This window comes from Daphnia pulicaria, chromosome 1, assembly GCF_021234035.1.
Source record: "Daphnia pulicaria isolate SC F1-1A chromosome 1, SC_F0-13Bv2, whole genome shotgun sequence".
Lineage (NCBI taxonomy): Eukaryota > Metazoa > Arthropoda > Branchiopoda > Diplostraca > Daphniidae > Daphnia > Daphnia pulicaria.
The window spans coordinates 43352077-43420902 of record NC_060913.1 but is presented as its reverse complement, the minus strand read 5'-3'; the positions used below and the strand labels follow the sequence as shown (position 1 = coordinate 43420902).

The following is a 68826-nucleotide window of genomic DNA, read 5'->3' as shown; positions in this document are numbered from 1 at the left end:
CTCTGAATTTCACTACTAGCTACTACTACCCTACCCCCTATACCCCACACCCTATATTGTTAAGGACCTTCGTATATAAATATACCTCAGGGATAAAACAATTACTAGAAGACAACATAGTCTCGGGGGGTGTACGGAGAATGTTTTATTATGGGTTCGAAATAAACCATTCTCCGTACCACCCCAGTTTTTGAAGTTCTCCGTACCACCCTATTGTTGAAATTCTCCGTACCACCCTATGTTAAGACCCAGTGCACAACGAGGCTTGACAAGCCTCCGCTCATGGATTGCAATGAAATAAACGGCTGAAATCCTCACAAATATCGGTTTATTGGGTTTAATAACAATATTTAATTTCCTTTTTAATTCTATTAAACCTTTTTATCATTCTATCTAATTATTGTGCGATGTATTTACTATCGATTCCTAAAAATCGATAGTAAAATAAGTGGTTTGGGTGCAGACAACAGGACTTGTTTGTTTACGTTTTTTAAACGATGACGTCTTTAGACGAAAGAGCAGTGCTGAAGCTCTGCAGGCATTAGTTACGCCTAAAATTTTCGAAGGAATTGCTATTCGCAGCTTGAAGAATATCAAAGGGAGAAACAACGAATAATCGATCAACGAGTAAGAATAAGCCAGGGGAAATCTAGTGCTAGCAGGCTTGCTGGTCCACCTGAGCTGGCCTCAGGAGCGAGAGTTCTCAAGAGATGCTCAAAAGAAGTATCCATCTTAATATGGTCCATGTAAGAAGTGTAACTTTTGTTCAACTATATTTCTTTGTAAAAACAATCTGTATTTAACTTGGTGTTTTCTTACATGTTTATAGACCAAGTACTTGGAAAGGAAGGCCCAAAATCCCAAGAAGTCAGACAGTGGAAATCCTAGCAATTAGACTAAGCGATTAAATAGTCTTCATGACAAGCATCATGTGCTGGTGTTATTGAATAATCATTGCCATTCCATTGTCTTATTTGATTTGTGTGAAAACCAAACAGTTTTCGTGCAGTGTCAAATGGTGTAAGTTTTATAATGAAGATGCTGAAATCTCAGGTAGTTCACTGGTAATCCAGAGACGTTAAGTTTAAAATGTTTATTTCAACCAAAATTATATTTTTATAGATACCCAAAGAAGGCGCATATTGACAAAATAAATTTGATCGTCACAAATCAATGAGAAGGGTGTTATCGTGACACAACCACATTTAGATAGTGGTATATTTCCGTAACACACACTTGGTTCAAGGTAGAAGCTACTTGCTCACCGTATTACATATTTTATTTATATCTTGTCTCTCTTTTCATTTACAGTTCTTTTGATCGAACGATGTGTTCATTGATGCACAGATGTTAATTCTACGATATAAGTAAGCAATTGTTCAAAAACCAGAACGAGATGCCATGTTTGTTTGCTTCTCCACCCGCTGAATCTCCGTTCGCACAATGGGAAGATTACACGGATGAGTTTACGGAAAAGAAGAAGAACTATTGGACGAATTGAGGACGGGCGTAGAGGAGTTTGAAGAAGGAGACTTCGGATATGCCACTTAAGCAAGTGAAGGTTGCGATTCGGATGCCTTAGACGAGCTCACGTCTACTCCATCAACAAATTACTAATTTTTGTTTTGGAAGTCTGTATAATGCATGAATCAATAATCTATTGCATACAAATATTAAACTGAACTCTCCAGTGTTTTTACTTCAATTTGCTCGAAGGAAGGTTTTGGAGTGCGATAATGGCCGACTCGTCGGATGTCTACTAAGGCAGTCTATTTTCGTTCCCTTACGGTTTTGAGCGTAATTCTGCGTAAATAAAATATAGCGAACCGATAGAAGCATCTATCAATATGAGAACTACATCTCGCATGAAATTTAATAAATTCCCGTCAGGGAAATCTACCGAAAATGAGGCTCAAAGTTTATTTTCTTGGGATTTTAGCCCAAGAAGCTGGTTTTTAATTTAGTTGAGGGGTTACTAGCTAATCAAAAATAGTTTTAATTAGTGTAAAAGATAGACAATATAAAGGACAACAACATACTGAAAATTGAGCAACTTTCTTTGGCTTATAAGATACGAATAGGGGTAAAAACGCCAGCCGTAGAGCGCGCGGAAGTAAAAATTCTTTGGCCGTTGATTACACATACGTGTGTACATATTATGCTGATTCTGAATGCATATTTCGATTCAGCGTAAAAAGTTGAGATAGAGGTGTAATTTTCATCCATATTGGTGGTCAGCCGCGTAGTAGCGTGCGTGAAAATAAAAATTCGTTCACAGTTAATTACCCATACGTGTGTTCATTTTAGGCTTATTACGACCTGATATTCCGATTCAGGGTAAAAAGTTGAGTCTAGGGTGTAATTTTCATTCATTTTGGCGGTAGCCTGCGGGATTTAATTTTTTGCGATCAATCTTTTTTCCGAAAAAAGTCCGCCCTGTTAACGTATGCGAGTTGCTGCGCTTTTTCCCTTAAAAAAAAACAGTCGTAAACTAATAACTCCCGCAGGCTACCGCCAAAATGAATGAAAATTACACCCTAGACTCAACTTTTTACCCTGAATCGGAATATTAGGTCGTAATAAGCCTAAAATGAACACACGTATGGGTAATTAACTGTGAACGAATTTTTATTTTCACGCACGCTACTATGCGGCTGACCACCAATATGGATGAAAATTACACCTCTATCTCAACTTTTTACGCTGAATCGAAATATGCATTCAGAATCAGCATAATATGTACACACGTATGTGTAATCAACGGCCAAATAATTTTTACTTCCTCGCGCTCTACGGCTGGCGTTTTTACCCCTATTTGTATCTTATAAGCCAAAGAAAGTTGCTCAATTTTCAGTATGTTGTTGTCCTTCTTATACTCTATCTTTTTCACTTATAAAAACTATTTTTGATTAGCTATTTATCCCTAAATTTAAATAAAATCCAGCTTCTTGGCGGCTAAAATTCCAAGAAAATCATCTTTGAGCCTCATTTTCGGCAGATTTCCCTGACGGGAATTCATTAAACTTCATGCGAGATGTAGTTCACATGTTGATAGATGCTTTAATCGGTTTGCCACATTATATTATCCCAGAATTAGACTCAAAACAACAAGGGAACGAAAATAGACTGCCCCAGTAGGCATCCGACGAGTCGGACATTTGTAAAGGTCGACACAACGGAATCATTGTGTCACCAATACGAAGAACTTAAATACTATGAGGCGACTTTACTCACAATGTCAAAGTGAAGTGTCTAAGACCAACGGGAATAATTAAGGCTAAACGATGTATTAATAACGGACAGATCATACAATAAGGTGAACTAATAATATTAAATAAAGAGACAATAAATAAATGAGACAATACTACTTGTACGGAGAAAATGTGGTAGCGGGCTCAGCGGTTAGGCTTGTCGAGAAACGGCAAGTTTCGAGGTACAGTTGGAAAATGGCACTTAGCTTAAATAACAGGCACTGAGCACAAGGGAAAAATATAACTAATACAATACCAAAAGGAGAGTGCGACTGGAACACAATGGTAGTGTGAATGCCGTGGGAGAATGCAGTCCAGAATAACATTTACATACAGTTTTTATACTAATTCTGGCTGCACGGTTAGCATAGGCCTAGAGAGGAAGTATAGGGAGCAGACATGTTTAGGCCTAGAGAGGATAGTATAGGGAAACGTGCGCAGACACGTTAAAACATGGTCAGAGCGGAGACGGACGAAAAGGGGGTTTGTTATTGAAAAGCGTTGAAGGAAAAAGGGAAATATATTTATATAGTGTCATAAAAGATAAAAGTACGCCTAAAGTTAATATGGCAAAAAGGGGAAAGGGGATAGTAAAAAGGGAAAGGGATGGGGCGAGTTGGCGACAGATGGGGTGAGTTGGCGGCAGATTCAAATGGTAGCAGCCTCCTCGGGTATGAGATGGAGTATAGCGGAAGCGACATCTAGTAGTCGACGTTAGAGATTGTCTTGTAGAAAGGGAAAGTAACAAGGGGAAGGGATGAGGCGAGTTGGCGGCAGATTCAAATGGTAGCAGCCTCCTCTGGTATGAGATGGAGTATAGCGGAAGCGACATCTAGTAGTCGACGTTAGAGATTGTCTTTTAGAAAGGGAAAGTAACAGAAAAACGGGAGTCGACCGAGCGTTCTGTTACATCGCTCCCGGCCCTATGAGATTACGTCACGGAATCTAAACAGCAGACGGATCGTATTCGGAATGATTCTGATCATCATCCAAATAGTAAGATCCTTTGAAGTGGTCAAATTTTTCTTTCAAATATTGCAGCAGTTTCGAGGCTCCGCAACAATTTGTAGCGATGCAAATGGCCACGCCGAAAATAAGAGCACAAATTAGAGCGACGATAAGAAGGAAGAGACGGAAGTTCCTAAAAGCTGTGTTGGTTTTTTCAATTTCCGTAACAATGATGTTGGATGCACCAACGGTAGTATCTTGTGAAGATCCCTTTGCAGACTGTTCGTTGATTGAGGCCGTCAGGTCGGCTATGATATCCATTGGGCTGGTCTGTGAGTCAGCATACGCAGGATTTGAACATTGACTATATTGATATTCGAAGAAAGTAACATCAGTATAGCGAAAAGCGTCTGCCAAATCACGTTGAGGAACGACGAGAGAAGTCTCAACAGGCTCCTAAATATTATTGCGGAAGGCGTGGAGACGATCATTAAAATTCACGGTCCCGCTAGTCCAATAGTAAGGAGTGAAATTTGTCAGCTCCCATCCGGTCCGGCTGACAGTGAAATTTTTGTAGCGAGGCTGTGCTCCACAAATAGTGATTTCAGTAGTAAAGTTGACAGGAATGGGTGTGAACTGAATAGCCGAGACATCCGGTGCTGTTGGCACTACTTTTCGCATGTTTGATGTGATGTTGTTCTTCAAATGATGCGAATTAAATCGTTTTCTTTGATGAACAGTTAATAATGATGAGGAGCAACATGATTTGGGATTAATGGAATACGTGTTTAACATATGCGGCGTAATTGTAAGTAAGAGAATTTTAAGTATAGGAATAAGTAATAATAAATAAGTAAGTTAAAAATAGTAAGGGGAAAAGAGAGAAAGAGAGGAAAAGAGAGGCGCGAAAAGAACAAGGCGACAAAAAGGGACATATTTTTATCATAGGGAAGAGTGGAAGGTATACTATATTGAGGACCCATGGCTGTTTCCTTTCCCCCAAAAATGTTTTACCCAAAATACGGAGGAGAAAAATAGAGAAGGTAGAAAGGTGAGGTGTCTGGGGAGTTGGACATTTTTTCCTCGAGCTTATCGGTGGAAGGGAGGGCGAAGGAAGTAAACAATATAACGATGGAACATATGGAATTTAGTAGCTTTTCAGCTTTTCACGAGTGGAGGAGTGTGTTGAGAGATGTGGAAAAAGGTGCATATAAATATAAATCCACCCAAAAGATTACAAAGAGAAAAAATGTTTCAAGTTCATCGACGTTATTTGTGTGAAAGTGATATGTGAATATATGTGATTGCATGGATAGTAGGGTGTTTTTCTTTTTGTTTTGATTTGTTTCGTTTGTTGTTGACATACATTGTTATACATTTGATTGTAAAATTTTGATTTGATTTGATTGATTTGATTTGCAAGTATGCATTAATTTTTTTATTGTTGTTTGCTATTTTTTTTTCAGTATTTTGATTATTCTTTTTTCTTAAATCATTTTTTCTATTATTTTTTTTGTTTTGTTTTGTTTTTATTTTTTTTTCAAAAGAGAATTAACGAAGTTAGAAGGGGGAGTATTTCTTAAAGCGGAAGACCCTAGCTATATTTCATTATAAGTTTTATTTCCGAATTGATGAGGATTTGCAATTTTATCATTTTGAAATTTGGTGAATCTCATTTGACTTGTTCGTCAACAATTGCACTTCCTCATCAATGATAAAATAATACCCAGAAAATTTACAAGTTAAGTCTACACCAAAGTGAATAAATTTAGATCAGTCCAAATGAAAAGAGGGGGGAAATCAAATTGCTTGAGCACGTAGCTTGAAATCTCAGATCACTTAGATCTTATTTAAACAGTTTATTTATTAAAAGAGGGGGGGGGGGGTATTGTACCTGTGAAGAAGAAAAGTAGCCAGGCTGCATTAAACACAAATAAAATTACTATAGCACTTAGCTTATTTGAATTCCCCTAAGCACTTAGCAAAGACGAAACAACAACTGCAAATGGCACAAAGCGCATGCAGCAAAAAAAAATGTGTTTTAAACCAATTTTAGCACATAGCTAGTGGTTTAACACGAAAATATCTGGCACATAAAAGTAGCAGAAGATTTTCTTAACTTATTTAGCACATAGCTTTGCAAGTTAATTTTACAAATTAAAATATTGAAGCACTTAGCAACTGAGTTATAATTTACTGGCTTAGCACATAGCGACACACAGCAACGTTTCAAATTTAAATATTGAAGCACTTAGCAATGGAGTTATAATTTACTGGCTTAGCACATAGCAAAAACCCAGCAATGGATTGTTCATTTTGATTTGTTTTTGTAATTCTGTTGGTTAATTTGTATCTCTGATTTTAATAAATGATTTGATTTGATTTTTTTTTTCAATTATTCATATTTTGGTGTCTTTTTAATATGTTTGTGTGTTTTTTTTTTCAATCAGTTATTTTTTTTGTTAGTTATGCCACTACATGCATATTCTGTCAGGGCAGTCTTTGATTTTATGACCCCGTTGACGACAAGAATAACAAAGTCGCCTTTCACTACCGAATTGTGGCGGAAAAGGGTGATCCACTTGTTGAAGCTGTATATTAGGTTGATAGGGCGGCTGCTGAATAGCCTGAGGGAAAATGCGGGGGGGGGCTGCGGAAACTGCGGAACTGGGGGTTGGAGGGAAAAGTCTAACGGTGGAAGATTTGGATTTGGATAATGGGAAGGCTGACTGTCAAAAAGATATGTTTCCATCCCGACGGGTTGTTGAAATCTAGTGTTTGGCCGTTGCTTATTAAAATTATTTCTGGGGGCGGAGCTTTGATGATTTTGCTGATAAGATTGCCCAACGCTATTCTGATTAAGAGAATTATTTGTTTCCACGTTTGCTTGCATTAGGCCTCGAAGGTCAATGATCGATTCAGTTAATCGGTCCAATCGATTATCAAAATTTGAATTTTGGGCCGAGTTATTATATACATTCGCCTCAGCAGGCTTATTTCCCATTTTAAGACTGGTTGCAATGGCACAAATTGTTTCGTTTTGTTTTTCTATTGCCTGAACTATGAGAGAATCTTTCTGATCGTTAGCTGCTACTGCATTGACAAATACTTTTTGGTCTTTGCTGTGCTGGTCTAACTGTACTCTTTTCGCATATATCTGAGTTACTGATACAAGTTCCTCAAAAGAAGAGACTTTTTTGTAGCGTACAATATGTTGTAGCTCATGCTCTAGGCCTTGCAAAAATTTCTGACGGAGAAAACGTAGCTGAGTCGTTTTTTCTTCCGCTGACTCAAGTTTGTTTGAAGGATAAGCGCGCTGATATATTGTTTTTAAACGAAACGCGTAGTTTAAAATATTTTCTTTAGGCTTTCTTTGTATTTCATCGAATTTAGTCTGATAATAGTCGGAATCTTCGTCGCCATGAAAGTTTTCTTGGAAATAGGATTTTATACTACTATATTCTTGGGTGCCACTTTCCATTATATTCTGTAATAGGTCGTATGCTTCTCCTGACATTTTAGTCGATAGCATATTGACTATATCTGCGTTATTCCAATTTGACATTGCGACTACGTTGTCAAATAATTTAATCCAGCGATCAAAACGAACAGCTGGACTTCCAGTATAATTTTGAATCTGATTCAACATGGTCATAGCTCCTCTTCCCTTATGAGTATCCGAAAAATTTTGGCTTGGTCTATTGGGACTACTAGCTTTTTTGGGAGAAGGGCTTCTTATTGAAGAAGAATTATTATTGCCTTTTGGTTTGAGGCTTTTAATAGTGTCACGAGATGGCTGATATTCAACGAAGAAGGTTGATTCGTCGGTATCTGATGATTGTGTGTCAGACTCTCTTGGTCTATAATCATTACTTCCTCTACCTGCCCATCCGCTGGGATTTCTTTCGTCGCTTCTTCTTTCATAGTCTCCTTCCCTTCTAGCCCTACGGGGAGGTTCATCGACTGTTCGATGTTGCTCGAAAAAGCTGGGTTTTGGGCGAGTGGAATCGGCAGCCATTTCCTCTGAGTTATATTTCCCTTTATTGATTCTTTCTTTCCCCCCGTAACTTGTATTTTTGATACTAGTTTTACTGGGCTCTGTTGGTCTATTTGATTGCTCGGCGTTGCAATTTCTCTCAACAAAGTCTCTATCTGTATTTGGATTCGTGCAGCAAACGAGTCGGATCTGCCGATATTGCTGCAGAAATTAAATACTTTCTCCGATACTGTATCTTCGTCTGGGGATTTTTGATTAACTTCGTTTGTCGCGCAAGCGCCTGATAGATAATTGGGAGTGTCGATGTCGGAAGAATGCACACCCGATCTTGGGTAACTAGGCTGAAAAGGCGTAATAAATTCACTCCCAGAAACGACGGGAAAATACGGCAATCGCTCAGATTTATTGTGCTGATTGTCGGTTTGTAACGAAAAATTAACTTTTCTTTCGCTGCGTGGTGGTGACAACTCAATATCGACGATAGATGTTTGAGTGGGTGGTAAAGAGAGAAAATTCCCTGCTGTTTCGGGACCCAAACACGACTGATCGTTTCTAATTTGGTATTGAATATCCCCACTTCCTGTAGGAATTCCCAAGTCGCGTTGATGAATTCGATTATCGTTATTAGCTCGGTCACTGCACAATTCGCATATACAGCTAAAAGGGCTGTCGTTTCTAACGCTCGAGTCCAAATCCCCGTCGGCTTGTCGTTTAAACGGATTAATCTCGGAAGGATTTGGAAAACCGGAAGAGGAAGAGGGAAATGGGAAAATCGGTCGAACGGATTCCTGATAGCTGTTTTGAAAAATTCCCGAAGTGGGGAAATATCTGTTACTACTGGCCCCTTCTTCAAGATAACCGTAATTGACTTTATTATCTCTGAGCTCGTCGAGTAATTTGGGCGGGGCTTTTTCAGTTCGTTCGTCACCAAATACTCGTATTTGCTGCGAATTGATTGTATTTCGGCCGTCCTCGTTTCCACGGGAAATTGTTTGTTTAACGGGAAATTCGATAATATCCTCAACTGATTCTTCCTCTCCCCCTATAGCGATACTATGCTTTCCCAGTTCACTTATAACGTTATCGAAATGAATATACGTTGTGTAAGTTATCGGGTTATGAATGGCCTCGATAGTCGAATTATTAAACGCTACTGGCGTGGGCAAAACTGTGGGGGAAGATTGCGTATTAATCCACCAATACGATTAAGAGTTTCAAAAAGAGTATCTTCTTCTTCAACAGCTGATTGACAATCAATGCCGTTGGCAGTCGTGATTAAATTGTGATTAGTTACTGAAATTTCCGCGTTATTTTGAATAAAAGTTGTCTTATTTTCAGTATTTTTAACAGGAAAATTTGAAATTTCGTTTACAGTTAGATCTTCTGGTATTTCAATAATAGTATCAGTTGCGCCAGAATATTTTTTTATTATACTAATTTGCCCTACACTAGTATGATTAGACTGAACGGTCTCTGGCGATTTAATTACTGAAGGAACAGAAATAATCGGCTCAATTTCTTTTGGAGAAATGGAACGGTCAAACGCAAGCTTCTTAATCGGAGAAATAGTCGATTCAACTTTAGATTTTTTCGGCGACGGGGAAAAAAACTAACGAATTTTTCAGCAAAAGATTTTGAAGTTCCCTTATTTACGTTTCGTTTAAACAAATATTCAGGATCGGGAATACTTTTTAATTGGACATAATTCTTATTTGATCGAGTAGGTCTATTAATAACACGAGTGTCTATTGTTTGGCGCTTTTGAACGGTAGATGCGAGCGGAGTGGAAGTAATTTGGACAGAAAGAGGAAGTTTAGTTGGAAGAATCGGTACAGTTTTATCAGTAGAAATATTGTTTAAATCTTCCAAGTTTTTACGAAAAATACTTTTAGTCTTAGGCCTAGCATCGTACGATGACATTGTAAGTGAGTTCGAAAACCGCTGCCACCAGATGTAAAGGTCGACACAACGGAATCATTGTGTCACCAATACGAAGAACTTAAATACTATGAGGCGACTTTACTCACAATGTCAAAGTGAAGTGTCTAAGACCAACGGGAATAATTAAGGCTAAACGATGTATTAATAACGGACAGATCATACAATAAGGTGAACTAATAATATTAAATAAAGAGACAATAAATAAATGAGACAATACTACTTGTACGGAGAAAATGTGGTAGCGGGCTCAGCGGTTAGGCTTGTCGAGAAACGGCAAGTTTCGAGGTACAGTTGGAAAATGGCACTTAGCTTAAATAACAGGCACTGAGCACAAGGGAAAAATATAACTAATACAATACCAAAAGGAGAGTGCGACTGGAACACAATGGTAGTGTGAATGCCGTGGGAGAATGCAGTCCAGAATAACATTTACATACAGTTTTTATACTAATTCTGGCTGCACGGTTAGCATAGGCCTAGAGAGGAAGTATAGGGAGCAGACATGTTTAGGCCTAGAGAGGATAGTATAGGGAAACGTGCGCAGACACGTTAAAACATGGTCAGAGCGGAGACGGACGAAAAGGGGGTTTGTTATTGAAAAGCGTTGAAGGAAAAAGGGAAATATATTTATATAGTGTCATAAAAGATAAAAGTACGCCTAAAGTTAATATGGCAAAAAGGGGAAAGGGGATAGTAAAAAGGGAAAGGGATGGGGCGAGTTGGCGACAGATGGGGTGAGTTGGCGGCAGATTCAAATGGTAGCAGCCTCCTCGGGTATGAGATGGAGTATAGCGGAAGCGACATCTAGTAGTCGACGTTAGAGATTGTCTTGTAGAAAGGGAAAGTAACAAGGGAAAGGGATGAGGCGAGTTGGCGGCAGATTCAAATGGTAGCAGCCTCCTCTGGTATGAGATGGAGTATAGCGGAAGCGACATCTAGTAGTCGACGTTAGAGATTGTCTTTTAGAAAGGGAAAGTAACAGAAAAACGGGAGTCGACCGAGCGTTCTGTTACACATTACCGGCACTCCAAAACCTTCCTTCGACGGCTTCGAGCACATAGAAGTAAAAACACTGGAGAGTTCAGTTTAATATTTGTATGGAATAAATTGGTTCATGCATTACAGACTTGCAAAAGAAAATAATAGTGATTTGTTGATGGCTAAGGCGTCCGAATCGCCATCTTCAGTTGCTTCAGTGGCGTATCCGAAGTCTCCTTCTTCAAACGCCTCTACGCCCGACAACAATTCGTCCAATAGTTCTTTTTCTTTTCCGTAAACTCATCCATGAAATCTTAACCTTTTGCGAACGAAGATTCAGCGGGCGGAGAAGCGAACAAACATGCCCATCTTGTTTCATCAAAGGAACTGTAAATGAAAAGAGAGACAAGATATAAATAAAATATGTAATATGGTGAGCAAAGTAGCTTTAACCTGAACCAAGTGTGTGTCACGGGAATACACCGCTATTTAAATGTGGTTATGTCACGATAACACCCTTCTCATTGATTTGTGACGATCAAATTTATCTATTCAATACACGCCTTCTTTGGGTATCTATAAAAATATAATTGTGGTTGAAATAAACTTTTTAAACTTAACATTATGTCTCTGGATTACCAGTGAACTTAGCTACCTGAGATTTCGGCACCTTCATAATGAAACTTACACCATTTGACACTGCACGAAAACTGTTTGGTTTTCACACAAATCAAATAAGACAATGGAATGGCAATGATTATTCAATGACACCTGCACATGCTTTCCAGGAAGACTATTTAATCGCTTAGTCTGAGATTGCCAGGATTTCCACCATATGACTTTTTGGGATTTTGGGTCTTCCGTTCCAAAGTCTATAAACATGTAAGAAAAAACCAAGTTAAATACAGCTTGTTTAAAACAGAAATATGGTTGAACAAAAGCAACACTTCTTACATTGACCATGTTAAGATACTTCTTAATTGAGCCTTCCTTGATAGCTCTAGCTCGGTATCCCGTCGTTTCGGACCCTACCATTTCGGCCCCATACCTTTTCGGCCCTTTTTAAAAATTTCGACCCGGGGCCGAAAATGTCCAAAACTGGGTCCGAAATGGCTTGTTATAATAAAAAAAATTTAAAGAAAGAAAGAAGTTTGTATTGTTTATTTTGCATTGATATAGGCATAACATTATTATTATGGTGACTCAATCGATTGGTCGTCATAAACTTGGTCATCAATCAACGTCCTAAATTTAGCCCTATTGTGCTTAGCGAAAAGAGCAGCGCATAGTTGAAGAAGTTTTTCAGAACCAATCCGTTGATCATTATAATCCTGCCAAAATGTGGAAAGACAGTGCTGCATTTATAGAGTGTCTTTGCGTAAGTTACTCAAAGCTTCATTTTTAGATAACAGTTTGGCTTGTAAATCAATGGATTCTGCCTCTGAACGCACTATTCCAATAAATTTTACGAGATTTGGGGAGTGGGGACCTGAACAGAAGCTCCCTCCCAAAACAAACAAAGAATTTTAAAACTATCTCTCAAAATTTTTATTTATTTCAACAAATTATATCATTTAACAATCAAACAAAAATATTAATGAAAATGGGGCCGAAAAGGTAAACAGTGGGGCCGAATTGATAGGTCCTTTTCGGACAGGGCCGAAATGGTACGGGGCCGAAATGGTAGGGTCCGAAATGCCATACATCCCTCTAGCTCCTGAGGCCAGCTCAGGTTGACCCACAATCCTAGCACTAGATTTCTCCTGGCTTATTCTTACTCGTTGATCGATTATGCGTTGCTTCTCCCGTTGAGCTTCATCGTGCAATTCCTTCGAAAGTTTCAGGCGTAACTAATGCCTGCAGAGTGCAGAGCTTCTGCACTGCTCTTTCGTCTAAAGACGTCATCGTTTAAAAAACGTAAACAAACAAGTCCTGTTGTCTGCACCCAAACCACTTATTTTACTATCGATTTTTAGGAATCGATAGTAAATACATCGCACAATAATTAGATAGAATGATAAAAAGGTTTAATAGAATTAAAAAGGAAATTAAATATTGTTATTAAACCCAATAAACCGATATTTGTGAGGATTTCAGCCGTTTATTTCATTGCAATCCATGAGCGGAGGCTTGTCAAGCCTCGTTGTGCACTGGGTCTTAACATAGGGTGGTACGGAGAATTTCAACAATAGGGTGGTACGGAGAACTTCAAAAACTGGGGTGGTACGGAGAATGGTTTATTTCGAACCCATAATAAAACATTCTCCGTACACCCCCCGAGACCAGGCTGCTAGAAGAAGTAAAATTAATTCCGACATTATTTTGATAAAATTTATTCACTAGTTTATTTAAACTGCAACTTGGCAGCTATGCAAATCTAACCTTCGCGTCGAAATTGCCTTTTTTTTTGGAAATCGTATCATATGGTCGACGAGTTTGAAAGCCGGGGGTGTGCTTGTTTATGATACGTTTGATGGATTATTTTCACGATCAGTGAATTTCTAGTTTTTTTTTCTTTGAGCTGAAAATAATGGCAAATGCCCCAGTCATTGTCATTGAAGACAATCCATCAAATTTTTTGGAATATCGTTTACGAGGTCAACCTTCTGTCATTTCCTTTGAAGAGTTGAATTTGGGGCATTCTTCTCTTCGTAAAATTGCGGTATGAAGGGATTTCTAGTAACAAAATAACTGGCATTTAACTGTTTTACTATTTTTCGTATTGTTATAGCCTTACGCACTGAAGATCAGGCAAACTGCACTTATACCAACCCAACAGTTTTTCAGTTATGCTGCAGTTGTGGCAACTATCGATGAAACCAGTTTAGCTTGCATCATTTTTGACTTGGTGAATGCTGATGAAATAATTGCTTACGCCGGGCATTTCGTCATCCAAAAAAATTTCTTATTTGATCCTGTTTCAAGAGAACCAGTTATTTCAGATTTATCACTGCTGGACAGCAAAATATGTCAGTATTTTTTATTGGAATTTTTGTTGTTGATTATCACATTTAACTTGTTCTATTGTCATATTTCCAGATCAAAGTCACTTGACTCTTTTTTCTTCGGCAAATCCACATCTTCTGCAGTTTCAAGATTACTTTCTTCACATGTGTGAGCCTTACCAAGAGCTGGTAACAAAATCTCAGGATATGTTGATGTCTACATTACAGCAGCAAAACAATGTATAGTAGTTTACTGAATTCAAATAATACTGAAAGCTTTTTAATTTCAAAATTCACTTTTCAATTAGGTTGTTTCCATGCCAAATGAAAGCAATCGGGTTGTATATTTGCTGCGAGAACCACTGACAACAAGTTTCTACCATGAAACAGCATTGGTAACAGTTTATTTGTCATCTTTTTAAAGAATTATAACAAATTAGTTTACTAAGTTCATCTTATTAGCCAATCAGTAAAAAGAGCGTGAAGAGGATAACCCAAAAAATTCAGCCTATTGGATCAGTCAAAGTAGTCTACGGTGAACTGGGATCTTTCCATTCTCATTCTTACTGCCAACCCAAGGCCACTGAAGATGTAAGTTTTAATTCACTCCAATTTTTGTTGGCATTTATCTTCTTCATTTCAAAATTGTATCCCTGTTGGCAGGCTACCAATTTCAACGCAGTTGACGAAACCGATGGCAAAACCACTTATTACTCTGCATACGAAGAGCCAGGGCTCATGCCATTTTACTACACGAGTTACCTGCTAGGCAGCTTGCGAGATCGCCATGTTGTCGGTGTACTAGAAAAGGATAACTTCTTCATCATGGCCACCAAGCGAGTCTACAAAAGAAACTCGCCCGCAGTTCCAATCAGCCCCGAGAGTCTGGAGGGATCGGAAGTGGTCCAAAAGATCCACCTGCCTTCCACCCTGTCTCTATCTCAGGTGGTGACCATGTTGGAGCTGCGTCAAATCCTTCGCCACCCTTTCATGTTCCCTGAAGAAATTGAAGCCATCACAAAATCATTTGGATTCGACGGTAAAAATTGTCATTTCATTTCCATCGACACTCAAATGTTCAAGAACCTTTTTGTTTTAACATTTCCAGAGGGTTATTTTCCCACGCACACTTTCTCCCATCAGATTGGCCCTAAAACTTGGCTCATCGACATGCTGGACGTTCATTACACCGATTTGTTCCAGAATTCCGTCTGCGAGTACGGGGAAACTCCCATCGATTCCAACAAGCCTTCGCTATTCTGTTTAGACATTGCTCGGCTGTGGATTCACGAATTGCTGATGTTTATCCATGAAGACATACCACCAAATGATGACCGCGAGTTGAGTAATTCCTTCCGGATGACCATCGCCAAGTTTGTCCAGTCTTACCTGGCCAGCTTTGGACTGTCACCCGAATTTGCCATCACTTGCCATCACCTCGGACCGGACGGCATTCCGTCATCCGTCTGCCAGATGTCCGTCTCCGCAAAAGACATTGGCAAGCACATCCAAATGTACCACACGACTCCGCTGCTGGTGTGCGATCATTTCAGACCTTTTTCGCTTTCCTTCACGTCGAAATTCGTCTCGCTGACCAACCAGACGGACGTGTCGCCACTGGAGATCATCAAGTCTCCTCAATTTTTTGCCACTTTTTGGTCGTTGACGGACTACGATTTGTCAGTGCCACTTGCTGCGTACGTACGTAAAGGGCAACGCCTGAAGGTAGCCATTCAACAGACAAATGAAAATCGTGATCTGCCAGCCAGTAAACGGAAGAAAGAGTTGGATCGCTGTAAGGCTTCGATGGACAATCTTCTGGAAGAAGAAAAGGAACAGAAAGATCACAATGTACGTATCATGGCGCGATTAACTCAAGAAAAAGACAGCTGGTTTCTCGTGTCAGAATCCGGAGACCGGAAAGGGGTCGCCCAGTTTCTTCACCACTGCCTTTTTCCTCGCTGCGTTTTCTCCACGCCAGATGCCTTATTTTGCGCTCGCTTTGTACAGGTACGTGCGTGTAAGTAGCTCATCATGAAGATTTTCTCTGGCTAACTTGTTTTTTTTTTTTTTTTTTTGTTGTTTGTTTTTAGCTTATGCACAAATTGAAAACACCAAATTTTTCAACTCTTTATTGCTATGATCGCATCTTTTGTGTTATCACATCATTGACTATGTGTACGGAAAACGAGGCCAATCGTTATGGACGCTTTTTGTGTGCCATGCTCGAAACTGTAATGCATTGGCACTCAAACAAGAAAATATTTGACGAAGAGTGTGCCAATTATCCTGGATTCGTTATCAAATCTCGCGTCGGCAACCAGCCTCTGGAAAATCACGTTGATTTTGAAATCTATCGTCATGTTGTTTACAAGTGGCACCACGAGATTTCCAAAGCGCTAGTTGTATATCTTGAATCAAAAGACTATGTCCAGATTCGAAATGCACTGATTGTTGGAAATGGAACTCTTGTTGGCGGTGTCGGACCGTTCAACTTCCAAGATTGAGTAAAAGAGATGACACCTTTTTGATGTTGCTAGTTCGTCCTTATATTTCACACTGACGTATATACATAATGTTGGGATTTCGATAGCTAGTTTAGGGTTGAGTAGGTTAGGGAACAATAGATTGAGTGGGAAGAGAGGGTAAAATTGGGGCCCTCTGTTGAGGTCCCTACAAATTACACATAAATAACAATAGCAAAGTGTCGATCACTGTTGGGAGTCATTATATTCCCAACATACTCCCCGGCAGAGCCCGTTCAATTGGCTCGACATCCTGATCGACAAGATTATCCGTTGGATGGGAGAGCTGTGATGAATTGAGAATTTGAATGAAGATGGATGACCTGGATTACGAGGAGCTGTTTTGTCAACTGGCTCCGGATTCAGTTAAGTGTCCATTCCATTTGTTTCCGAGTGAGAGTTGGTTGACTCTCTTTGGAAGTTTGCCACCAGGATCCCATACCGATTGGTGTGTGCTGGAATTTTCTTTGATGGCTTTCAACACAAGAATAGTTTTTAGTTGGAGTGAAACGTGTTTGTTAGGTACCTGGGTAAACCATTTTGAGAACGACTGGTCGATGAAATCTTCTTTTTTGATTGTTGACCTTGTGATGCGTTGAGAAGCTGGTTTTACTGGCTCCAAGCGTTTCCGTTTCAGTGAATGTTGATGAGTAGAGAATTCCGGAAAGATGGTTGCTTGACTGCACGGCGATCTAAACTTCGGAACGACTTTTTGGTTACTTGCTGCGCTTGTTGAGTTGACAAATGCAGCGGCTTGTTGACGATCTTCTTTCAATGCTTCCAGCGATGCAGCTGGCCTTCCCGGGGGAAAAAAAGGAACGGAATCAGCCTCTTCTTTGGAGTCGGCTGGCGTAATCCTAATGCATGAATCTTTAGTAATTAGACAATGGAGACAAGGAGCTTCTGCTTGGTAAGACGGAGCTTCTTTCTGAGTAAGAGATTGAGGAGCTTCTGCCGGATTGGCTGGAGCTTTTTCAGAATCGAGAATACAAGGAGCTTCTGCCAGATTGGCTGGAGCTTTTTCTGAGTTGAGAAAAGAAGGAGCTTTTGCCGGAGTAGCTCGAGCTTCTTGAATAGTGAGAGAACAAGGAGCTTCTGCTGGTGTAGCTGGAGCTTCTTGAAAAATGAGAGAACAAGGAGCTTCTGCTTGATATGCTGGAGCTTCTTGCTGATTGAGTGTGCAAGCAGTTTTTTGGTTGCGAGAGGAGCTCGAGAGAATTTTGGGCTCCACTGCTTCCATACCATCTTCAATGGATACGACCGGAACATCTGAGATTGACAGTCCTTTCTTTGGTCGTTGTTGGACACTGGTTCTTCCAGCCTCTTCTTCCATTGGGATTTTTTCTGCTCCATCCAGTTCTGCTGTGTATTCTGATTTAAAAAAAAAAGAATTATTTTCTTTGATTTCATCCCTTTCAAACCTTTTGTTGTCTGGATATCCTTCTGGCCCATCCGGAAACTCCGAGAGTGAGTCGCCTTTTTTCGGTGGGTGGGGGAGACTGGTCGTTCCAGTCTCCGTTCCTTCCTTCTGGATATTTTCTTTTGACTGGTATGAAGGGAAGTTTGAAAAACAACAGCTTTCTGTCGTAGGTGACGACTTAACTGGTGGAATTGGGTCTGGAATAGACGCTGCTGCAAGTTGAGATGTAGTGAGGGTTGACTCGGATGGTTCTATTTCAAATTGAAGGTTTCGCAGAGCTGTGACATCCTTCAGATCAATCACTGGTTGTAGTGAGTTCAGATTTTGAAGGGCTGTTGACGATAGGTTGACAGCTCCTGGAGTGAATAAGGGCACTGAATAGATGGCTGTTATTCCCTGAATGGCTATGTCACGAATTAGTTGATCTTGATTGACTGTTGGGTTTGCTGCCTGGTTTGCCATCAGTTGTCTGGTTTCTAGAACTATTTTCTCGCATTTCACTCTGCGGACTCCGGTTCGAAGGACCATGTTGGAAATGGAACTCTTGTTGGCGGTGTCGGACCGTTCAACTTCCAAGATTGAGTAAAAGAGATGACACCTTTTTGATGTTGCTAGTTCGTCCTTATATTTCACACTGACGTATATACATAATGTTGGGATTTCGATAGCTAGTTTAGGGTTGAGTAGGTTAGGGAACAATAGATTGAGTGGGAAGAGAGGGTAAAATTGGGGCCCTCTGTTGAGGTCCCTACAAATTACACATAAATAACAATAGCAAAGTGTCGATCACTGTTGGGAGTCATTATATTCCCAACACTGATCATCCTAACACGCATCTTGCCATTCTTCCCCGTTATCACGCCTCATGTCGGGGTAATTAGTTGTTATTTCTTTGTTGAAACAAATTAATTAATTTTTATTTTATTTGTTTTACATTCTAACAGTTGATTGATCGAAGTGTCGAAGTAGTACACAGTGAGCAACGAGACATGCAACCGGATTTATCAACGTTGGCTATTTCATATAGTGGTCAATTAAAGAACAAAAAACCTCAATTCCTGAACATGAATTCCATCTGGTGACGAGGAAACCTGTAAGACAGAACATTCAACACGGAACTGGTGAGCTAGCTCAAACGCTCGTCCTCAAAATGCGCTCTCAGGTTAGTAGGGAAAAACGAGTGCTGCCGCGGTGGCCAATTTGTCGTTCCATATTTGTTGATTTCGGCGGCCATTTTTTTTTTCTTAAATAGGCCCGTAAATTTTTGCTGTATTTTCTTATTTATTATCAATATTTGAGCTTTTTAGTGGTGTTTTTCGTACTCAGCTTTCAAATTTACCCTATGTACATCTATTTCTAGTCATTTTGTCTTAATTTTTTTACCAGTTATCTTTCTCTCTCTTGCCTATAGGAACTGTCAAAATGGTAAATTCGTGATTTTAAGGTATATTTAGAACATTAAGTTACTCAGTTTATTACAGGTGATATTTCCTTCAGTAACCTGCTTTTTTCCCATCAAAACACCCCCATTTTCTTTGTAAAATATCAATTATGGGGTATGGCTTGGTAAGCTCGCTAAGTTGTTTCCTGCATTTTACATTCTGTCTATAGAAAGTTTGCAGCCATTCAATTTTATTAACTATTATTCTATTATTATTGATCCAGGGACCCTTTTTCTGAAGAAATTACCAGTATTATTGGTTATCAGTTGAATTTTCTTCATCGTAAACTATGAAGGCTGGAATAAGAACATGTAAGTTGTTTTTTTTTAATTGGACTTGCTTCCATTGTATTTCAATTAATTTAAATATGTTCTTTGATAGGTTCCTGTGTTAAACAACCTCATACAGGTTCAGATTCAATTATATATATTTAGTTTAGTTTTTCAAATTTTCCTTCGCTCTGAAGCATAGGGTAAAATGGAGTTTTGTTAATTTAAACTTAAATTTAAATTGTTTTGATTGGATCTCAATTAATTATTATGTTTTGTTTCATATTTTTCTTTGAAAACAGTCTAAATTTTGCAAATTCAATTTATTTGTAAAAACAATAAATTTTTAAAATTTGGATACTGTTTAGTACTTAAAAGCAGACGCATCTTTGTTTTCTTGTTTGCATTTTCCAGTCTTAAATAGGTCCGTATATTTTTACTGTATTTTCTTATTTGTTATCAATATTTGAGCATTTTAAAGGTTTAAATCCATTCTTAGCTTTTAATTTGACCCTACACACATCTTTTTCCAGTTATTTAGTGTTAATTTCGTTGCCAGTGTTCTTTCTCTCTCTGGTCTAGGAACTGTCAAAGTGGTAAATTGGCAATTTTAATGTATATTTATCATACAAAGTAACTTATTTTTTTACAAGTGAGATTTCCTTCAGAAATCTGCTTTTTTCCATCAAAATACTCCCATTTTCTTTGTAAAATATCAATGATGGGGCATGGCTAGGGTTAGTTCGTAAAGTCATTTCTTGCATTTTACATTCTGTATTTAGGAAGTTAACGGCCCTTTAATTGTATTAAACTTTATTCTTTTATTATTGATCTAGAGACCTTTCATCTGAAGAAATTGCCAGTATTTGTGATCTGCGGGTTTATCTTCATCAGAAGTTATCAATGCTGGAATGAAAACAGGTAACAAATTATATCATAATCCTAAGGAAATGAGTGCAGAAAATAGAAAGAACTTAGATAATGTTGCAGTCCAAACAGAATGTTTGGAATTTGGGAGTTTTTTTATACTGTTTACTACCTTTTATACCCTACTACCTTATTGTGTGTAATGCACTAATGCGTGCGTAAACCTTGACCACGCCCCCTTTAAAACGGGGGCTACTGTGATGCGATGAGCATTTACAAAGAAAAAATCTTTCTACTAATAAACGTTAAATAACTTTACAAATATATTGTAATATACAGTTTGATTGCCCTTTCGACGGATGCCGGACGAACGTCTTCGGATCGCGTAGAATTATTCCGACTACCTCTGCTTTATTAAATTATCGCCTACTTTGGATTGTGTAGCTTTTCCGGTTTTTTTTCTTTTTTTCGGTATGCGTTTTTTTATCTTTCTAATATTTCGGGCGATAATTTAGAAAAAAATCCAGCGAGGACACTCGTCGCGTAAGCATAAGCGCAAGGCACGCAAACACCTTTAACGAACAGGCTTTACTCGGGCTTTTCAGCAAGGCGCAAACATTGCAAGTCGTTATCGTATTTAATTAAAGAAAGGGACAGCCATGGATTCAAAAATAAAGCTTTGTTAGATCTTTTTTCATTGCAATATTCGTCAGCCGGATAATACAGTGTGCGTGAATTCGCCGTTGATTACAGATACGCGCGTACAAAATAGGCTTTTTCTGACTTCATATTTGGATTCAGCGTGAAAAGTTGGGTATGATATGTTATTTCTATTTATTTTGGCAGTAGCCTGCGGGAGTTAGTATTTTGCGAGCAAATTTTTTACGAAGAAAGTCCACCCTGTTACGATAAGCGATTTACGTCGTTTTTTTCCTTGAAAAAAAGGTGTCGTAAACCAATAACACCCGCAGGCTACCGCCAAAATTAATGAAAATAATACCGTATAACCAACTTTTCACGCTGAATATAAATATTAAGTCAGAATAAAAAGCCTAATTTGTACGCGCGTATCTGTAATCAACGGCAAATAAGTTTTCACTTTCACGCACACTTTATTATGCGGCTGACGAATAATGCAATGAAAAAGGATGTCACAAAGCTTTATTTTAGAATCTATTAATGTACCTTTATTCACTTACAAGCGGTTAACGAATTGAAATAAAAGCCTTGATCAGAATTAATAAGAATCAAGAATCCTCCCGCCCCCACACACATTTCTGGACCCAGTACCATAAGATTGATAGCTACGGATTGCCATTATACTACCAAAATTTGTTGGTACTTTCTTCCCGTTTATCGTCTGTCGATAATCGCCAAGAAACGATGCAAACGCAATTGCATAACCAATGAAATATTGAGTAATCATTTTGTTTAGAACTCTTCTTTTAATTTTTCATTGAAGCCCAAGCCATGACCGAAATTTAAATAACTACTAAGACCTTTGCACGTGATAAAAGTATAAAAAAACAATCCAGTGTGTCCCTGGTGTTTTCGTGCGCTAGATTTACGCTATTACTTTCTCATTTGGATTTATTTTTCTAAACTATCACCCAAGCTAAAACCGCATACGACAGCAACAGCATACAGCAAAGATGCGCTTTCGAAAGTAAGGCGGTCATTTTAAAAAAGCGGACAGGCAGGCGGGAAATTCCAAGTGAATGACTTATCTTCTTTTGACTATCATCTTTTGCATTATACATGATAAGAGATAATAATGTGGATGTCGGTACTGGAGCAGGTTGATTATGTGGAACCTTATCACGAATCCCGAATCCGCCACGAATAGATAAATACGCAATGTTTTTAACGCAATTTACAACATTCGCAACATTTTTACATTTTAATATAAAAGAAAAATATGAAATTAAAATGTATGCAAGAACAGTTGTAATAAGTTCTTATATAAATCACATACATACTACTATTTTAAACCAAATCAGTACAAAGAATACATGAAATCACTGGAAAAAGTTGTATTATAGGTGACCATTCTTTGATGTGTATTGGTAGCCTATGCTGCTGACAGCGTCAATTGTCCATTCCATTTACGGGCTGTTTATGATTGTAAAAAATTAAAATGTATTAATAAGATAGTATTTTAAACATCTGTGACCTCTCATACTTACAATACTGTGAATAAACTTTTGCTCAAGAGCTGTAAAATCCTTTGTATTCCTTGATTAGTTGTAAATCCAACAAGGCCTTGGTGTGGTCTTCATCGTAGGATTATTTCTCCTTCCTTGATTTGTCCTGTAAGAAAAAAGTATTAATGTAGCAATTTAAATACCAGGTAGTAAACAGTATAAAAAAACTCCCAAATTCCAAACATTCTGTTTGGACTGCAACATTATCTAAGTTCTTTCTATTTTCTGCACTCATTTCCTTAGGATTATGATATAATTTGTTACCTGTTTTCATTCCAGCATTGATAACTTCTGATGAAGATAAACCCGCAGATCACAAATACTGGCAATTTCTTCAGATGAAAGGTCTCTAGATCAATAATAAAAGAATAAAGTTTAATACAATTAAAGGGCCGTTAACTTCCTAAATACAGAATGTAAAATGCAAGAAATGACTTTACGAACTAACCCTAGCCATGCCCCATCATTGATATTTTACAAAGAAAATGGGAGTATTTTGATGGAAAAAAGCAGATTTCTGAAGGAAATCTCACTTGTAAAAAAATAAGTTACTTTGTATGATAAATATACATTAAAATTGCCAATTTACCACTTTGACAGTTCCTAGACCAGAGAGAGAAAGAACACTGGCAACGAAATTAACACTAAATAACTGGAAAAAGATGTGTGTAGGGTCAAATTAAAAGCTAAGAATGGATTTAAACCTTTAAAATGCTCAAATATTGATAACAAATAAGAAAATACAGTAAAAATATACGGACCTATTTAAGACTGGAAAATGCAAACAAGAAAACAAAGATGCGTCTGCTTTTAAGTACTAAACAGTATCCAAATTTTAAAAATTTATTGTTTTTACAAATAAATTGAATTTGCAAAATTTAGACTGTTTTCAAAGAAAAATATGAAACAAAACATAATAATTAATTGAGATCCAATCAAAACAATTTAAATTTAAGTTTAAATTAACAAAACTCCATTTTACCCTATGCTTCAGAGCGAAGGAAAATTTGAAAAACTAAACTAAATATATATAATTGAATCTGAACCTGTATGAGGTTGTTTAACACAGGAACCTATCAAAGAACATATTTAAATTAATTGAAATACAATGGAAGCAAGTCCAATTTAAAAAAACAACTTACATGTTCTTATTCCAGCCTTCATAGTTTACGATGAAGAAAATTCAACTGATAACCAATAATACTGGTAATTTCTTCAGAAAAAGGGTCCCTGGATCAATAATAATAGAATAATAGTTAATAAAATTGAATGGCTGCAAACTTTCTATAGACAGAATGTAAAATGCAGGAAACAACTTAGCGAGCTTACCAAGCCATACCCCATAATTGATATTTTACAAAGAAAATGGGGGTGTTTTGATGGGAAAAAAGCAGGTTACTGAAGGAAATATCACCTGTAATAAACTGAGTAACTTAATGTTCTAAATATACCTTAAAATCACGAATTTACCATTTTGACAGTTCCTATAGGCAAGAGAGAGAAAGATAACTGGTAAAAAAATTAAGACAAAATGACTAGAAATAGATGTACATAGGGTAAATTTGAAAGCTGAGTACGAAAAACACCACTAAAAAGCTCAAATATTGATAATAAATAAGAAAATACAGCAAAAATTTACGGGCCTATTTAAGAAAAAAAAAATGGCCGCCGAAATCAACAAATATGGAACGACAAATTGGCCACCGCGGCAGCACTCGTTTTTCCCTACTAACCTGAGAGCGCATTTTGAGGACGAGCGTTTGAGCTAGCTCACCAGTTCCGTGTTGAGAACATTGTCTTCATTGTTTCATTGATAAAACTCGGATATTTATTTTTTTATTTTTAGGTAACTAAAACAGCTCCTCGTGACAGAGAAGACCGCAAGGAACGACGTAATATCCAAGAAACCGAGGAAGAACCTCGTGAAAGGAAAGGCGAGCGTAAAAGGGTAGACAAAGTTGTTGCATTTCTTCATATTTGTTGCTTTTCAATTCTGAAGCTCTTGCTTGTTTGTTGAAGGATCGGCTGCCAGAGGATGTTTGATGGATGTCGAACGTCGAAAGGAGTATGAACGAGAAAAAGGTAACTTTTCTTATGAAAAACTACAGTGAACTGTTACCAATTTCTTAGTTAATTTAACAGTATGATCCCCCAAGGCATGGAAACGGAAGTCCCTCTGATGGAAACGCTGATAGACGAGGACACAACAGATTATTATTATAAAAAAAAATTGTAAATCTTTCTAATTAAATATTACCTTTTTCCTTTTGTATAGCTCTCTCGCTCTCGTAGCTTACCTCTTTCACGAGAAGCATCGGATCGCTCATTTCACCCGCGCAGATAGAACAGAACGAGCTCCTTATTAGATTATTATTATCCTTATTATTATTATTAGATTATATTCCTTCAATTATTAAAATAAAATTTGATTAACCTTAATTTAGCATAACCTAACCCAACTTGCTTTTCTCACTTAAAATTTATAAAAATTTAAATTCTACGGTTTTTATTTTTAGAGAACTGGATGTTTCATTCTGCTCTAAAAAAGTTACAGATGTTGGATTAGCATCATTGTGTGTCAGTGTTGATCATTTGGGAAACAACAATGAATTACTTGGTCTATGCAAATCAATTGTTAAGTTATGGACCAATAGAACCCAAGTAACCAATAGGGGCATTCAAGTAGCCATTGAAAATTTGCCTGCATTGGAATACTGTGATATTGCCTCAATTCAAATCTTGGCAGAGATGCATCAACGGGACTTCCGGAGCAAAGAGCAGCTAGAAATTCCCAAGTATTCCTTCGTTGATTTGAAACTCAAGAAAAAGTACTCTTCACCTTACACTTGGGGTTAACTCAAGATGGTGTTGTCTCTTTGTCCGTCCCTGTTAAAAGTGCACATGACTACGATAGCTGAATTGAGGAACGCAGATCTTTTATCCCTTATTTCTGTTGAAAGACTATGTGAGCAAAATACGGGGGTGTACGGATATTTTTTCGAGTTGACTACCCCTCGGGTTCCTTGGTGCACCCGCAACCAAGAACCATTTCCATTTGAAACATTTTTTTAATCAATCAGTTTGACCAAGTCGACCATCCGAAAAATCAATAACTCTTACTTTTGAGCGGTCAGTCGGGTGGTACTCAATGATTCCATTTGCTTCCAATGTTGCCAAGTAATAAGGCCAAGTGTTTGGTACTTCAACGTACGCATCTCGTTCTCCGTCTAAAAGGCGTTTAGTCAAGTTCTATAAGAAATAAAATATAGCGTGTACGTCAACTAAGAATTCAAGTAATGTAGATAGATAAAGAACCCAGGTAGCACACAGAGCTGTTACAGATTCCTGTAACCGATCTGTTTCACATACTTGTGAAACAGATCCGTATCAGGCTTGTTACATCTCTGTTTTACATGAAATTTGTCTGAAATTTCTCTGTTTTACAGGATTTGGTAAACGTTTGTTTCACAGATCTGGAACAGATCTGTTATCTTTCTGTAATACATAAATCTGGTTTTTAACTGTACTACAGACCTGTTACAGATCTGTTTTTTACTTGAGAAAATTGTTTCTGATTTAGCTCTGTTTCCCATGTTTGTCACTTGTCTGTTTGTACTCTGTAGAAAGACATTCTGTTTTTCTTCTGTATTACAAGTATGTCACATGCATGTTTTTACTCTGTATTACCGAGTACAATATGTTTCTGTTCTGTGTCTGTACTCCAGGTCTGGTACGGGTATGTATTTCCCTTGTAAGACATAAGTCAGTAATCATCTGTTCTGAGTCTGTACCCCAGGTATGGTACAGGTCTGTATTTTCTATGTAAGACTGAGTTCAATGATTATCCGTTCTGTGTTTGTACCCCAGGTATGGTACAGGTCTGTATTTTCTATGTAAAACTTAGTTCAGTGATTATCTGTTCTGTGTTTGTGCCCCAGGTATGTACGGGTCTGTATTTCCCTTGTAACACCTATAAGTCAGTAATAATCTTATCTGTGTCTGTATCCCAAGTATGGTTCATGTTTGGATTCCCAATGGAAAACTGAATTAAACGTTTTCTTATATGTGTATTATCACTGCAATACCATGCAGTAAGAAGTTACACTCTAATAGTCAATGCAGGGCTAATGGCTATGAGTTTAGTTCAGTAGGCCTACTCGAGCAACAACAATAGTTGTTTATCCACCGGACGGAGAAGTATCACCTAAATAGGTATAATAAAGACTTATAATTGGTGTGGGGCCAATCTTGGTCTTGTTACTATCGGAAGAGACCAGTGGTAGTCATATGTAGCAATCAGTGTCGTGAGAGAGACATGTCAGACTGTTTGTTGAATGTACAAGTGTACAACTGTGAAATATACATCATTATGAAATATATCTACTATTAAATATCGATTGACGGTATAGTGGCAAGCGTACTGGCTTGGGAACTCAGAGGTTAATGGTTCGATACCAGACGGAGGCAAATCTTTTTTTTCTTGAAAATCTGTTTTTGGTCTGTAAATGGTGATCCCGTTTTACGGATCTGTCACAGACCTGTATGACAGTCTGTAAAAGTGTTTCACTCCAAACAATTTACAGACTCTCAAAAACAGATCTGTAACAGACCTGAAACAGAGTCTGTGTGCTACCTGGGAAGAGGAAACTTACTTTCAAAAGAGAGTAAACTCCATCAAATCCAGAGATTTCTGGCTCAGGAAAATATTTTTGAATTGTGTTTTTCTATGAAAGTGAATGACTGGTTAGTTTTACAGTGTGCTAAGTTACTAATTAAAGTCAATTGTACCAAATTATTCTTCATTTCCCCACACTGTCTTTTCGCGTTTACCAATTTTTCTTTCAGTTCTGAAACCCTCTCTTCCTCAAGTTCTTCTTCTTTATTTTCAAGACTCCTTTTCTCCTTTAAGTACACCTTTAATAATTGTTTGTTTTCATTTAAACAATTCACAGCTCTGAATACAAAGTCATTAGCAAATCAGAATGAAATTTAAGGGAATTTACAGGAGTTGTTACCTCTCTGTCTCTGCCCTTAGTGAGCCCCTGCTTTAGTTTTTCTTCCACTAATAGATTTTGGATTTATGTTTTTGAACGTGATTGCCACAATCTAGCTAATTTAATCAAAAGAATCTTATTGTCTGGAACTATGCAGAAACAACAAAAAATTAGTATTTTGTAAAACCACCATCATAAACTTTAAAGTGTGTAATTTACAATTGGGCTGGCAATCAGACACTTTAAGTCCTTCTTGCATGGAAGCTAGACCCTGCTTCCTTGTTTCGAATGCTGCAATAGGACCAGCTTGTTGAATTTGTAAATTACTGATTGTCGAGCTAGGCTTCTTAGATTTCAATTCAATTTCTTTCTGTATGGCATCCAATCGAATCTGGTTTTTGGCGAGAGTTTCTCTCAGCTTCGAACAGGCTTCGCGCAGATCATCACTTTGTATTGCCATGTCCAATCAATGCACAAAACTAAACTTTTCCACTGTAATAGGATGTTATTTAAACATGGTGTATCAATCTAAATATATTGGAAATATTGTTTTTATTTGTTACCAGTATTTAAAACGAAGTTAACACTCAAAATCCGAGAGAAAGGAAGCGATATACAAATCGTATGGCTGTGTATGTGTTCTAAATGTTCTCTACAGTCCAAAACGTAGTGACGCGCCGGTGGTTTTTTTTTTATACGGGGTGTTTGCGGACGTTTCAGAATGTCTTAATTATGATTGGCTTAAAGCCACTTATGCCCATGGCGGCGAGAAGGCAGGGTTTCAGAAATGAATATAATTAATGAAGTATGTAATGATAATTAAAGTCAGTGAAGTTGATGAAATTATTATTTCATTATTATTTCATTGCTGAAACGCTAACATCTATTACCTAGCCAATCGTTACGTTAAAAGACAACATCTTTTTGCTTGTGAAATTTCAGTCTATTAAAATGACCGTTAGATGGGTCTCTCCGATGAAAACAAAGACGTAAACAAAACGATTCGGGCTGTCTATTTTTTTTTAAATAACGCAGTAATTTTGAATTAGTATGTTGATAAGAATAACTAGATCATTTATGCAAATCACCAAAATGCTTAGCAACGCGGTTGCTGCAGTGAAAGTGTTTTCCTAACCTTTTGCCGTTCTAAATTTTGTCATCATTTTCCCATGCTGACATGCTGTTGAGTTTATTATTCGTCTTTCTCTCTTGTTATTATTATTATATTATACCTATTTTCTTATCCTTATTTTTTTCTTACAGGAGGCTATTAGCAGGTGGATGAACAGCATGTGCACCACTTATGCTTTAAAAGACTCAAGGGACACATAGATGTGTAATGTCGCCTCTATTCTTTGAAAAGAGCAGTTGATTTGGCACAGTAAATAAGGTGGAAACTTGGGAAGTTGTTTAACACAAGAGTTTATTACTTGTAGTTACAGTGCAGACAGTTAGGTAATTATTTTTGGGCCAATTAATAATAAAGCAGTTGACGCTGAGTGTTAATAGAGCACAGCGACTGTCCAAGTAAAAAAAAACGAAATGTAAAAGGAAATCTGACATGGTAATAATGTACTGGTATGATAAATCAAGTAGGTTAGCATTTTGTTCTTGGTTGAAGACAGTGCTTCCACATTTTGTTTCTGAGATACGCCGGGACGTTGCCAGAAAACCCTAATCTAGGTTTTTTTTCAAAGTAAAAAACCCCCAAAAAAACCCTGCTTTTTAAAATGAAAAAACCCCGAAAAACAATAGAATTTTGTTAAAAAACCCTGTAAAATTTTATATTTACATCCTTTGATCATTTCGGATTCGGAAGTTGATTAAATGGTAGCGACAAAAGACACCGTCCTTGCCAAAAATAAAAAATTCTGATTTTGTAAAAAAATGTGATGAAACTCCCATTTTTTTACAGAATTAGTTATTCTATCAATTTCGCTGAAAAAAATGGAAAAATGTTTGTAAAAAGGAAAGGTAATTCTCTGCCCGTCTTTGCCTTGAAACTGCCTTGAACCTTCACCTTCTTTCATGGGCATTAACCGCTCTTCCAACTAGGCTACCATTTCTAAAATTTCTAGGGATAAACAGAGCTAAAAAACGAGCCCAGAGTGGCCAGCAGAGTCAAACGAATAGGACCGAAAATTCTATTCGAATGGGGTTTTGCGCTATTGCACCGTCAGGCCGCTAGGGGCGCTCTGACGGCTGACGGTTGGGGGGTACCCCTCTCTACTCTCTACATCTGACGGCTGGAGCTACCCTAACCCTTTCTGACGGCTGGGTGTTCGGACACGGACCCTATCCCCCAGCTTTCATGGAACCTTTACAGACTCCAGTGCGGTACCTAGCGGTTGGCATAGCAAAATTATAAACTTCTACGTCAAGCAGCGCTGAAGCGACCGTTTTTTAAACAAATTTGATAATTTTGGAAAACCTGAAAAAAAACCCTGGATTTATAGAAAACCCTGTAAAGTCTTAAAACCCCTAAATGGGTCGAAAAACCCTAAAACAGGGTAAAAACCCTGAAAGTGGAAGCACTGGTTGAAGATAACTGACATCTTATTTCGTGCTTCAAATTAGAGCTTTTGTGGAAGGTTCTTTGAAAGAATTGTAAATTTTGTTTGATCAGACAGAGCAGATTGCATATTCTTAAAACCTGAAATGAAATCTTTGCAATGTGTTGATCTTTGGTCATTTCTTTTTCTCTTGTTTAGTGTATATTTATAATCATTATTGGTATCTTTTTTCGACATTTCAAAATGTTTATTAATGTTCTTTTTCCTTTGTAGGTGTTTATGGTCCAGTTTTGTGGTTACATTGGTTTTGCAGTCCTTTTCCAGTTGAGAGATGTGCTGAAATGGAGCTTGTGTAGACTTACAGTTCAACATCATACAGCATATATGCAGTGTTGAACAGTTGGGTAACATAGTCAATGTTGCCTGATTGCTGTCGGGCTTATTTTATCGGCTGCGTTTGGTCGATATGTCGTCTCTTGCTACCTGTAACCGCGTTGAGGTAATTCTTGATGTAGGCCTACAGTCGCATTCAATCATTGACTTTTAGTTAAAATCTCCCTTCTCATTTCAGTTCAATCATCAGCCGCCGTTCCATAGACTTGATCCATTGGTGGAACTGAGGAGAGGTTGCTGAAATTCAAGACTCGTCAAGAAATTATGTACAGTACCGACCAGAAGTTTGGAAACGCCCGAGAGAAGCTTATCTAGAAAGCTGATTTTCGTGGCGTTCCCAAAAATCCATTTTTTCACGGGGGACAACCAAATTTTTTTTGGAAGTAGCCATAATGGTCGGCTACTTCCTGAATTTTTTTCAGATTTTTATATCTAGGGGGAGGGCATCTACAAATGGATCTAAAAGTTTGGAAACATGCTGTAGGGGCTTATTAGAAATCGGCTACTTTGACGGTCTCTAAATAGGGGACAAATACACTTACAACGACGCGAAAAGTTGTGAAAAGAAGAGCTTCGTAAGCTCTACAACACGCGTCATGGTTTGAATTTTTCAAAACACATGTAGTATAACTAGTTTTTAATTCAAAACGGGATTTATTATTTTATCCCTTTATTCCCCTATTTCCCAACCAAACAGTGTTGCCGCTTTTTCCCTATTGTCGTGTTATCCGAGGGAGGGAAATATAGCCTGAATTTATTCAAGTGCCACAATTGAATATAGCCTGAATTTATTCAGGAAATATAGCCTGAATTTATTCAAGTGCCAAAATTGAATATAGCCTGAATTTGGAAACACTGTTTGGTTGGGAAATAGGGGAATAAAGGGATAAAATAATAAATCCCGTTTTGAATTAAAAACTAGTTATACTACATGTGTTTTGAAAAATTCAAACCATGACGCGTGTTGTAGAGCTTACGAAGCTCTTCTTTTCACAACTTTTCGCGTCGTTGTAAGTGTATTTGTCCCCTATTTAGAGACCGTCAAAGTAGCCGATTTCTAATAAGCCCCTACAGCATGTTTCCAAACTTTTAGATCCATTTGTAGATGCCCTCCCCCTAGATATAAAAATCTGAAAAAAATTCAGGAAGTAGCCGACCATTATGGCTACTTCCAAAAAAAATTTGGTTGTCCCCCGTGAAAAAATGGATTTTTGGGAACGCCACGAAAATCAGCTTTCTAGATAAGCTTCTCTCGGGCGTTTCCAAACTTCTGGTAGGTACTGTAGATGTAGACAAATTACAAGTGCATAACTGGGCTCCCTTCTTTTCTGTGGCCCCGTTTCCCTAACTAACCACTAACCAACGCCCGCCGGTGGTCACTCACTCGCTGTGAAACCAGGAGGAGGGGAGGGCTCTGGTCGATCGGGGACTTGGAAGGCGCATGATCCGATGAAAACTTTTGGAGCGTCATGAGCCTAACCCGGAAGCCTAGTATGACTACATCTCCTCGGAAAAACTTGCCTCGTACTTCTCTCTTCTTCTCGGTCCAGATACTATCTCTGGGGGCCGTTTCAGTTCTAAGTACCTATCAAACAGTTAATGGTCGTCAAGTTGGTCTTAAACATACGTTAATTCAGAATCTCTAGACCCTTAAAATAAAATGCTCAAACAAAGCCAACGGACATTCTTTCTGATAACCCAGATGGATCTCTAGAGTCGGGATCTTTTTATTTTTCTAGTACACTAGTAGGCTTTCTTTTTCTCCGAATATGCAATACCACACATGTCCACACAATCGACAGCGGCGTCTTCACTTTCTGACTCCTACAAAGTCAAGTCAAGTGGGAGGGAGAGAGACAAAAAGACATGGTAAGTGGCTGTTTTCCTTCAATTCCTTTGGCTGCTGAGCATACACATTGGAAAAAGGTAACTGAAATAATTGAGACAAAATTACAAACCCGATTTAAAAAAAAGATGCAATTTTTATATTTCACAATCTGCCATCATTCGTTAATACACGTTTTAAAGTGACCACTCCAGGATAAAAATACGCAGTCAAACAGGAATAAACTTACTGCCGCATCACATAAATATACTAAACTTTTATTAAAAGAAGGTTGAATATGAGCGACATTCACTTGTTAAATAATTTCACTTTAAGGACGGTAGGTTTCTGTTCGTCGGCATCGTCATCGTCCATGTCTTCACCATCTTCTTCGGCCGAACTCGCGACATTAGCCTGTGAGCAATGAAACAAATTATTATAATTCAGCCAAAAAATGGAGTTAAACTTAATTTCACTCACGTAAGATACGACACCAGAGACCCAGGGTGGTGGGGGTTGATCGGGGCACCTTCTCAAAGCAAATTTGTAAACTTTAAACCCAGATTTCCCTACGCATTGCCAATATTTTTCAACAGTGTATACTAGACCTAAATAAACCAATGAATAAATTTAAAATTTCGAACAATTATTAAAGTCAATTAAATTATTACCATCGTATCTGTATCCGTATTGCGGCCGTATTGCATCCGATTTAATGGCAACTTTAATCGGATTATGTGCATTTGGTGTGGGAATTTCTGGCATCAAAATTCACCTCGACAAAGTAAAACAAAACAAGTTATTTACTGACACTAAGTATTCGGCAGTTTGCCACTATAAAACTTGAATCATTCAAGAGAAAGGTGAAAAAGAAGTTGAAAAAGAAACTTGAGAAAATGTTGAATGGAGATCCGAGCAGAATCGATCCGGAAGTGCCGTTGGAATATCAAACGGAGTTCCTGCCATACGATAGGAAATGGAAGTTTCCAAGAAAACGGCTGAGACTCGGTTCGATCTTTTCCAATATTTAATTCATTACAAAATAAGGGTAGAAATAACGATAACTACATATTAAATTTAAAGGTCAAGGATCTGGTTGTTTCGGTCGAGTTGTGAAAGGGGAAGTCGTAGGCATCAAAGACTCGGATGAAACAGTGACCACAGTGGCCGTTAAAATGACTATAAACTAACGGCCAAGTCTCACAACGCACGAGACGTTCTTATAAGGGAATTAAAAATGATGATTCATTGGTGGGAGCACTTGAATATCGTGAATTTAATGGGGGCCTGCACAAATACCAACATCAAAGGTAAAATAACGGACGGAATGAAAGAGACAAATCAAAAATGTAATTTTGTTCGTTCAATTTTAGAAGAAATTCTGGTCATCATTGAATTCTGTAAATTTGGCGATTTAAAATCGTATTTAATCAAACACCGGGATCAATTCATTAACGAGTTGAACGCGTTGGGTAATATGCCACCCACGAACGAAACGGCAGCAAATGATTTTACACAACATATCCATCGGTCGCAATGAAACTGGTCAACGAAATTTCGGAATTGCAAAGTGAGTTTACGCAAACAATTTTGTTTTAAAGGGGAAAAAACTAATGATTTAACCTAATTTAATAAGCTCACAAGCCATCACATGTGAAAGAAATGCCCGAACGAGATCAGACATACAAGGGCAGAAAAGATTCGGACGCAAATTTTACTCAAATAATTAAAACGAGCGACTTGATTTCCTGGTCATTACAAACTGCTCGAGGCATGGAATTCTCGGCCAGCAAAAAGGTGAGAGACGCAATCTTCTGTTAAACGCAATAATTTAATAAAAATTTACCGTACTCTAACAGGTATTTCACGGTGATTTGGCGGCCCGCAATGTCCTATTGGCCGATCACGGAATCGTCAAAGTGGCCGATTTCGGAATGGCCAGGCATTAAATGAAGGATTACGAATGCGAAAAAGGGGGAGAAGTAAATCAATAATCGTCAGACCTAATTACACTGATTACTAATCGTCTCGTTAAATGATAGGAATTATTTCCAGTCCAGTGGATGGCAATAGAATCCCTGACCATCAACATTTATCCAGCCAATCAGATGTCTGGTCCTACGGGATTCTCTTGTGGGAAATCTTTTCCCTCGGCAACGTTCCATATCCAGGTAGGAAATTGAAAGAAAAATGAACGACCCTTTAAAATGAATTTGCATGTCGGCTGCAAGTAATACCACTTCCTTTTTCCAAGCAATGGAGAATGGCTGGGTGGGAAATTCAAAATGGTTGCCGAATGGAAAAACCGGAATACTCGCCCAATTTCTTTGGGAGAAATAATGAAAAACTGCTGGCAAAAAAATCCAAATGAAAGGCCAACTTTCTCTCAACTGGCAGGGGTGATCGAAAAACAAATCGAATCGCTGGTCAGCTTAGATTATTTGAATGTGAATAGCCCAGCAAATGAAGTTGGTCAAACCGATGAGACGAAAGTCCGTCCCAATTCTAACAAATCGCTTGAAAATTGTTAAATTATAAAACGATGTGTTGTATGTAAAAAAGAATAATAAATAAATGTTCTCTCGTAAAGGAATAAAATAATACGAAGTATCACTGACTATAGCTCGATACAATTTAACTTCGATCTGTGGAAAAGGCGTTATTCTTCGAGAAATGTTAAATCGACCATTCTCAGGTAAAAATATTTAAAAAAAAAAAGAAACCCACATTAATCCTATCCATTGCCTTGGTCGACAATTTCGATGACTCGGATGTCGTTCTCGTTCCCCAAATTTAGGAGTCGCCAATCAACATTATGTTTAATTGTTTACTCATCTCATCCAAGACGATAGTTAAAGAGGAAAGCGAAAAAAATTTGGGACTCGGTTATTTTTGTAGTGAGGACAACTACTGACCGGACAAAACCATGAACGACCATGAACGACATTTACAAGAAATCCAGAAATAAAAATAGAAAATAAAGCAACTCTTACTGGTTTCTCGCCTCTAGTTCGTAGTTTGACCATCGCCTTCCTGTCCATCAACATTCCGCAGCTGCCAAATGCTGCTGAAGGCCTCTTCAGGTGCCACTTGTAGTCGTCACAGTGCAATGAAACAGCTCATGCTTTGTTTGAATGGAAGCGGCGAGACACGATAGGACACCACATCCCGTCAGCCTTTAAAATCGGCAAAAGGCAGCATGCAGAATCGTCCATTCGATTCCGCTGGAATCGTTTCCTTGCTCGGTGTCCAGTAGCGGAAGTTTTGCAGTGACATGTGCAATTGGCTTCTGTGACAGAGGTGGGGGAATAAAAAAGAGGATTGAGTTGTGTCCTTGTGAATACATTCACACACACATGAATGTACACAGAGACCAAGGAAAAGGTAAGAAAGGTAAGAAGGGAAAAGAAAGTCCAATTCTGCTCGACACAGATGTGTGCTCCAATCAAATGGGAGTTAACCTGCAAAGAAAAAAGACAAAACTTATAGAATCGAATTGAAAACACTCGAAAAAGGCGAGCTTGTATTGGCTTACGAAAAGTTCACTTCAACATCTGTGGAAGTAGACATCAAGGTCATGCCAAAGTATTTCCCGTTGAATATGGCATAGTGCCCTTTGGAATGGAACGTCACCTACTTGAAAATGATGAGGCAACATGCAAATTTTACTTACTGTAAATATAAGAATTTACTTTAGTAAGGCGTGTGGTCGATCGTCCGCCGAGTAGTAAAAAATATGAATTTCGTAGATCAGCGATCAGTGTGTGCGATGTGCGATCAGTGTTGAAGTGTTGTAGGAACAACTGATCAGATATTAGAGCAGGAGGATTCCAGTAGGCAATTCTGGAAAAAAAGAAACATTTAATTATGTTCATAACCATCAGATGAGAAAATAATTCCAATTGAAATGTGCTTTTCAAAACTAATTTATAAACCAACAGAATGGACATTTCTGAATCGAGGGAGTAAACAGTTTTAAGCATGCAAATAAAACTTAACATCAGGGTTGAACCGTTTAAAAGAGTTTTCTCGTACAATGGCTACATTTTGAAACAAATACATCATGTATTTTCACAGAGGTGTTTTACCCTAATATACTGTGCAGCCTAAGATTTGAAGTGATGAAAATGTTTGGACATCTGCTAAATTGCATACAAATGAAAACATTATTTCAGATTTTTTGTCGTCCCTGTCATGCAGTTTTCACTCATATCACTCACATATGTACTCATATCAACAGCATTCATATCAACTGCAATTTAATCTAGATAAAAAATATATGGAAAATCAAAAGCACTAGTACTGCAAATTTCATATTCAAGTTAATCCAAGGCAACTGTAAGAATCAATATTCTGCCACAGACTACGAAGTGATTCTGCTTTCAAAGCTTTTCACGGCTTTTCACTTTGCCAAAAACTCTTACGATAATATTTAAAAAGACAGAAAGACAAGGGCCTTTAAATAATAAGAATGAAAAGCCAAATTAATAATTACCAGAATGTTGATCACAGTTATCATCATGCAACCGTTACAGTAAAAAGGCAGTAAAGGTAGAGTAGAGCAGTAGACTAGAGGCACTTTCCGTTTTTCCGAGATACGACTGAAGACGGCGACCATTTTGAATAAATTAACGAAATACGAGGGAGGGAGCATTGCTGCCAAGTTGGCTAAATATGAACATGTTAAAAAGGTAATCGCGAATTTGCAAATGGAAACTGATTGAAATATTGACAAAATCTTACCGACATTAAAACATGAAATATTTTTTCGATTGAACATTAAAATAATTATTAATAATCGTATAAAAAAGTCGTAAGTACGAGACGAATTCGTGACGCATAATATTTACCGTGCACCTGTGAACTGTGAAGGAAGAATCCCGCTTCAAAATCATATCTGAATTGCTTTTAAAAAATGGAGCGAATAATTGATGATTTGATGGAGAAATAATACGTAATTCGTTGAACTGGAACTATAGTCACGGTCGTTGGAAGGAATGCAACGGCTTGTCCGGAAAAAAACCTCTGTTTTGTTTGGTTTGATACTAGATCAGATGATTCAGACTAAAAATTAAGTTCTACTCTCCATCTGTGTTGAATGCGGTTCAATGTTCTGTTAGTTACCAACAGTGCTAACTTGAATGAAAATGGAAAAGTTAATGGGAAGGTTTTCTAAAAAATATAGAGCCAATCTGTGGCAATTATCGTGCATCCAATTCGTTGCCGGAGAACAAAATTGTTTTCTCTGCTGCATTGAAGTTTCTTTTAGACTCGCCGAATTGAAAAGTTGCATGAAGCACAACAGTGTCAGAGCACAACAGATAAGCAGTCTGTCACCTTAACCACTCGACCAACCACCACTTTCCACACTAGAAAACGAATTACCTTCTACAGATTGCCTTTAACCGAGAAATGTTAGACCACCCGTGACTGAAATGAACAACTTTTTATTTGAAATGAGCCAAGAAAAACTTTACTTCCATGTAAAAATGACAAAGAGAAAATGATTCACTCTTTCCTTTTCTCGCGATGGATAAACGGAATCGAACATTGTTGCCTGCATTTGATAGAAATAAAAATAAGTACGGGAAATCATTGTCAAGAGAGAAGTTTAAATAAAATTAAACGAACCAAACAGAAGCGCCAGATCAGTTATCACGAGGTTGATGAAGATTGATTAGGCCTGTATAGATAAATAACAAAAATTAATGAAAGCAAAATAAATTGTGATCTATTTATTCATTTACCTTTAGCGCTGTGACAAGAGACCAATTCCTGAAGGTGAAGTGGAAGTCGATCCTCATCGAATGGAATCCTGTGCCGACGGATAACTCGAGCACAATAGCAAGAAAGTTTAAACACAGTGTTGATCAGCGAACTGAAGTAGGCTTCGGCTGCGACACCTTTGTCTTTGTAAATCTTCCCATTTCTTTTCACAATATCGAGAACAGTGTCTCCGTTATCTTCTGCCATGTCGAGATGAGCTCCAGCTGCCACTATTGCCTGAAATACGGGCATGTATTCATCCGAATCAATCCTTTCTATTCCGGCCAGAATGTGAAGCGGAGTTCGACCTTTTTCGTCGATGGCGTTAGGATCAGCTCCAAGTTTGATGGTCAGTTTGATGGTCTTGAGGTATTCAGTGTATGGAAAATCTCTATCCAGGAAAACTTGAACTCCAGCGTGAAGAACAGAAGTCGTGCGGTCTGAAAAGTAGTTTCGGATGTAATTGGAATAATACTTCTCCAAATGCTGCTTGTCTTCGTTGTTTAGATAAGGAGACATTGACTCCATAACGAAAACTAAATCCCAAATAATTTCAGCGAAACTATCGTAGTCATCATTGATGAAAGATAAAGACATCAATGCCGGATTTGGGAAACACTTGGCAATCGTGGCGATGAACTTGGTGGCGGCCAGGAGATTGGCGTGTGAAAGATCTTCTCTTCCTGGGTATCCGGGTGGTTTCTTGGCCAACAAAGCCAAATAGCGAGACGCAAAACCCAGGGATTTCATAAAAACATTAAATGACTGGCAGGGAAGAAGTTGTGGATCGAATCCAGTCAATTGTTCCAGGATGAGCAGAAAAGTGTTGATGACGATTCTCTTCAACTCAGTCGAGAGGTCGATTTCATTCACGTAATCTTCCATCTTCCACGTACAAAACTCGTACAAACGTTGGATATAAAATGAAGGCCCGTAATTGGTTTGGCTGGAGATTCTTCGAATGACGAGAAGACATTGACGTTGCATTCGAACGTTACACCTTAGTCGAACTTCCAAATCGCGATTAGCTTTGTTGCGCTCGAAATCTTCCTCCAATAAATCCAGTTCTTCCATTGTCATGACTTCTTCGGCAGATCCAAAAACCACAGAAGATGCTGCAGATGTAACTCCCTCGTAAGGTGTCTTGGGCAGAAGTGGCTCACCATCAGATGGGAAGTAACGAAGTTTCATGGCTTCTCTCCAGCACTTAAACATCAATAGTCTGTCTCCTTCAAAAAAGTTACGTACTGAAGCACCAATCAGTTCAAGGGCAGTTATCTTGTCTGGCCGAGTTAATGAAGTGGACTTTAAGACAACTGTGGAAATGATGAGCAAAAGATTTGTAGAGGGTAATTGTTTAGTCAGGTGATAAATTAACTCAGTAATTGGAATTTGGTGATGAAAAAGTTGATCAACAGCAATCAGAGACATCTCATTTAACTTTCCAATTTTACGATCACATGTTTTCAGAAACTTCACCAACTCATCAATCAGAGAAACATTTCCCCCTTTCACGGCAATTACCAGGGGTGTTTCACCCGAGGGGTAGTCAACTCATGATTTGGGTGTACGAATATTTAAATAAAAATATATTTTTCCGTATTTTTTATATTTTTCCGTATTTTTTATATTTTTTCGTATTTTTTATATTTTTTGTATTTCTTATATTTTTTTATATGTATGTTGTTTTGTGAGTAATATTTGCCTACTGAATAGTATCAACGTACTTAAACTATTTTATACACTAAAAAAATTGAAATACTACCGTGCAACTTATTTTTCTATAGTATTTAAATTTTTTTCCTACTTAACATACTTATTTTAAAAATAATAGATTAGGCTGTGACCGGAATTGAACACGGGACTACCGGGTAATAGTCGGACGCTCAGCCACTGTGCCATTGTAGATATTATAATTCCTTCACAATCCTATGGTATAAGAAGACGGGATTTGGGACTTAGAAACTTTTCAGAATGTTCAAACTTCACTTCCAATTTATTAAGGTGGAAAAGGTACTTAAATCCATTGGGCACTTATTTAAAAAACTTATTAAGAATGCAAATTAAAAATAAGTATGTTTGCCCCAGAATAAGTAAGAATGCTGAAAAGTGCAAAGTTATATTAAGGAGGAAAAGGTTCATACATTACCCTGCACGGAAACTGGGACAGCCGCTAGGTGGTTCTTACGAGTATCCTGTGTAAAACCCCTAGCGGCTGTCCCAGTTTCCAGGCAGGATACGGTACCATTGGGCACTTATTTAAAAACTTTATTAAGTATGCAAATTAAATTAAGTACATTGCCAAAGAGTACTTAATTTGTGTATGTACTTGATTGTTTTAAAAGACACTTATTTTAAGATTATTTAAGTATGTTCTCCATATTAAGTGTAAAATTTTTACATTAAGTGCAAAAATTCTCCTTTTCAGTACCCTAAAACACGTACTAAACATGTTCATTGCAACCTTTTTGTGTAAGGCAAAAAAAAATTTTCGTGTTAAAACTTTTAATATTTTTAATATTTTTAATATTTTTGATATTTTTTCATATTTTTCATATTTTTTCATTAAAAATACGGGGGTGTACGGATATTTTTTCGAGTTGACTACCCCTCGGTTTCACCTTTCTCATTGCTTTTGGCTAAACTCGTCAACACTTCAATTTCACTGTAAGAAGATATAACTAATTGAAACTTTGAAACTGATATTTCGTTGACAGCTTCGTAAACAAGGCGATTGCAGTCTTCTGCTCTGCCTGCTGAGCACTCGGACGAAGCCATTTTGTCAATTTTTATTTTTTGAGCAAGATTGAAATCACTATAGCGAATTATGTTCCTCAATCACTTTCAACTGCACTAACTTAAGTAAGCTTAGAGCCTTAGAACGAACGTCCGTATTCAACGTAAAATTAAAGCAATAGAAAAATTGAACACAAGAGCGATGACAAGAATCCACAGCAGGATGGGAATCGAGTACAGCAGAAGGCTTTTCCTGATACCCGATTTGGTTAACCGTATTGTTAACCAAAAGCCAGACTGCGCGGAATATTGTTGGCAAGTGTAATTTTCGGCTGCTGTCAAGTCAAGTAGGCCTACTCATCAAGTGTCATGTTGTTTGAAATTGTGTTCAGTTGCATTACAGTTTCAATTGTTCACAAGAAGTATTTGATAAAGTAATGAAATTTCATAATTTTTCAAGCGGGTGAGAATTCTAATAACTATATTTTGCGAAACAGGTCTTACATTGGAAGTAACAGAAGGTGGATTTTGGGATATTGGCAATTGAATGGCCAGACAATTGAGTCTGGTGAACATGTTGGCAATCGAAAGTCTGCTTTCAAGCAAACGTGCATGAGGTGTACATTTATAACTGTTCAAACAACATGTCTACTATGACTGTCATGACTCCCAAACTTGTCGTGTTCACCATTGATGTTAGAGAGCCTATTGCTGAACTCTACTCAGATGCAGCGAGTAAGAATTCATAAATTAGAAATCATAATCACAGATATTGAACTAATAAATGCTTTTTGTAATCTATAGATGGAAATAACAACAAATTGAAAGAAATGATCAACATGCACCCTGCCAAAAGTGAAACACGAACAGGATTACATGAATCTATACGTTAACGCGTCAACGAGAGCACAAATTCGCCAGTGAAGTGGTCGTTTTTCTAGGCCTTCGAACCACGACTGCCGGTCAGGGTTATTATTTCAAGAGGGTTTTCGATGTCAGAAGAGATGTTACATTTAAGAAAAAATTCATATTCAAAATAATAGTGACTCTTTCCTGTATGAGTAAATAAGGTTTAAATAAACACGAATTTTGACCGTCATCATCATTCAAGTTTTAGCACGTTTTATCTGGTACTGGTATCGGTATTGGTATGTGTCAACGACTAAAACATTGGTTTACAGGAAGAGCTAGAGATTATCGTGCCCTACCATCTTTACAGAAACTAAAAAAGGAGCTTCAGATACCAGAAAAGAGTACAATGTCATGTCCCAGTGGAATTTTCGTTTATTGTTAGTAGGCACTGAAAAAGAATTGAAAATTTCGGGAATTAAAAATGAATTGACAAACATTTTCATTTCTTGTTTAGTATTTCGCTCAATACTTGAACCATTGCATTTGCAACAGCAAGTTTTTTTTCTTCGGTCTCCTGGATGAATGCATCTCTTTTTGCTGCCCGATCGTCTCTCTCTTTCTGTCTTTTTTCAGCATTTTCCATCCTTTTCTTTAAAGTTATGAAACAATGAATACATGATGAGCATAAATGTGTCAATTGATGATTTATTCTATGATTACCTGTTCCAAAGACTTCAGTTCATCCAGACTGGAAGCTACGTCACTCATAATCTTGGCAGATGCACCCAATTTAGTTTTCTTCTTGGCGGGTACTGAGGGACCACCTAGCAGTTGTTCCGCTTCATCGGCTTCTTCCTGTGTCATTGCCCCGTGTGCCACCAACTCAGTGTTTTCCTTCCTAATTAGTTCTCTGTCTTCCTCGTTATCTATGGATGACATAGATTCCGCAGCTCTTTTTCCATAGGGCATGGAGCTGCTTAATGCTTTGGGCTTCATAATTGCTCTACTACCTGTTAAGTTATATTAATAAACGGAATGAACATATGAAACAAGTTACAAAAAGGTTTTCTATACCCATCAATTCCTGAAGTTCCTCATAAAATGGTGGTGGTGCCGACGCACCTTTTCCAGTTTCTGATAATGAGTCGCTGAAGTTTGTATACGACTTTTTTATATTATTCCACCTGTCGTACACCTTTGACCAGACTTTTTCTGGTTTACGACTGATTTTAATTCCCCTAGCTCTCATTTCTCTTGCAATCGAAGTAAACAAGATAGATCTTCGGACTTTCTTGTCCGTAACTGCCTCCCACCGTTCCTTAATGATGTCCAAAAGAACGACAGATGCATGATTATCTAATTCTTTCCGTACTCGTGATCTTTTGCCGGACCAGAGATCGTTGTCCGTGTCATCAGCTTCTTCGCTCGCCCCATACGTTACTGCTGCGCTGACGGTTTCAGATTGACGATTTAGCTCAGACGGAACGTCAAAATCAAGCTCGCCGTTAGCCTTTTCTTGGTGATCCACATTCACTACAGATATGGGCTCTTCATTCTCTTGGGCTGATATAAGTTCATTCATACCGTTGATGGCATTCTGCTCAGTGGGTTCTAGGCACGGTACATCATGATGTTCTAGAGGCACCTCATCGATTTCAACGGAAACCATATAGCTTGTTCCTGAAACACAAAGTTGTTTTCAGTAATTCAGTCACATTTTAAATGGAAAATTACATACCATCATCCATTTGGCACGAATAAACGTAAAATGCGTCGCACTTAAAAGTAATAAATCCATGCAGGATCGCATTTCCCTTAAAATCAAATTCACGGTTGCCTTCCATGGTCACAGTACTTACTTACTCAACAACTGAAGGGTAACTGAGCTTGGCGAAAAATGTTTCGAAGGAAGAGTTTAAAAATGTGACAAAATATACTTTTTGTGCCAATTAACATAATTTGCTTTTTCTTTCCTACCCCCTCAAACCTGACTTTTCCTTCGAAGATTTTTACGCATAATCCAAGGTCGTGAAAGTAAAAGAAAAAAGACCTTCATTCCAAAAACAAAAGTAGAAAATGGGAAAAATTTTTCTCTTTTTCTAATTTTATTTTTCTTCTCAGTTGATATCCAAGATAGTTAAGATCACGGTCATGGATAACTGCGCGCTTGTGGTGGGTTGCAAAACTGTTTTTGACTTAGTGTTGTCTGACATGCCAGAATTCGAATCGGAAGACGAAGAAGATTTACAGCCTTCTTATAGTCTTTCAAGAATTCTCTTATTAGCTAGTATTGGAATTGCCGGAAACATTCGAGAATGTCATATCCGTGTATCGGGGTACGTTGAAGCGAACGGAGGATGTACAACATATAAATACGTTATAATACTTTTTTAAAGCTGTTGGTGGAATTAGATATTTCAATATTTCATTATTTCGTTAGGTTTGTGCGCACTGTCATACCACAGTTTACGGATGCGGATTTTCAAAGCCATTTTCGCATGTCCCGCCCATCTTTTGAAGCGTTGGTTGTGTTTTGCGACACCCACAAGCTTCCGGATTCCGCAATTTTTCCACATCGTTCAATACAACCAGTGCCGATGAACGAAATGTTGTACATGACGTTGTGGTATTTGGCTAATCAATGTACGCATCGCGAAATTTCAGTGCTTTTTGATCGATCCATATCGACGGTTTGGAGATCTGTCAACAATATTACAAAGATTATTGAACGACATCTCCAGAGTTTCATCAAATGGCCAACAGCTGAAGAGGTTCCTGTTATTGCCGAAAACTTTCGACACATTGCCGGATTTCCTGGCGCAATAGGAGCTATGGATGGGACACATATAGAAATTGTTACACCGTCTGAAAATCAGAAAGATTACAACAACCGGAAAATGCGCCATTCCCTCATATTATTAGCTGTGTGTCTCCCAAACCGTGCCTTTTCCTACACCTTTGCTGGATTCCCTGGTAGTGCGAATGATTCAAGAGTTTTCCGCTGCTCTGATTTGGGAGTCCGTCTTGACGAAGATCCGACTTCCCTTTTCCCTGGTGCACAATATCATTTATTGAGTGATTGTGCATTCTCATGTTCACCTCATATCATGCCTTCCATAAAAACAAGTCTTGCTAACACTGTTAAAAAAAGAAACTACAACACGATTTTATCAAAAACCCGAATCATAATCGAGCACGCATTCGGGGCCTTAAAAAACACATGGCGCCGACTGCGATATATATATGCCCATGTGAAAAAAGCTTCACGGATTATCTCCTGCTGCTGTGCTTTACACAATTTCCTTATAAGCAGAGGAGAAAGAATGGTTAATTACCGTGCACTCGATGCTGATAACGAAAATGTTGATGAAATTGCTGATGACTGGTTCGATCTTCAATCCGGAATCCAGAAAAGGAATGAGATAATTGACCTGTTGTACTATAATAACGATGGTGACTATGACATGGAAGACGATGAATAAATGACCGTATCAATTACATACCCAATATCATTTTCTTAATTTCTTCGATCTCTCTGTTGAGTTCCTGAGAAGCTGAGTGTTCCAGTTGCCCGTATAAAGTAGCCCAGTTCAGCTAGTTTGCCAATTTCAATCCACACTCCATCAACAAGAACACACGATAGTGACAATACCAGTACCAGATAAAATGTGCTAAAACTTGAGTGATGATGCTGGTCAAATTTCGTGTTTATTTAAACTACTTTTACTCATACAAGAAAGAGTCACAATTATTTTTTTAATGGATTTTCTCTTAAATCAAACAATTAGCTCTTGCGACTTGAAGACTTAGCTTTCTGACGGAATAGTTCTTGAGATAATACACCTGACTTTAGCAGTCGTGGTTCGAAGCCCTGGAATTTGTTGTTATTTCCATCTATAGATTACAAAAAGCATTTATTAGTTCAATATCTGTGATTATGATTTCTAATTTATGAATTCTTACTTGCTGCATCTGAGTAGAGTTCAGCAATAGGCTCTCTAACATCAATGGTGAACACGACAAGTTTGGGAGTCATGACAGTCATAGTAGACATGTTGTTTGAACAGCTATAAATGTACACCTCATGCACGTTTGCTTGAAAGCAGACTTTCGATTGCCAACATGTTCACCAGACTCAATTGTCTGGCCATTCAATTGCCAATATCCCAAAATCCACCTTCTGTTACTTCCAATGTAAGACCTGTTTCGCAAAATATAGTTATTAGAATTCTCACCCGCTTGAAAAATTATGAAATTTCATTACTTTATCAAATACTTCTTGTGAACAATTGAAACTGTAATGCAACTGAACACAATTTCAAACAACATGACACTTGATGAGTAGGCCTACTTGACTTGACAGCAGCCGAAAATTACACTTGCCAACAATATTCCGCGCAGTCTGGCTTTTGGTTAACAATACGGTTAACCAAATCGGGTATCAGGAAAAGCCTTCAGGTGGTACTAAACAGTCGTCTTGCCGCCGTTGCTATGGACGCTTGTTGTTATTTTTAGGCGGGAAAACCAAATTTTAATTAGTAAACAGCAACCGATTCTAAACGATTTTCGAAAAAATCTTAGTAGAAAAATTGTAAGATTGAAAAAGAGAAATATACAATTAAACGATCAGCATGAATTTCTACACCACTTAGGTTTCTTGAAAGAAAAAAAAAATTGAAAGAATTGAAAGTTCAATAATTAGAATTGAAACTTTGGAAGTTATAATTGGAACAAGTAAAAAGGTACTTTCCCAGGTAGCACACAGACTCTGTTTCAGGTCTGTTACAGATCTGTTTTTGAGAGTCTGTAAATTGTTTGGAGTGAAACACTTTTACAGACTGTCATACAGGTCTGTGACAGATCCGTAAAACGGGATCACCATTTACAGACCAAAAACAGATTTTCAAGAAAAAAAAGATTTGCCTCCGTCTGGTATCGAACCATTAACCTCTGAGTTCCCAAGCCAGTACGCTTGCCACTACACCGTCAATCGATATGTAATTGTAGATATATTTCATAATGATGTATATTTCACAGTTGTACACTTGTACATTCAACAAACAGTCTGACATGTCTCTCTCACGACACTGATTGCTACATATGACTACCACTGGTCTCTTCCGATAGTAACAAGACCAAGATTGGCCCCACACCAATTATAAGTCTTTATTATACCTATTTAGGTGATACTTCTCCGTCCGGTGGATAAACAACTATTGTTGTTGCTCGAGTAGGCCTACTGAACTAAACTCATAGCCATTAGCCCTGCATTGACTATTAGAGTGTAACTTCTTACTGCATGGTATTGCAGTGATAATACACATATAAGAAAACGTTTAATTCAGTTTTCCATTGGGAATCCTAACATGAACCATACTTGGGATACAGACACAGATAAGATTTTTACTGACTTATAGGTGTTACAAGGGAAATACTGACCCGTACATACCTGGGGCACAAACACAGAACAGATAATCACTGAACTAAGTTTTACATAGAAAATACAGACCTGTACCATACCTGGGGTACAAACACAGAACGGATAATCATTGAACTCAGTCTTACATAGAAAATACAGACCTGTACCATACCTGGGACTCAGAACAGATGATTACTGACTTATGTCTTACAAGGGAAATACAGACCCGTACCAGACCTGGAGTACAGACACAGAACAGAAACATATTGTACTCGGTAATACAGAGTAAAAACATGCATGTGACATACCTGTAATACAGAAGAAAAACAGAATGTCTTTCTACAGAGTAAAAACAGACAAGTGACAAACATGGGAAACAGAGCTAAATCAGAAACAATTTTCTCAAGTAAAAAACAGATCTGTAACAGGTCTGTAGTACAGTTAAAAACCAGAATTATGTATTACAGAAAGATAACAGATCTGTTCCAGATCTGTGAAACAAACGTTTACCAAATCCTGTAAAACAGAGCAATTCCAGACAAATTTCATGTAAAACAGAGATGTAACAAGCCTGATACGGATCTGTTTCACAAGTATGTGAAACAGATCGGTTACAGGAATCTGTAACAGCTCTGTGTGCTACCTGGGTTATTAATTTAATCAAACTTTGTCATAATACAATTCAAGGTAACGCACGGGACGTAAATTAAATAAAAGCCACATTTGGAGGCGAGAGATGATGACGATCCTTATCTTGAATATATTGAATTTGCTCTTCGTTCCTTCTATTAAAACAAAACCAAACAAAACACAAATAAGAATTTTGCGGTCGAGTCATTAGCTAACGGTGATACTAGATGTTGCTAGATGTCACCAAATAGTTGCCCAATCGCTAGACGTCAGTTTTTTAGGTAAAATGCAATCAGCAATCGGGCATTCTATGTGATGTGCGTTTACGTTCGATTTGACAGGTAATTCAAGTTTGGCATTCAATTAACTCCCATCGTTTTTCATTCACATTTACTTATCTTATGGTGTGTGCATTGTGACAACTTTCAGAGTACATAGGCCTAAGAGTCAGTTTCCCATACTGATTGAACAATTTTAACGTTTAAGAGAATTCTACATTCAATATCATTAAAAAAAAAATTTACTAGTTTCTAAATACTATTTACCAAGTTAAACTTTCTACATTCTTGTCAACAATAAAAAACTATTATAATACTGAATGGTGTTTATACCTTGTTGCAACCACATGAGTGTTGTCAAGTATGCAAGTAATCAAATCAAGGAATGAAAGCACTCTCAATGGGTTTCTCTACCAGCTGGAAACCAACAGTTGCTGTCCGATACTTTTGTTCAGACAGCAGCTGACTATTTAAGAATTCCATGTGATGAGAAATTTTGATCTTCTTTATCACAACTGAATAAAAGAAACATGCAAAATTAAAAACAGAATCACTTATAGACCAAAAACACAATGTGAAATGTTTGACTAAAGGTATTCTTACACTGCTTTTATATCAACACTTCACAGACAAAGCTGACACATATAGTAAAATTCTTACCTAGTTATATTGATATTGATCAAATTACAATCAGCCTGTTGAGGATATTGAGAAATAGCCTGTCAGGCTATTTAGATAACTAGAAAATAAAGCCAAGTTCAGTTACTACTGAAAATCTTTTTGTTTTGGTAATTTTCATTTGAAAGTTTGTCTGAAAAAAGTATTACCGAATTCAGAAACCTGCTAGAAACCTTATCTCATAAAATGCAAACAGAACAGTAGTCAGTAGATGACAAAACACAGTGGATGCTGCGCCATCTCTCTCCAAACTCAAGAATGACGTCATGCCGTGAAAATGGGTTGCGATATTTACTGGGTATTGTCAACAGCTTAATCTTTAAACGTACGAATAAAACTGAATAGGGGACCCATTCAAAAGTCATTCTGTGCAGCGCTCTCTCCCTTAACAATATTATTGTTTGTTTTTTTTAAATTGTGTGGTTTGCGATTGTACGTGGTAATTAATCAATCAGTTAGTAAACATCATACACCCAAAGCACTGACCACTGATCAGTTAATTGATTTCAATTATGTTTTAAGGGTATTACAACACAAAAATGACCGGTGATGTAACTGAAAAACTGTTGAAAATGTCTGCATCGGGCAGACATTTCAAGTTGGGGACCCTTGACGACGCCCGTAACGATAACATCGTATTGTCAGGTATTTAAATATTAGTCGAATACTTTTTCGCTTTATTATTAAAAAATTATCAGGTTAGTATCTGTTGTCCGAAAATGATTCAGAGAAAGTTATTATCACTACTCGTATTGAGAAAATCACCTTTTCATGTATCGAATCTTTTAAACTAAGCGGGAAATTCAAATATCTCGATCTAGTTAACGGCCCTCATCAATTCAGCGCACTAATGGACATGATGGAACTCGTCGGCTAACAATGTCGACACAAGGAAAAATCTTCTTCAATCAAGTATCCACGTCACATGCTAATATCGCACAGCTGTCAAGAAATTCAGCGCAGAACAATTGAACGAGAGTAAAATTTGTTATTCAGACATGGTCAAGATGGCCAAGACGGATGACAACGGAAATGCAACTCATGTTGTGACCCAAATCCAGTACGGTACCGACGCCACTTTCACTTTCACAAAACAATTATCTAAGAAACCGAGAACGAGCACGAAGAAACTAGCTGGATACCAGTATCGAAAACTTTTTGAAAATCCTGTCCGGAAGCGCGGATGCCGGCGGAAGCGGTGCGGAAACAAATTGGGGAAGCGAGATGGACATTCAGTGCCATTTCGAAGGCGATTTACCACTTCCCAGATACCTGAAAGCTACCAAAACGTACACAGAAGCCATCGAGTTTGCTAGAAATTTCACTCAAATTCTAACTGATTCATTCGCAAAAACCCTTCATCCGGAAAAGAGCCCCTCGGCGTACCTACAACTGTTTGGCTCCACCCACTCGGACTAATGCACGAAGGTGTACCGACCATCCGCTATCAAATTAGCCTTCCGTTGGCATCCGAATATTTGGGAATTCCGCAGGACCCTGACGAAATGAAAGAAAAATTAACTGACACGCAAATGGAATTTTAGTTAACTGCATTTGGCGAGGAATCGCTGGACTGTAACCAATATTTCACCTTTTTGGCTCAGTTGAAGATGAAAGTGGAAGAAATGGTCGCCGATATCCGAAGCGGACAGGACTCGATCAGGAATCGAATCAATAGTGAACGATTCAATACCAATCGTCTGGACCACTGGCTGGAACGAAATAAAGAACTCTGCGCGATTAATAAGTTTCAACATCAAGTAGCACAGCAGATCAAAAATAAAATCACGGTTTCCCATTCAGCGCAAAGTTTGCGGGAGCAAATGTCCAGTTTGAAAATTCGATTCGGTTTTGAACTCGCATTCAAGTCACGAATAAAATTCAACCCTTCTACAGAACTAATGGCGCTGCTAATCAAGGATAACACATCTGAAAATATTGACACGACTAAAAGGTGTTGGTGGGAAGAGGCGGACGTCGTAGAGCGAATGGAAAAAGACGTTTCAGTTTTCGTGAAATTGGCCGAAAAATTGGCAAAACAATTTTAAAATCCCTTGTCGAACTTTTAGTTAGAAATAAAATCGACAAAAACGCCAAAACGATTGGGAACGAAATTGGGACTTGGAGAGAAATTGGGAAAAAGAAATCAAAGAAATCATTCTAATATTGGATTCCAACGCATTGTTCTTCTTCAAGTAATAAGCCTTTCCTTCCCGCTATGAAAATGAAATGTCACGGCAACAGAAAACCCTTGGCGATCCGTGGAACGTGAATAGACCATTTACAGGAGACATACCGAGACTGCAGACTGTACTACTAAGTAGTGTAGATTCCAATCTTTTAGTGGTTTAGTCGATCTATCAACCGTCCCATCTCCGAGTGCAGTTGGTGCAACTCAAATTGAAATGTGTTGAAAACGTTTTGTTTTTAGAACGGGCGTAGTTTAGCTCTATATTCTTAATTTAAACGAATTTTGTCAGCTGGACAAGCTGGCTCATGATTAAAGTAACACCCGACTAAAAACCCATTTCAAACCAAACCAATAGTGGCAAAGGAATGAAAAAGCAAATCAAACCGCTCTTACTTGTCTCAGCTGTTTCGTAGTTTGAACTTTGAAGGTTGCCCGTTCAGGCGCTCAGCCCACTGTCCATCCGTCCGGCACCGGGTTTGCTGTCGACGATGAATTGTTTACGGATGATCAGACTGACACTATGAAAGAATAAAATTCAAAAACACCTTTAGTTATTTACTCTTCAACTGTGTTCAAAGTTCTAGTACCTATAGAAATATGCACATAATTAAAAAAAATGGGAAAAGTTTGAGAAATCCTTGCGCCAATCTTTTCAAAATTAAAAATAAAGTAATATAATCTAGGTGCTTAAATGACATGATGGTCTTGCGGAGACAGAACACATTTTTAAGTATTCCACCATTAAAGCTTTCGGGGAATTAACTGCATGAGCCCACCCATGAAACAAAATAACAAGTTTGAAAAAAGGACTCACTCGCAGACAAGAAGAAGGTGCTCACTCCACCCGTTCCCGTTGGATTGACGCCTGCGAATTCCACGATAAATCAAACTTTATTAGTTATAATAGCCCAGGGGTTCGTTAAGTGACCACTTTTTTTGTAAGCCAATCGGTGTTGCCGAACCTCACGTGACTTTACCCTATCACCAATAAAAAGCCTGTTTTTCCTCTGGAAAATGACAAGCTTTTTAGCTTCGTCGAATTTTTATGAAAAGATGTTAAAGCGAATCGAACATCTTAAAGCTATTGTGGCAATGTTGCATTTAAAAATTGACTATATATTTGGCAACCACTTGACGTTTTGTCGTATCTTTACGGTTGACAAAAAATGGCGAATCTTTACACCCAAGCACAAAATTTAAATTATTACCTTTTTGATGTAGAATATTGTGGCCGACTTTTTCGTGTTCCAATTACCAGCAAGGAATTCGAAACTCGCATCAAACAAGGTAAATTTAGTCTTTTGTAACATCGTTTTATTTTAAAAATTGTAAAGTACACGTTATGCATGCATTTGTTGCAGATGCCACGTTAAGGTTGGAATTTGTTAAAAAGGTGCAAGCTAAGATTGCAGAAAATGATCCCAAATTTCTCAGTTTTGAAATAAGTATTTTATTTTTATTAGTTTTGTTTTTAGTATTGGTGCTAATTTCGATGTGTATTTCAGTTAGGGAAGGAGAAGCCACTAAGCTGAAATTAGTCCCATCAACTTCTGGAAGTAATCGTGCTCTCTCACCAATGCCAAAAGCTGCCCAAGCCAACAATCATATCGACAAGAAAAGGAGTGCAATACCAAGAAACAATTTATTGCCGATTGCTATAAGGACTGAGGCCCCTGTCAACGAAGAGATCAATGGTACAATTATATTCATTTATCTTCTTTGTTTTTGCTTTATTCCCATAAGCTAACATTTACATTTTTCATCGCAATCTTTGTATTGCACACTAAGCAGGTCAATCAAATTCAGGTGCAGCAGCTGTTGCTGGTACTGCTGGTGCTGGGGTTCAGCGATGGACTTTTGATGAAGTCAGTACCTTACTAGAATGTTATGCAATTTATGAGCCTCGTTTCTCCAAGAAGATGGAAAGAACAGCCACGTTGTGGGAAAAGGTGACATACTTCAAAAATGTTGTTCTCTCTTCCTAAACTTTCATATTTCTTCCTTACTTCAGTCTTTCCTTCCTCCCTACTCCCTCTTTCCTTCCTTCCTTTTCTTATGGACATTGTTATTAGTTTTTTTTTCAATTGAAATATGAATTTGGTTAAACTAAATTGAACACCATTTTTCAATGCCGTTTAGGTCAATAAAGAAATGGAAAAGAGAGGAGTGAAGACTACAGCTGAAAGATGCAGTGTTAAATTTGCAGCAATGAAGAAGAGATTCAACGAGCTAAATGATCAGAATGTCGACGGTGAAAAGGGCCGAAGGGTTCAGTGGCCGTTTTTCTCTAAGATGAATGAACTTCTAGGATTGTCGGATGCCTCAACGCTCAAACACGTGCATGGCGTAGGCGCTGACTCCTCCAAAATGCGGGATGATGACTCCAATCCGTCTACTCCTCCACCACCCAAGAAGTCCAGAGCCAGGAATAATAGAATTACCCATCCGGAATCAATATCCCGTTTAATTGAAATTGAAATGGACCGTTCATCGATGGACCAGGAATTCTTAAAGGAAATAAGAGCCAGTAATGCTGCTAGTTTAACGAAAACTGAGGCTATCGTATCAGCGTCGAAGGCCTTCGAGAACCTAGCTAATGGGATGTTAAACAAATTCCAAAATATGCAAGGCGTTGTTTCTTCAGAAGTAAGAGAGAAAATTGGTCTTTAATTATATTTAACTCTTTTTATCTTTAATATTTTTCTTTAGATGAGCGTAATACATCAGTCAGAAGAGGTCGACTAATGGCAGAACACATTGAAGAAGATGAATTGTGAACGAATGAACCTCAAAACTTGTCAGAGTGCACTACCACCCCGTTTCCTTTTGTAATCCACATTTCCAAAGAATTCACCATTGTTTTATTTCGGTTATATCCCCAATTTGTACCTGATCTCATTGTGCAGCAGTAAATAAATCTTTTTTTTGTTACCATGGGATCTAACGGTTTATGTTTCTGTGTGTCAAGCACAATGTTGTTTATGTCCATGTATTAAACCATAAAAATTCGTGTGTTGAAACCAAACAAAATGAAATGAATAGGCAAATACGAAAGCTCTTTCAAATATTATTTGAAATTGTATATTTGTTGTTCGAGATGTTGCGTCATATTTTCAACAATCTAAAGGAAATTAAACGATGAATTGTTCTGCAATAAACTGTCTTTTTTGTTGACCCTCTTCGGTCTCTCTCTCTTCGTCAAACTCGTAATCCGGATCCTCTTCGTCATCCAATTCAACGTCTGGGGCATCGTCAAGCCAGTTGTCATGGCGCAAACCGAAATTATGGAAACAACAACAAACCAATAACGTACGGTGTGCATACCGCATTCGGAAGTAATCCAGGAACTTTACTCTTCGCCACTTCATTTTTAATAGGCCAAATGCTCTTTCCACAACCTGTCGGTCCCTCTTAAGAGCTCGATTGAAGGCCATTTCATGATCTTCTAGTTCGTGGTTATTGCGAAAAGGAACGAGCAGATGTTGCCGAAGTGGATAAGCTGTATCTCCGAGAATATGATAGTTGGATCGTACAAGTTTAGCACCTAATGCTCTAGAGAGGGGACTGAGACGCAAAACTCTTGCATCGCCTATACTTCCCGGAAATCCAACCGCAGCGTCAATTATTTCCAAATCATGAGTAGATACTATTTGAAGCTTAATAGTTGTTTTGCATTTTCTGCTAGTATAAGATGGCAACTGGTTTAGTGGTTGTCGTATTTCAAATTCTGTGGCATCGATAGCCCCTAAACAAAAAATGCTATTCAGTGACAAACAAAAAAGATTTCTATCGTTAAAAAAAATACCTAGACTGTCTACAATTTGAAAATGTTCTGAGAGCTCTAAGTATCTTTCTTCTCTCGGCCATACTATGAAGCGGTCAGCCATATTGTAAATAACCATCATGGTTTTCATAACCACATAGTGTACCGTCCCTTGATTCATCCCAAACCGCCTTGACAAAACACGGTAGGCTTCACGGTTTGCTAAACACCAGATCAAAATCATTAGCTTATCCGTTACAGGTAGGCCAGTATACACATAGTCAGTTAATATTTGCGGACTGACAAGCTCCACTAGAAGCTACAAAACAAAGAAATAGAATATATACAGAAAATTGTGTTGACATATATTTCATACCTGGAACGTTCTTTTTGAAAAACGAAAATCTCGTTTGAATTGAATTTCTGGGTACGTTGCAAACCACGTCCCTACATATGCGGTGTAATAAATAGTTCTGTTTGCGTGAATTCGATGTAAGATCAAACGCTGGCGCTGTAATAACTGCCTAAGAATGTCTTGTCTTCTTCTTAAAATCACAATCTCAATAATATTATTGTCATCCTCGTCAGCAAGTTGGACAAATAACATAAATTGATTAAATAGAACTGCAACTTCTTGAATAAAATCCATCTGACTTGAATTCACGTTTAAAAACAAACGTTATTCATGTATTAGTTACCGTCTGCAACACAGAGTTACATTTTTAATTTATGTAATCTGGCAACATCATAAAACTATAAAAATAATGAAAAAAAAGTGGTCACTTAACGAACCCCTGCCGTTACGGCGTTAAGGCACTTTTAAAAGGAAGTTTGATTCCACGGTGCAAGTTGAACGAAGAATCGTCACTTTCCTCAAATACCAAATCAGATATTGTAATGGACAAGGTGATTTGTTTAAGTTTGCTCTTTTTTTCAAAGTTCCGTTGATCTTATTGTTTATTATTTTTCTTCAAGAATGATTTAATTCTACCAAGCTGGGCATATTCACCCGTTTCAAAGTTGCCATAATTTCTAACTGCCGCTCCTCCGACTACCCCGCCCATTGGCTGGACGACGCCTCTTACTAAAAAAGGTTGACCAAGATTTAACGACTGTGATTCAGTGTCCGATGGGTTAGCGTCAAGTACCCCACGAGTGGGATCACGTTCAAGTGCAATTTCCTCTGGTGAAGATTGGGTAGAAGCAGCAGAATTGAAGTCGCACGAGAGAAATGCAGCTGCTAAACCAAGAACAAGTGCCCTTAAAAATGATGACTGGGAGAGTGTGTGGAATGGCTCTGTCACGTATAAAGATTTGAAATTCAGAGTCGCCATGGAAGTTTTTGATGTAAGTTAATTTATTATTGTTTTTCAGTCTAGAAAATTAACAAAAAATTTTCTTGAAAATTTGCAGGTGAATAAACCGACTAATTTTATGAAGTCCGTTATGCCTTTGTCGTTAAAAGTGGTAGGCAACATCGATAAACCGGAAATAGTTTGGAACTACTTGAAGAGAGTCAAAGAAACGATCGACGCAGAAGTTATTTTTCTGCAATGCACTCCTTCGTCTTATGCTGATTGGAATCTGTACCTGGCGTTCTGCAAAGCTTGCCAATATATGGGCATTGCCGTCTTAGGAGGTGTTTCAAGCCCTATCAGGAATTTGTATTTTTATCTTCCAGCATCAAATTTAATTAATATTTTGAAGGATTATTGAAAGAAATTGATAATAATATGCCTTGTATTTACAGTGTTTGAGAACCGGGCTTCGAACTTATTATTGGGAATTTTGGTCATGTGCACTGGGCAACGCAAATTCTGCATTGATGACACTGCTCGTGCTGTCGGCCCTTGCAAATTGGTGAAGATTGATAAAAGTGTGGACAAGAAGAATGCAAGCAACACATCTTGATATAAAAAAAGTCGGCCCCAAAATGTGATTCCAACGGATGTGAAAACTTTACCGTCTTCTTCGACCCAGCCGCATAATCGTGCGGTCGCTAACATCCGTCAACAAGTCCAGCAGAAACAGGGCATTCTTCTGGTCAATCCAATCCAAACTTAACCTGATTCATCAAAACTAGAAGCGACTCCGTCCAAGGTTGCAAAAACAACAAACTCCGAGCCTACTACCAGGGCGTTAGCAAGATTTGCATTGAAGGAGGCAATGTGGGGTTCCTGTCAATGGAAGAAAGATCTTGTTTCGACGAAGCCACCGTCAAACAAATTGCTACAGAGATAGAAGAATCCTTTTTTTCCTTCCTAAACAAAGACGTCGGTCCCAAGTACAAAAACAGATATAGGAATTTGATCTATAGGATCATAGATAAAAAAATAATAATAACAATAAATAATAATGTAAAACATATTTAACGTGCACTTTTACAAATAATATGGACAAAGGCACGGCAATGACTTGGGGAAGAGGAAGCATAAAAAAATCCAGAATTGCTCCGCGATGTCGTCAACAAAACAATTTCACCAGGTGAGTTTCTTATTACCTCCAAAAAAATTTTTTCGTTTTAAATTATCGTTCATTTGCTTTCATTTAAAAGTATTTAATGCTGTCTGAACGTCGTAACTTAATAAGTTTTGTAAAATAATTTTTCCGTATTGTATTTTCAGATGAATTAGTGAGACTGTCGAACGAAGAACCTACGGGCAGGGGTTTTGCCGAGTGGCGCACGAAACGGGCAATAATCCAGTAAGAGTAAAATCATCAAGACAAGAAATCTCAGGGCATGTGCAAATCAGCTCTTGACATTTGGCCTGTAAAGATATTTAACGACCATTGTAATTCTTATTACAAAATTACGAACGTCATACAATATACGAAATTTGCGAACAGTTTTTTTTTATTTACCGATTCTCGGAACTATGCGGTTTTTTATGCTTGGCTTGGCGCATTGCGTTTTCCATATCTGACCAATCTGACAACGCCATTAAGAAAGACAGTAGGGCGCTACAAAATTTGGGAAGAAACGGTTGTAATTCGAGCTCTATTTTTTAACAAATTTTTGAACAGTAAATAAGAACGATAACAAATAATTATACCCTATATACAGACTATCATTATTCAGCCTACATACATAGGGTGACATAGAACACATAGAGAGTAGTCGTCGCATCCTTGACCACTGGATACAATGTTCGAATCCCCAAAAGGAGCTACCCTTCACCTGAAGACAGCCTCATGCTGTGCTATCTGACCATCCTCGAGTGGAGATGTTTCTTCGTTCATCTCAAGAATGTATGACGTATGCAAATTTCCATGACTTTTCAGAAGCCCGTCTGTTTGGTGAAAATCTAGAAAGAAGTGGACCAGAAAATGGATTTAGCGTTCGAGCGTTTTTGGGCGAAAAAGGAAAATATGCTTATTGCGAAATAGTTAAAAATCTTGGTCATCCCAGTTTTTTTACGAAAGTTATTGAAGCAATGTTAAAATAAATAATATATAATTCACTAATCGTATATTGTTGATGACACTAGGGATACACAAAGCCACATTTGAGACACACATAAGAAATACAGAGCACATACAGCGTTACCACACTCCACGAGATCACGGACAAGAAGAAGGAAATAGGAAGCCCCCCCCTTTCTAAGATGACTCCCACCCACGTTGCCAGACTTAAAGAAAAGCCTGGCGTCGTCACTTGCTCAAAGGAGGGGAAGGGGGTAAAGCGGGTTTGCCAAATGGACAGCCGTTTCTAATAAGCAAGAAAATCAGAGTTGGAGAAATTGGTTCAGTTGCGCCAAGACCTGCACCATGGCCTGTACAACTCATCACAAGAAGCTGTTGAAGACACCCTTGCTTATTTCCGAAGTATTTTATTATTTTATTTTTATCTTTCGATACTTTTCTGATGGTATTTTGTTTTAATGATGTCAGGTTCCTTTGAATTGGGCACTAGGGGAGACCGGGGTTAGATGGCCGTTTTTTTACACACCCGGGCTTGCATTCCGTAATTTTCACTGGTATAGTTAAATTTTTTTAAAAAATTAAAGCTTATTTACTTGGCTAAAATGTAGCGTAAAAAAAAAAATACGTAAAGGTTTTAAATATATAGTATTATTGAGTGGTTTATCACTTTGCTTTTAGGGAAAATCGCCACCGCTACCAGGGGCAAGTTGGCCGTCAAGAGAAAAGTAAAAGCTGACGAAAATAATGGGTCAACTTGCCCCAGCTAGCAGACAATGCTAAGTAAATGAGGCAACTTGCCCCAAATATAAATGGCCGATTTACCCCATGGTAGATATTCGGCTTCATATTTAAAAATGAAATAGTTATGTACCTTTAAATAGAAAACCAAAATACACAAAGTTTAGCCCAGACAATAAGCTTTCTTCCTGCAAAAGATCATATATACTAGTTAATTACTCAATACAGAAAAATTAATAGCGAAAAAAAAGTTAGAAGTTAGTCAAAAATTCGTTTTCCCCCCTTAAAATCTATATTTTTTACAGCAGGCATACGGTACTTAAGTAAAAACATTCTAATTATCAAACTAAACAATATGGCTACCCTGAAATTAGCTCAATTTCAATTTTAATTAAATAAATCAGAAAAGAGCGACTTACCCCTGGGCCAACTAGCCCTGGTCTCCCCCTACTACCGGTAATTGGTCGTCTACCTTAAATGAATCACAAACTGCTTATATTGCTCCAACTCCGGTGAAAAGCCAAACTGTTGCCTGGAATGCAGCTTCGCATTTTTGTACTTCTGTGATTTCGACCACAAGCACAGCGCCAATGTCAACAACAAGCTCCAAAACATCCAACGACGATGACGATGACGATTGATAATTTGGCTGCAGATTTCAGAAAAGTAGGAGAACAGTTGCCTGTTGCTCCGTCACCACCGCCTGATGATTTGATAGCTTTTGTCGATGCTTGTACATCAAGTAAAAAAAATGCAACAACCAAGAGAAGAGCGATAAGGTTAGGTTCCCAGTCGAGTTTGGATGGATCCAACCAAGTGACAACCGCAAGTATAAGCATTGCACCACCAGCTAGTTGGTGCTCATGGACAATTCCCAAAATGAAAAAATCTCGAGGAAATGAAGATCTGGCACCTGAAGCCGACGCTGGAAGAGTCAAAGGAAGAACGAATGTGGACGGTAAAAAATCTGGCCGTCGGGCGAGCTCTAGCAGTAAAAGAAACCCTCCTGTTTCGAAGGCTAACGTACTTCTAGTATGTGACAGAAAAAAGAAAACTGTTAATGCAGATCCTCGGATTTGCCGTAAGGTAAAACGCAAATTATTAATATTTATAGCTAACTGTTTAGTAACCATTTTTTTTTTCATTAATGAAAATGTTTCAGTGCAATCAAAGAGGACACACGTTTTTAAAATGCCCCAATTACCCAATCGGTGGAAGGAGTGTTGAGAAAAACCATATTTCTCTTAGCAGCGCTCCTTCAGTTGGCATAAATTTGGCAACGAATGAAGATTGGAGTGTTGAAAATTCTAGGTCTTATAAAGAAAACTCAAGATGCGATGTCTCCAGTAGAAGGAAGGTAGCGGGAAATGTTTATAGTTGGAATCGAGGACAAAAGACTCTGCATGCCACCGAACCAAAACCGAGTGACAATTGGAGAGCTAGTGGTGAGGCTTGGTCACCATTTCCCAGTTTTCTTGATCTACCTTCTACTTCGGGTACTAGCGGTGTAACGCGAGCTGGATTGGACAAGTGCGACATACAACCAAATGTGAATGAAAACTTTCCTACACCTAAACATGTAATCGATGTGGAAATGAGATGGAATCTTGAAGAAATTTAAAGTTTGAGGAAGCACGATTCACTACAACCTATGGGACAGTTTTGTGAGATGGAACTTAACAAATCGGATGTACAGGTAACTGTTAACTATTAATCAATATGAACTAATACCAGAGGTTGCTGTGTGATCTTGACTTCGATCTGATAGCTTCTGTATTTCACAAATAGACAGAGATAAAGCCAGTCAGAGAGAAGAGACACAATACATAAATTAGAATGAGGTAATTCACATCAAGATACATCAAGATCATTCTTACGAATAATGAGAGAACAGCAATGTAACATACCTGTCAGAGAGAAGAGACACAATACATAAGAGTGGTGATTGACACCCACTGACTTCACTTGCTTATGGACTGGCAGAGCCAACTAGTGGTCTCTCAAGGCACTCTGACAGATAGAAGGGGGAGGAAGGGAAGTTTGGTTATAGACAACAAATCAACACACCCACTCAAACTGAACTGAATACACCAATATTTGAACAAGATACTGAAATCTTCCGGCTTCCAATCCTTTGGTGAAAAGGTCGGCAAGTTGATCTTTCGTGCTGATATGTGTCACGTCAATGACACCTGTTTCTTGAAGATCGCGGATATGATGGTATTTAATATCGATGTGTTTCGTACGCTGGTGATATTCCGGATTCCGCACCAGACGGACGGCACTTTGGTTATCACACCAAAGTGTTGTTGGAAAAGTTTGTTGATGTCCCACGTCCTCTAGTAGTTGACGAAACCAGGTGATGTCTTTAGCCGTGGAACTTGCCGCCACGTACTCGGCCTCCGTTGTTGATAGGGAAGTGCACTTCTGCTTTCTACTGGCCCAAGCCACAGGTCCGCCGTTTAGAGTTAACAAGGTTCCACTGATGGAGCGTCGATCGTCGGTATTTCCGGCAAAGTCAGAATCAGAATACGCCGTCAGCCTGAAGTCGTCACTGCTTCCATAGGAAACACCATGGTCTTGAGTTCCTTTTAGATACCCTAGAATTCTTTTTACAGCTTCCCAGTGGCTTTTGGTGGGGCTGCTAAAAAATTGTGACACTTGGCCTATAGAGAAAGCAATGTCAGGACGAGTACAGGTCATGGCATACATTATCGATCCGACGTCTTCACGAAACGGGCAGGAATGTTCTTCTTCAATCGTGCTGACTCTTTTAGAAAGTCGTGAGTGTGGATCAGCGGGAACACCTCTTGGATTGCATTCTGCCATCTGAAATTTAGTGAGCACTCGTTTGATGTACGCTTCTTGATGCAGATGAATGATCTTCTTTTCCCGGTCTCTCACAATTTGAATGCCGACGAAACAGCCTGCTGGCCCCGAGGTCATCTCGAACTGGTTACTTAGAAACTGCACGATGTCGTCCAGCTTGGAGTGATGATTGCTACACACCAACCCATCATCAACCCAGATGGCCATAATGATGATGACACCGTCGGAATTGAGAGAATAAACACACGGATCTGCTACACTCGGCTTAAGTCCGTATTTTGTTATGAACTCGTTGAATTTCGAATTCCAGGAACGGGACGCTTGTTTTAAACCGTACAAACCGCGTTTCAGGCGACACACTAGTTTTTCTTGACCTTTGCTGAGAAAACCGGTAGGTTGAGACATAAACAGCTCTTCATTTAAATCACCATATAAAAAGGCAGTTTTTATATCCAATTGGGCGATTTCTAAATCCAGGGCAGCAGCGATGGCAAAAACTGCTCTTAAAGAATCGTAGCGAACAACTGGGCTGTAAGTTTCTTCATAATCGATTCCGGCACGCTGAGTATAGCCTTTCGCTACTAGTCGGGCCTTGAAACGTACGACGCCTCCACTGATGTCACGTTTTAGTTTGTATACCCACCGATTCTCAATGATGATCCTATTTGGTGGGATTTCGGTGAGCTCCCATGCGTCATTTTTCTTCAATGATGCCAGCTCCTTATCCATAGCAGCCACCCACTCATTTGCTTGAGGGGAATCCATTGCCTCTTGATACGTCAATGGCTATGATAATTCAGCGTCTACTGCAGCGAGGCCGGCATAGGTTGGCGTTTGAGATTCATCGGCCCAGGAGACGGCCGGTCTTCCTTTGTTCACTCTTGCTGACACTCGAATCGGGTGGACTGGATCAGGCCTATCAACAGGAGCGATGCCCAGGTCTTCTTCACTAATTTCTTCGGAAGGAACAGAAATGTCGTTAAGCTCTCCAGCTAATTCTTCTTCGACTGGTTCGGAAGCAGGAGTAGACGTCGATTCAAACTCGGGAATAGTATCTAAATGATCAGAGATAAATTCATCAAATAATACGTCTCTAGAAATTCTAACTTTTCTTGCAGACGGATCCCAAAGCCGAAAGGCTTTCTGAGTTTCGCAGTAGCCGACCAAGACACATTTTCTTCCAGTGGGATCGAATTTTCCCCTTTCCTTTTTGGGCACATGTGAATAAACTGTCGATCCAAAGATTCGAACGTGAGCCAGATTGGGTTTCTTCCCATGCCACATTTCAAATGGCGTCTTCTCTTCTAGGGCAGTGCTGCTGTAGACTCGGTTAAGAATATAAACTGCTGCGTTTGATGCCTCCGCCCAGAGCTCAGTTGAAAGATTTGCTCCATGTAGCATGCTTCTGGCCATCTCTACTATAGTCCGCATCTGCCTTTCCGCTACTCCATTCTGCTGAGGGGTTTGCGGCACACTAGTCTCGTGTCTGATGCCCATTTTCTTCATCCAGTTTTGTAGTTCATGGCTCTCGTACTCCCCTCCGTTATCTGAACGGAGTGTCTTCACCTTCTGTCCTGTCTCCGCTTCTACTCTCAAGACGAAATGTTGAAAGAGTTCTGCAACCTCCGACTTCTTCTTGATGAAACGAATGACGCAGTACCCACTGTAGTCGTCTTTAAAAGTAACAAAAAAACGTGCTCCACCAGGTGATGCCTTCGACATAGGGCCACAAACGTCTGAATGAATGAGGTCGCCGACTTTAAGTGCCCGAATCCTGCCTGTTGGAAATGGTAAACGATGCAATTTTCCGAAAGCACAACCAGAGCAAACATGGTGAACATCTGAACCGGGTGCGATTATTAAATCTTCAACCATACCCTTCTGCTCCATTTTCTTGATGGTAGAAACGCTGACATGGCCAAGACGTTGATGCCACACAGTCATCGAATGAGTCTCTGTTTTGGCCAACTGGGCTACCGATGAAATAACTGGTTCAGGTCTCCTTGCAGGTTGGATGTCAAGACGGTAGAGGTTGGTAGACTGGCAGACGCCCACAGCTAAAACTTTTTCTTCTTTGGCAATGGTTAGCATTTTTCCAGAAAACGTGCATACCGCTCCGAGTTTAGTGGCGCATCGAATAGAGAAAAGATTTGCCCCAAATCCTGGGACATAGACGGCATCGTGAATGACAGCGTTGAACCAGTTGCCATCGACTCGACACCGAATTGGAATGTCGCCGACGCCATGCACCTGTAATGGATCGTTGTCCAGACCGATGCACTTCACTGGCCAGCTGCCAGGCTTGACTGGATTGTAGTTCTGGAACTGCCATAACTGGTCACTCATATGCTGCGAAGCTCCAGAATCCGCGTACCAATCAGTTTGATTGCACTTCTTGACGTTGGACAGCAAAGACAGAGAAGTAAAAGCGTAGCCGGGTGGCCAATCTGGATTGCTAGAGGCGATGTTGGCTCTGGCGTCTCCTTGTTGCCTTTTATCTTTCTTCTTCTTCCAGCATCTTGACTCTTCGTGATTATTGCTTCTTCGTCCAAGTCTTTCGCAGTAGTCACAGATAGGAGCCGGTTTGCTGGGTTCTTGTGTACCGGAATAAGATGCCCCTCCAGTTGGTCTATTGACTCTCCTGGCAAAGAAAGCAGCATCAGCACCGTCTACCTCACCGTATTGTTGATTCATGGCTTCCTGCTTCATAAGTAGAGCTCGCAAGAGATTGACTGTCTTTTTGCTGTCGTCCAGATTTTCCCAGGCTGCAATGACGTGTCGGTAAGAGGGAGGAAGAGTTGAAGCAATTTTGGTGATGACCTGGTCGTCCGAAACTGGAGATCCGACATCTTGTAGTTGGCTGGCCATCAATTCAATGGCCGTGACGCGACTGGAGATATCGTGACCTTCCTTGTACTGGTAGTTCAGGAACTGTTGAAGAAGAAACATTTTGTTTTCTGCAGCAGATTGTTCGAACTGACTGATGACTCGTTTCCACATTTCTGTGGCTGATGTACAGGTAATGAGGGAACGTTGTTGGTCAGAGCAGATGGTGGACGAAATCAGTAACTGTGCTGTGTTGTCCTTTTGCTTCCAACTGGTGATTGCTGCTTGATTGGTGGTGACGCCTGAAGCCACGATTGGATCTGGTTTAGCTTCTGTTCCAATTACTAGATCCATCAAGCTGTGATTGCGAAGCATCAGGCATGTCTGAAACTTCCACACTTGGAAGTTGGTTCCGTTGAGCTTGTCAATGTGTGCAACATCCTTCGCAGTGAAAACTGACATGCTGGTCTTGGTCAGCAACAGGAATGTTCTTGAAATAATAGATGTGCGGTAAATATTATAGCACTGGGCCCATAACCTGTTAACTATTAATCAATATGAACTAATACCAGAGGTTGCTGTGTGATCTTGACTTCGATCTGATAGCTTCTGTATTTCACAAATAGACAGAGATAAAGCCTGTCAGAGAGAAGAGACACAATACATAAATTGGAATGAGGTAATTCACATCAAGATACATCAAGATCATTCTTACGAATAATGAGAGAACAGCAATGTAACATACCTGTCAGAGAGAAGAGACACAATACATAAGAGTGGTGATTGACACCCACTGACTTCACTTGCTTATGGACTGGCAGAGCCAACTAGTGGTCTCTCAAGGCACTCTGACAGATAGAAGGGGGAGGAAGGGAAGTTTGGTTATAGACAACAAATCAACAGTAACTATCAGCAATATGTCATGCTTATTTATTTCCATGATTTTCCACTTAAAATATTTGAATGACTTAGGTAACGGGAATCCTAAAAGTGGGAGATATGGGTTTGAATGTTAGAGAAAATTCCATTCTATTGCCCTGCTAATTCTGTCTTGCCAGACATGAGAAAGAATAGTAACAATGTTCAACTAGCTGCAGCCTCCATTTGTTTTCCCAAACTCTCAAGGTCAAAACCACTTTATTTTCTTATTTTCACTTCAAAGAGGCCCTATCTGTTGGATCGTATTTATATTGGTAATTTGTTCCTTTTGGGTTTCAAGGGAAACAATAATTAAGTAAATGTCCGCATTAGACTACATGTTTCTTTACAACATGATAATAGTAAAAAACAAAAACATCCGTGTTATTTCAGAACTCTCAACCCTCTGCCATCCACTGCAGAAGTTTGCCCGGTTGCCTGGAAAGGCCCCATCGACGGCGGAGAATTGGGACAAGTTAACGTCCAAGCGTTGAACGTAAGTTTGAGAATTTGTGTAATATTCCATGAAATACTATTAATCCTGCAAAATTTATTTAGATACGAAGTTCTACTAATCTCTTTGACGTCTCTATGCCGCCATCACTTTTTGTGGTGGGTCGTTTCCGACAAGAAAGAGTTTGGGATTACATCAACCAAATAAGATGGGCTGCAACCCACGACGTCGTTATTCTCAAATTCATTGCGGCTTACGATTCTGATCAGGGGGGTCCCTTAGTTTTCATTTCATAACTTAAAAACTATGCTAGTTAGAACATTACGGATTTCACCATTGTGTTTTCCGTAAAATTCTGCACAAAATGGTTTATACGGGGACTGACTGCGATGCCTTCGTCACCCTTTTCCAAAAATTGTAAACCCCCAAAACCCCCAATTTTGGCCTGATTGAGTGGTGGACTCAGTGTTAAAAAACTGGATTATAAATATGAAGTGACAAACATGAAAAATGGGGGGGGGGGAGATTTTAAGATTTGTTTTACAACATGCACAAAAGTAAGTGCTATATTTTGCCACAAAAAAAAACAAAAAAAAGTATTGAGTGAAATTGAGCTGTTCAAGGAAGAAAAAAAAACTATAATCCAGTTTTTTTAAATACTTACGCACGGTCTACCAGGAAAGGTAAGACTAACGCCATGGCAGCAGAATAATCAAGGAGAGCGTCAAAATTCAGCTTAAGCTTTGCTTATGCGGCGTTGCCTGTCACACGAAATCGTTAATTGTGGAGTTTCAACTAATTTTTAAGTTGACACTTGACGAACTGCAAGTGTTGTTTACCAGCTGTCTAGATGTGAAAAAAGAAAGAAATAGCGATGGAAGAATGACATTGTCTAAAGAGAAATTACAACGAACCCATTCCATCAGAACGACAGAGAAAGTAGCAATACACATACTTTCGTATAACAGGCAACGTCGCATAAGCAAAGCTTAAGCTGAAATTTGACGCACTCAAGGTTCCTTAAAATGTCACTTTGAACGCGGGCGTAGCTTGGACACCAGCTGTTATATGTTGCACAGTCTCCCTTTCCCTCCTCCTTCTATGTATTCGGGGGATTCTACCCTAAGCCGCCAGCGGCAATTGGCGGCAATGGCAGCATTGAAGAGTTGTGACCAAGCTACGCCCACGATCCAAGCGGCATTTTAAAGAACCTTCTAAGTCCCTTGATTATTCCGGCTGATCAGAGAGATAGGGAGTTAATCTACCTCTCCTGGTAGATTAACTAGACCGTGCTTAATAGTAATAAATAGTATAAGGACTTGCGGGACCAGGTTTGGGACCCAGGACCATAAAATTATTACATAGCGAGTGCTTTCGCTATTGAAATTAAATTATCGAGTGCATTCGCTAATACTCTGTTTACAAAATGTGGAACCGGAATTCAAAATATGTGAATTAGCGAGTGTAATATTGGCTAATTCTGACATAGTTTAGCGAATGCATTCAAATAAGTACAAATTAGCGAGTTCATTCGCTAATTCGCACGAATTAGCGAAAGCACTTGCTAATCCAAAACATCTATAATAGCCTAGACTCATCCTTAGACTCATTGCCCATCCTCCATCGACCACGGGATGGCCAACCTGCTGAATAACACTTCCCCTTTTTCTTACCCTTTCCTATTGCTGAAGTCACTCAATCCCCCAAAATTAAATAAAATGTATATAGGACTTACCCGCCCAAAAGTTAAATGAATCAGCACAGGGCGCACATAATGACAAAAACCGTGAAAATAACCGAAGAGGAGAATATGCCGTACGCTTCCTCTCTGCTCAGATGCCGATCGTCAACTGGTCCGGAAAAAGTGTGTGGCGTTCGGCGTGTGTGAAATATATAAAAAGCGCCAGAGCGGCGTTGGCGCCGGGCGCGCCAAATAGTCTGGGAGCTGTTTGACCAAAACATATTTTTTCTTTAGCAAAAGGTTTGAAGCTAAAATATGGTTAGGGGGGTATGACACACACGAAACGCCAAGTCTGTTGGGGTTATGCATGAGGAAAAAACTTCGGTAAGTGATTGCATGCTAACATTTTTTTCATTGTGTGCAAGCATACAGTCTGGTATATTTGTATGGTGGCACTAGTTCTTCAATGCAAATGGTATTTTCCTCAATAGTAGAGATTCGTTTAGAGCATCTTGGCGACGCTCGATGAGGCGCATTTCGTAAGAATGCAGAGGAATACCTGAAACGAAATTTTTATCGCTTACGCGGATTTCGCTAACGACGAAAAAGCCTTTTGCTAATTTACCAGCAGCCCCAAGGCTGTCCCGCCTCAAGTAACGTAAACAAACGACGGTAATTGTTTTATTTTCACCTATTTGTGATGTTTCATCATTATACTAACTTTTTTATTTCCATTTTATATGACATTGCATTTTTATTGTCGTCTAAACACTGTAAAATTGGCCGCACAGAAACGCACCTTGGATTTTTTCCATCCCGAAACAATAGCTATAGAATACATAGTATTCTTTATGTATTCTACCAGGGGAATGGAGATTCTCTCCATGCCCATGATTCTACTAGTAAATTAAAGCCCGTCCAGGGCCGGTCATCAGTTGGCCTAGTGTAAATTAGGCCCGTGATGCCTAATTAAACACTTTTTCCTGTATTCAATTTGTGTTTCTTTATTTTATTTTTATTTTAGAGAAGATCTTTGGATCCAATATGCAATATCCATTCAACCACTACCAACTTCTAAATAATTATAAAAAATTCTACGCTACACCTTTGTTAACAAATCGCTTCTTAACGA

At 38.6% G+C, this 68826-nt stretch overlaps 7 protein-coding genes and 5 long non-coding RNA genes across 19 annotated transcripts; 7 read left to right on the top strand and 5 right to left on the bottom strand.

Moving 5' to 3' along the window:
- Positions 1 to 468: 468 nt before the first annotated feature.
- On the top strand, positions 469 to 1669 carry LOC124338596. Of its 2 annotated transcripts, none has more exons than XR_006917910.1 (4): positions 469 to 746; positions 830 to 1053; positions 1123 to 1246; positions 1312 to 1669. It is a non-coding gene; the product is annotated as an uncharacterized LOC124338596 (long non-coding RNA). The 2 variants fall into 2 exon arrangements; XR_006917912.1 differs by having other exon boundaries at positions 830 to 1064.
- Positions 1670 to 13534: 11865 nt separating this feature from the next.
- Positions 13535 to 16567, top strand: LOC124325058. The gene is made up of 8 exons (XM_046784403.1): positions 13535 to 13777; positions 13847 to 14084; positions 14155 to 14300; positions 14369 to 14455; positions 14523 to 14651; positions 14724 to 15099; positions 15169 to 16070; positions 16154 to 16567. Exons 1-8 carry the CDS (start codon positions 13646 to 13648, stop codon positions 16565 to 16567), a joined length of 2424 nt encoding a protein of 807 aa, XP_046640359.1. The 5' UTR covers positions 13535 to 13645.
- A 2252-nt stretch (positions 16568 to 18819) lies between these two features.
- LOC124320870 lies at positions 18820 to 25223 on the top strand. Of its 4 annotated transcripts, none has more exons than XR_006914063.1 (5): positions 18820 to 18878; positions 18950 to 19098; positions 24634 to 24735; positions 24807 to 24869; positions 25063 to 25223. It is a non-coding gene; the product is annotated as an uncharacterized LOC124320870 (long non-coding RNA). The 4 variants fall into 4 exon arrangements; XR_006914060.1 differs by having other exon boundaries at positions 24930 to 25223; XR_006914062.1 differs by having other exon boundaries at positions 24918 to 25223.
- LOC124320869 lies at positions 22516 to 24444 on the bottom strand. Of its 3 annotated transcripts, XR_006914059.1 has the most exons (7): positions 24258 to 24444; positions 24117 to 24201; positions 23930 to 24017; positions 23834 to 23860; positions 23052 to 23136; positions 22770 to 22893; positions 22516 to 22695 (listed from the first exon to the last, which is right to left on the bottom strand). It is a non-coding gene; the product is annotated as an uncharacterized LOC124320869 (long non-coding RNA). The 3 variants fall into 3 exon arrangements; XR_006914058.1 differs by lacking the exons at positions 23834 to 23860; positions 23930 to 24017; positions 24117 to 24201; positions 24258 to 24444 and adding an exon at positions 23549 to 23602; XR_006914057.1 differs by lacking the exons at positions 23834 to 23860; positions 23930 to 24017; positions 24117 to 24201; positions 24258 to 24444 and adding an exon at positions 23377 to 23541.
- A 2611-nt stretch (positions 25224 to 27834) lies between the features above and the next one.
- On the bottom strand, positions 27835 to 28467 carry LOC124320868. The gene is made up of 3 exons (XR_006914056.1): positions 28345 to 28467; positions 28001 to 28273; positions 27835 to 27930 (listed from the first exon to the last, which is right to left on the bottom strand). It is a non-coding gene; the product is annotated as an uncharacterized LOC124320868 (long non-coding RNA).
- Positions 28468 to 28777: 310 nt separating this feature from the next.
- Positions 28778 to 30950, top strand: LOC124320872. 2 transcript variants are annotated; one of them, XR_006914066.1, is made up of 4 exons: positions 28778 to 28963; positions 29045 to 29345; positions 30568 to 30793; positions 30866 to 30950. It is a non-coding gene; the product is annotated as an uncharacterized LOC124320872 (long non-coding RNA). The 2 variants fall into 2 exon arrangements; XR_006914065.1 differs by having other exon boundaries at positions 28778 to 28968.
- Positions 30951 to 32652: 1702 nt separating this feature from the next.
- On the bottom strand, positions 32653 to 33376 carry LOC124320865 (histone-lysine N-methyltransferase, H3 lysine-9 specific SUVH6-like). Its single transcript, XM_046783774.1, has 3 exons — positions 33184 to 33376; positions 32993 to 33120; positions 32653 to 32926 (listed from the first exon to the last, which is right to left on the bottom strand). Exons 1-3 carry the CDS (start codon positions 33275 to 33277, stop codon positions 32822 to 32824), a joined length of 327 nt encoding a protein of 108 aa, XP_046639730.1. The 5' UTR covers positions 33278 to 33376; the 3' UTR covers positions 32653 to 32821.
- Positions 33377 to 38160: 4784 nt separating this feature from the next.
- LOC124325042 (protein fem-1 homolog CG6966-like) lies at positions 38161 to 39709 on the bottom strand. The gene is made up of 2 exons (XM_046784402.1): positions 38260 to 39709; positions 38161 to 38195 (listed from the first exon to the last, which is right to left on the bottom strand). The coding sequence occupies exons 1-2, from the start codon at positions 39707 to 39709 to the stop codon at positions 38161 to 38163; spliced, it is 1485 nt and encodes a 494-aa protein (XP_046640358.1).
- A 4368-nt stretch (positions 39710 to 44077) lies between these two features.
- Positions 44078 to 45348, top strand: LOC124325026 (protein ALP1-like). The gene is made up of 2 exons (XM_046784401.1): positions 44078 to 44202; positions 44307 to 45348. The coding sequence occupies exons 1-2, from the start codon at positions 44078 to 44080 to the stop codon at positions 45346 to 45348; spliced, it is 1167 nt and encodes a 388-aa protein (XP_046640357.1).
- Positions 45349 to 52228: 6880 nt separating this feature from the next.
- On the top strand, positions 52229 to 54132 carry LOC124320864. Its single transcript, XM_046783773.1, has 6 exons — positions 52229 to 52349; positions 52424 to 52507; positions 52568 to 52756; positions 52854 to 53011; positions 53202 to 53708; positions 53772 to 54132. Exons 1-6 carry the CDS (start codon positions 52229 to 52231, stop codon positions 53805 to 53807), a joined length of 1095 nt encoding a protein of 364 aa, XP_046639729.1. The 3' UTR covers positions 53808 to 54132.
- A 61-nt stretch (positions 54133 to 54193) lies between these two features.
- Positions 54194 to 54949, bottom strand: LOC124325010. Its single transcript, XM_046784400.1, has 2 exons — positions 54868 to 54949; positions 54194 to 54807 (listed from the first exon to the last, which is right to left on the bottom strand). Exons 1-2 carry the CDS (start codon positions 54947 to 54949, stop codon positions 54194 to 54196), a joined length of 696 nt encoding a protein of 231 aa, XP_046640356.1.
- A 4661-nt stretch (positions 54950 to 59610) lies between these two features.
- LOC124324978 lies at positions 59611 to 60688 on the top strand. The gene is made up of 2 exons (XM_046784398.1): positions 59611 to 60072; positions 60149 to 60688. Exons 1-2 carry the CDS (start codon positions 59611 to 59613, stop codon positions 60605 to 60607), a joined length of 921 nt encoding a protein of 306 aa, XP_046640354.1. The 3' UTR covers positions 60608 to 60688.
- The last annotated feature ends 8138 nt before the right edge of the window (positions 60689 to 68826 follow it).

Excerpts from the sequence above, each read along its gene's own strand:
- LOC124325058 (XM_046784403.1), top strand. The coding sequence starts at position 13,646 with ATGGCAAATGCCCCAGTCATTGTCATTGAAGACAATCCATCAAATTTT. Across the intron at positions 14,652-14,723 it reads AACCCAAGGCCACTGAAGAT|GCTACCAATTTCAACGCAGT; the intron begins GTAAGTTTTAAT and ends CCCTGTTGGCAG. Across the intron at positions 15,100-15,168 it reads AAAATCATTTGGATTCGACG|AGGGTTATTTTCCCACGCAC; the intron begins GTAAAAATTGTC and ends TAACATTTCCAG.
- LOC124320865 (XM_046783774.1), bottom strand. The coding sequence starts at position 33,277 with ATGCCAGAAATTCCCACACCAAATGCACATAATCCGATTAAAGTTGCC. Across the intron at positions 33,121-33,183 it reads ATACGGATACAGATACGATG|GTCTAGTATACACTGTTGAA; the intron begins GTAATAATTTAA and ends TGGTTTATTTAG. Across the intron at positions 32,927-32,992 it reads TCTCTGGTGTCGTATCTTAC|GCTAATGTCGCGAGTTCGGC; the intron begins GTGAGTGAAATT and ends CATTGCTCACAG.
- LOC124325042 (XM_046784402.1), bottom strand. The coding sequence starts at position 39,709 with ATGTCTCTGATTGCTGTTGATCAACTTTTTCATCACCAAATTCCAATT. Across the intron at positions 38,196-38,259 it reads CTCTTGTCACAGCGCTAAAG|GCCTAATCAATCTTCATCAA; the intron begins GTAAATGAATAA and ends TTATCTATACAG.
- LOC124325026 (XM_046784401.1), top strand. The coding sequence starts at position 44,078 with ATGCCAGAATTCGAATCGGAAGACGAAGAAGATTTACAGCCTTCTTAT. Across the intron at positions 44,203-44,306 it reads TGTCATATCCGTGTATCGGG|GTTTGTGCGCACTGTCATAC; the intron begins GTACGTTGAAGC and ends TTATTTCGTTAG.
- LOC124320864 (XM_046783773.1), top strand. The coding sequence starts at position 52,229 with ATGGCGAATCTTTACACCCAAGCACAAAATTTAAATTATTACCTTTTT. Across the intron at positions 52,350-52,423 it reads CGAAACTCGCATCAAACAAG|ATGCCACGTTAAGGTTGGAA; the intron begins GTAAATTTAGTC and ends CATTTGTTGCAG. Across the intron at positions 53,709-53,771 it reads AAGGCGTTGTTTCTTCAGAA|ATGAGCGTAATACATCAGTC; the intron begins GTAAGAGAGAAA and ends ATTTTTCTTTAG.
- LOC124325010 (XM_046784400.1), bottom strand. The coding sequence starts at position 54,949 with ATGGCTGACCGCTTCATAGTATGGCCGAGAGAAGAAAGATACTTAGAG. Across the intron at positions 54,808-54,867 it reads TCAAATTGTAGACAGTCTAG|GGGCTATCGATGCCACAGAA; the intron begins GTATTTTTTTTA and ends TTTTTTGTTTAG.
- LOC124324978 (XM_046784398.1), top strand. The coding sequence starts at position 59,611 with ATGACGATGACGATTGATAATTTGGCTGCAGATTTCAGAAAAGTAGGA. Across the intron at positions 60,073-60,148 it reads ATCCTCGGATTTGCCGTAAG|TGCAATCAAAGAGGACACAC; the intron begins GTAAAACGCAAA and ends AAAATGTTTCAG.